Below are 72,089 nucleotides of genomic sequence, written 5' to 3' on the forward strand. Positions count from 1 at the left end.
AACAGAACAAAAAATAACAGAACAAAAAAATATAAAAAGAGATAATTAGGAAGAAATTTGATTTTTACAATAATTTTTTTCTTTTAAGAGATAATTATTGATAATTAATAATTAAATTTAAAGAATTTGACTTATTTTAATAAATTGGACCATTCCTACTATTGGCTCAAAAAATTGGAGTTATATCAAGTTTCCCCTTTATTTTAATTTATGTTGGTATTTAAAAGCATGATGTTTTGAACCCAAAAACTTAGGGGATGCAAATAGGCACTTAGCCACCACACCAAGATTTTTTTTTTCTTTTACACTATCTATTTATACATTATCATAAAATTTAAAATGTAAAAGAAAACATAGCAACTAAAATGTTAGACTTTCTAATGACTTTTATTCATTTTTGTTGGTATTTAAAAATAAGGAGTTCCAAACTTAAAAACATAGGGATGCAAATAGGTACCTAAGCACCGGTCCACCACACCTAAATTTGTTTTTATTTATCTCAGTTTATACATAATCATAACAATTAAAATGTAAAAGAAAGCATAGCAATGAAAATTCTATAAATTTTAAGGGCCTCCGTTAAAGTCCCCAAAATCTCAGGACAAGGATTTACAAGAAGATGTTTCAGTGGCTTAAGCCCCGGGATTTTTTGATCCTCAACGTCCTAATCATGTGTGTAAGTTACATAACACGTTATATGGCCTCAAACAGACTCCTAGTGCATAGTTTTAGCGCTTCAGCAACTTTATTCTTCGTCAAGGTTTTGTGCAGAGCATAGCCGACCCCTCTCACGTAGCCGGCTTTGGGAGAGTGCGACCGGTTCTATGGCACAGGGCCCCAAAAATATTTTTTATTGAATATAATAATATATATAAATACTAATCAAATCAAAATATATACATATAAAAATCCAATGGGCCAAGACTACTACCTAAAAGCCATGTCAGGCTACTACCTAAAGCTAAAAGCCATCACCCATCAGACTTAGACTACTACCTACGGCTACAACCTATACGAAAATATATAAAATAATAATTAATAAAAGGCAAACCGGCAAAGTTAATCAATTAAAGTGGAAAACCCACTGACCGAGGTAAAATTCAGATACACTCTCTCACACCAAAATCCCAACATTGCGTAACTGCGTTCCACTTTTCTTCTTTTCACACCAGAGTACCAGAGCACCAAAGTCAAAATCTCAGATGTTGTGCCTGCCAGTGTCCCAGACTCCCAGTGTAATTCCCTTCTCTCTTCGTTCCACTGTTATATTTCCCACAAATTATTAAACCCTAATTTATAAATTTATGAAATTAAAGAGAAACTTTCAAATTATTAGAGTGATGTGGACTTCGATCAAAGTAAGATATTTACTAATTTAAGTATATTGACTCGAAATTTGAAGATTTGGGTATTTCTCATCTATAATGATTTTTATTTTTATTTTTGTACTTTTCAGAACAAAATCAAAAGAAGAGCAATCACAAAAAATCATTAGACGCACACGTATTACGGATTATCAGGTTTCATTGTTCATACTTTTTATAATTTTTTTGTGATCTTGTTTGAGATATAAAAGATGGCACCTACTAGAAAATATCCATATGACTACTTGAAGCGTCAAATAAAAAGAAAAGTTGAACAATTGATTCAGTCTCAAAAAGGAGCTATTGATAGGTTCTTTTTTTAAGTTTTATTTATTTCCATATTGCTTTTTAGCATCAATACATTGTTCAATTTTTTTAAGATGTCTTATAAGGGGCCCCTTTTATGAATTTCGCATAGGGCCCCTGAAATATCAGAGACGGCCCTGCCCCTCTCTATTCACTTTTCATCACTATACGGTTCATCTCATCCCTTTACTTTATGTGGATGATAATGTATTGACTAGCAATGATTCTTGGAAATAAAAGATATTGGTTTTCTTTACTATTTTCTAGGTTTTAAGGTTCATCCCACTTCTGCTGGTATTCATATGTCTTAGACTAAATATGCTCTTGAATTACTTAAGCAGACCAATATGCTTGACTGCAAACCTTCCAATGCTTTTATTGCTTCACGTGCTTAATTGTCTAATCAGGATGGTATTCCACTTTCTGACTTGTTCGATTTTCGGTACTTATTAGGCTTCTTGCGGTATCTTACTTTGACTCTTCCGGACATTGCTTATGCGGTTAATCATATTTCTCAATTCATGTCTTGCCTAGCTGACCCCTCTCTATTCACTTTTCATCACTATTGTACGGTTCATCTCATCCTTTTACTTTATGTGGATGATAATGTATTGACTAGAAATGATTCTTGGAAATTAAAGATCTTGGTGTTCTTCACTATTTTCTAGGTTTTGAGATTCATCCCACTTCTGCTGGTATTCATATTTCTCAGACTAAACATGCTCTTAAATTACTTAAGCAGACCAATATGCTTGACTGCAAGCCTTCCAATGCTTTTATTGCTTCACATGCTTAATTGTCTAATCAGGATGGTACTCCGCTTTCTGACCCGTTCAATTTTCGACACTTATTAGGCTTCTTATAGTATCTTACTTTGACTCTTCCAGACATTGCTTTTGCGGTTAATCATATTTCTCAATTCATGTCTTGCCCTACTCACATGCATCTTATTGTCGCTAAACGTGTTTAAGTTATATTAAGGGCTCTCTTGAACATGGCATTTCATTCAGGCACTCTTCTATGCCTCCTTTGCTTCATAAGTATTCTCATGCTGATTAAGCTGGGTGCCTGGACACACTCGCCGCTCTACTTCGGGTTTCTTACTATTGCATAGCCAGATTTAATATCGTGGAGCTCCACCAAACATCCCATTGTTTTCAAGTCTAGTGCTCAATTGGAATATTGTGCCTTGGCTCATGCTTGCACCAAATCTATTTAGCTCACCTATGTGCTTTGTGAATTTCGGTTTCCGGTGCTTCACCCCACTCTATTGTTTTTGTGATAAGTTGAGCACAACATACATGGCTGCTAATCTGATATTTCATGCTCGGACAAGGAATATTGAGCTTAATTATCACTTTGTCCGTAAACAGGTCAAACTTGGAATCACAAGGTACAATTTATTCATTTTGTTGATCAACCTATGGATGTTCTCACCAAGGGCTCTCCAAGCGGCGTTACTTCTCCGTTCCAAACTTGTCTCTCCACAACCACCAAGTTTGGGAAGGGCGGTTTGTATAGGAGAATCCGGTTAGGATTCTATTGGGTTAGATCTTGTAAATTCATGTGAACTTAGAATTACTTGTACGACAAGTCATAGGCTAGTATATATTTGTACCTTGTGTTATAAACACATTTGACTCAATTATAATTCTACACATTGTTCAACAATGTATCCGTCGCAAATTTCTATTCAAATTCGATCTGTAAGCTATTTTTTGTTTAATTAAAATTCTTGTGTGGCTTTTGTTTTTTGTTTTTTTGTTTTTGAACAAACAATATTTCTTGTATGGTTTATTTGTTTCACATATTTTCTATTGCTCTAACTAGCACTACAAAAAAAATAGTCATTACCGACAAAGATTTTCCAAGGGCCCCAAAAAACCGTCGTAAAAAGCACATTTTGTGACCATAAAATATGGGTCGTCGGTAACATGGCATGAAACAAATTTTTATTACCAACACACATAATGTCCTTGGAAAAAGTCCCAAGTTTCGTCGGAAATGCACTTTTGTTTGGCGGGAAGAATTGGCTCCAATTGTATTAATGACGAGTAAAGTTTTTATCGGAAATAGAATGGTTATTTCCGAAGGTTTGCTCATGTTGACGAAATTGATTTAGTATTTTCGAGGGAAAAGAAGTCCTCTCGGTAATGTTTTTATATTTTTGAGGGAAAAAAAAGTCCTCTCAGTAATACTTTTATATTTTCGAGGGTGATTAGTTATTGTCAGAAGTATCATATTTTTTCTTTCCTTCAAATTTTTTTCTTTGTCAGAATAAATTTTTAAGGCATATGATTTTGTTGGAATCAATTATTTACCAATGGTCACATATGTCGTTGGAATATTCTTGAAATAAGTTTGATGCTTAATTTAAATTCTATAATAAATAGATCATATAACTTAGAATACATATGGAGAATATTGGACCATAAAATTAAAATAAAATCGTTGAGCAAAAAGGCATATAATTTAACATAATATTTATTATATGAGAAAGAAATAATTTGCATGTCTTTGCTAACTCATAACATGTATCCTGGACATTGAACAAAGTATAACCACATCACTTCCACAACTAAATTGTGAGTTTTTGTTTATAACCGTCAAAAGGTTTCGTCCCGTTACCTAATATAAGAATGTCTGTTTTTTGCGATTTTTATGTATGTGATCTTGGAGCATATACAAAATAGTTTGACGATTGGATCGTTGAAACTAGTTTTGTAGAATGTGTATTTCTTCAAAACGATAGATTCAACAAACACTTGGAGTTTATTTTATACTTCCATTAAGTAGAACATAATATTTTGTGGTACCCACTAGTGCAAATATTTTAAATTGAAGATCAAATTCTTTCATCGTACTCTTATAGGGTTGAGGAGTGTATTTGTAAAAAATCATCAAAATCAGAGTCAAAATAACCGTTAACTTGTGAGTTTTTGTTTATAACCGTCGAAAGGTTTCGTCTCGTTACCTAATATCTGAATGTTCGGTTTTTGTGATTTTTTGCGTATGTGATCTTCGAGAATAGACAAATAAGTTTGACGGTTGGATCATTGAAACCAGTTTTGTAGAATGTGTATTCCTTCAAAATGATAGATTCAACAAACACTCGGAGTTTATTTTATACTTCCATTAAGTAGAACATAATATTGTGTGGTATCCACTAGTGCAAAATTTTTAAATTGAAGATCGAATTTATTCATCGTACTCTTATAGGGTCGAGCTTGATATTACGAGAGATTATATATATATATATTTACATTTTTTGCACTTCTACAACAACAGTTAAATTTTATTCTATGGTTTATGAGATTATAGTGACAAATTTTGGAATTGACCTTTTCTCAAAAGTTGTCGAGCTTGATATTGCGAGTGTTTGTATATATTTTTGTACTTCTACATTAATTAAAAAACTATTAAAATCTTAACACTACTAGAAAATCTTATTTTGCTGACAAATTCTAAGTCGACAGAGTAAAATTTTATCGGCACAAGAGTCCTCTTCCGACTAAAATTTTAATTTGTCGGCTAAATATTCAAGCCAAAACCAATTTATAGCATTAATTTTAGCCGAGAAAATTCGAATGTTAATCGACCATCATTTTGTCGGCAGAAATGCAATGTCCCGATGAGTTTAATTTTGACGGGTAAACTATCCTTCCCTGCTATCTTAGAATACTAGACGACGATTTCGGGGCAACAAAAAATATTTCCTCGGTTGAGGGTAAAACTATTAAACAAATATGAGGCGCGGAGTTAGAAAAAAAGAAAGAAAAGAATTAAGCGCTTTAATCAAACACGAAGCTGTTGTCTCTCCGTCCCACTCCTTCTCCCTCTCCCTCTCCCTCGTCGCTGCAAATACACAGACCGACCGACTGCCTCCTTCCGCTGGAGATCGAAACCGGCGTCAAATTCAAAGCCTCAAAAAGGTTTTTTTTTTTTCTTTCCCTTCTAATTGTCATCTTCAATTCTAGTTCTGGTGCATAAACCCATCAGTTGTCTCTATAATTCTCTTAGGGTTTTCAATTTTCTTTTTTGATTTGTTTTGTCAAAATTGAAATGGAATTTGTGGGCTTGAATTTGTATTAGGTTGCGAGCCTATTGTGTGTTATGCTTATTAGGGTGGATAAAAAAAAAACCATCAAAGCTGCTAAGAACTCGAAGGTCAGTGATCTCTTTAAGTGATTATCTTCCTTCTCCTCTCTAATTCTATGTCTGCCAGTTCAATTTGTAGGATTTAATATAGGGTTTTAAGTTGGAAAATTTAATTTAACCTTTTAAGTTGCAGGGCTTGGTGTATACGACAATTTGGATTATTAATTTTGATTGCTGATCCACTTCCTAATCCCCACATGTTATTTGTGACTCGACCGAACACAGAGGGGCGAATGTTTTGTGGAAGGGATTGAGGAACAGGGCGAAGGTTTTGGAATCTGCACTAGATGATGCTCATAGTAAAGATTGGTGTAATGTCACATCTCAATTCTTTTGTTCCAAGTAATGTTGTAATATATAACTTTTTCAATTGTGGCTTCCTGTTATCTATGATTGGTTGTGATGTTAATGTTAAATTACATTCTTTTTGGTGTTCTAGCTATGTTGATCGTGGTTTCTGGTTTTGATTGTGACCAAAATTTTGTTGTGGTTGAGTCTTAGTTTACTATGTAACACGCAGGATCCGACATTGAAGAATCATGCAAGGAAAGTGATGTAGAGAAGACGAGAGCTGCAACTGCAGTTAATAACATCTTGTTCGGAGTTAATGGCCATATTAGTTTGTGGGAAGAGATCCAGCTTATCAGGGGTAGGCCTTCTCAGTTCAGCCTTAATTTTATCTCTTACAATCTTACTGATGATTGTACTTTTTGTTTGCTTTGATATGGTTGTGTTGCCTTGCAGAACTGATCTGCACTTACCAGACATGCCTTTAGTTTATGCAAGTGATGCCTTTTTCAAATTGACAGGTAACATGTACAATGTTAGCCATTTGCTAGGATCTCTCTAAACCATTCTAAACTCCATGTTGTTTGCAAATCTTTTGAATAATCCAACATATGTAGTTGTTACACAACTCATATGTAGATGTGGTAACATGTGCAAGTCTATATTAACTTAGTCTTCTCTTCATCGAAATAATAATAATAATACTATTAAATTAGTCTTGTTATTTTTATTCCAGGTGCGCGTGATTGAAGTTAATGTAGTTGCACTTGCTTATGAGGCTGGTGATGGTGAATTTTATCTCAAGTATATCGTATAAATTATCCATCTGTTATGTTTTCTCATGGGTTCCTAACTTGTGTTACTCTCCCATTCAGCTGATGACAAGAATATATTGTATATTTTGTCCCTCTATTGTGCACAACACACTGAGCAAGGAGCTTTGTACAGGTAAGTTTGATTGTGCTAGGAATATATTGTATGTTTTGCTTTCTCTGCCTTGTGTTTATTCCAAGTACATGGACGAATAGTTTGATTATGTCTATCCTAGACATGAGCAAGGAGCATTGTGTAAGCAATTTTGATTCCCCAATAAGTTACAATTGTCGTCATTAATACAATTTGATCAAGTTGTGAGAAATTTTTTTATGTTTGAGGATTTTCTTTGTATTCTTGAGGGCTACTAATTAATCCCAGAGTTGAATATCTTTTAATTATTATTGCGCAACTTATTGTACCTTCTTTCATTCATTTTGATTTGCATCTTATTAAGGGATTAAAGAGTACCTCTCAAATGGCAGGTGGTCTGAGATGTTGATTGCAAGGTTTGAAATATCTTTTACTATATGCTTGATTACATGAGTACATGCTTTATCATCCAAGATGCAAGTGAAATTCAAGTCTGACTATATGCTTGATTACGGGATTACATGCTTTCTTGTTGACAAATTGGTTAAGTTTTCATTGTTTAGTGTAACTATGGTGTTAATTGCAGCCCATCCCCATTTTCTAACAGATTGTTATGTTAAAGTATCTTCAATTGAATGTATCTTTTTCATGATGTGTGAATCAGTGCAGCTCCATAATGTTATTACTTATAGAAAGATTCCTAGCTACAATTTGATTGTTTCGGTTTTAAGGATGCTCTTTCTTATGTTGTCATACATAATAATTACCATTTTGTATTATTTTTGCAGGATATTATTGTGAAGCTACTGCTAAACCGATACTGAGGAATGGGAGTAGGATAGGATTATTGTATAATATAATACTTTGTATAACCATTGTACATATACATATTACTAATCAAAGCAGCATTATTAGAAATTATTTTGTGTGTTTTCAAGCATTTTTTTTTAATGAATTAAAATTCTTTCCCGACAAAGCTAATTTTGTCGGTAGAGTAAGGCAGTGCCGACAAAATATCTTTTCCGACGGACACATCTTGTTGGCAAAACATTGCATTTTGTAGGTTTAAATATCCTTTTCCGACAGAATTTTTTGTTGGGGTTTAAGAATGCTAGCAAAATATGTTTTGTCGGAAAAGAACCACTTTATAGCCGACGAAATGTTGAATTTTGTCGGCTAGAGTCTTGCACGACATGCTTTGCGTGACAAAATGGCCGACAAATTTTTTCATCGTGAAAGAGTCTTTACCGACAAATTTTGACTTTTGCCGACAAATTCATTTTATCGGTAAAGTCAAAATTTCTAGTAGTGTAACTACAATAATAACCATAAGATTTAATCTTACATATGTGAGATTAAATCCTTACCGTTGAATTTAATCTAGCAATTAAATCATAAAAGTGTTTTTGGCGGGCTGCCAAAATTTTGGCATGGCACCCAAAAACTAAACTATATTTCCAAAGAGAACGCCATTTAGTGCTCTCCTCATTTTCATTTCTCTCTTACGACTTCTCTGCCTTTCCTCTTTCAGAAACAAAACCCTAGCCTCCATCCTTCATTTCTCAAAGTCTCTCGCAGCTTCTCTCTCTCCATCGCTCGGTCGCAATCCATGCCCTCCTCTCCAAAATCTCACTCCCTGTACATTTTTCTTTGCCTTGTTTGCTTACACGATGTGAACCCTAATTTTTTCTATTTCTTTGGGAATCTCAGGTACTCCCAATACTGGATCTTTGTCTTCTTCTCCAACCATGAGATCTCACCAGCGTATGTCTCGGTGGATGAGATTTTAGAGGCGGTGGCGGCTTTGGCATAATCGCCATTGCCAGTCGAAATGGGAATCGATCTTCGAGATCGATTGAATTATAGGGGGTGAATGTCCACCAATGATGGCGAAAAGAGGATTCATCCAACCTAGCTTTTCTTGTTTGATATTTTCCTAATTATCGTATTGATTTATTCATAATGTTTCTGTTCTAGAAATTGGTCGGTGATTTTATACATTGGTTTAAAGAATAACATTTAGTTATGTATGATAATTAAAATTTTGGTTTTTTTTTCTGCAGGTTTAGTAGTAATTACTAGTTGTTTTGTTTGTTTTACAACCCTTTTTTACTGTTTCATTAGCTAGGAAGAATCAAATGGGTTCCAGTTAATTGACTAATCAATTTACTAAGAGTAATTTCAACTGGGATTTTAATCTAACTGTTAGTGGGTGGAAATCCATGCCAAATAGGGTATGTATGTCTGCATGATTGTTTTTTGCCAAGCTCAATGGTTTTGTGATGAGATGTTTCAATTCTCTACATTGTTTCAAGTACTAAATACCCATAGGAGATCTCTGGATTCAACGCTGGACATGTCCATTTTTCTTTCAGGAAACACCCTGAGATGAAATACTGATGTTTGAGAATTTTAATATAAATTTTGAGTGATGTTTCATTCTTAAGCTTTACAGTTTCCAGTTATATTTGCGCAAAGGACTTGCAGAAATGTAAACATTTGATATTAATTTTTGGGCTAATGATTGATTTGGTTTATCGCATTGGTTTGGTTAATTTATATTTGCAGAAATATATGTATTCAGTAGGTTCATAATCTAATCATGTGCTTATCTTTTTTTAAAGTGCTTTCCTTAATATAATTTGTCAAGAGTTCAATTGCAAAGGAATACATGCGTAGAAAGGTTTAGAGGCAGAAACTGTACATAAAACGCTAGTTTTAGAGGTAGTGTGGTTGATAAGAATATCTAGAAACTTGATTGTAAGTAAGTTCTTGGCTGCATTTACTCCATTCTCTGCATATGCAATGCTAATTTTGCATTACATGCTCTTGTTGGAGTTAATTTTGTATATCTGTGCAAGTCTTCACTGGTTAATTTTTGGCTTCATGTGTGGACTGTTGGAGACTATGCAGATGCTTATGTCTATGCAGATAGAGAGACAACAATTGCTGAGGCTCAAGCATTAGGTGCAGTATTTCACTCTCGAAGTCCTTTCTTTGGAGGTGTTCAACTATGCATATAGTTTAACGTTAGAATTGTTAAAATGTGCATATAGTTTTACTTTCCTTGTATTTTTAGATTCTTTGGATTTATAGCATCCTTTGATCGTAGGGTGGTACGAGAAAAATTGAAGAATGTATTGGAGGTGTGTTTAATTTTCACTTCAACTACTCACTTGCATTATTTATGGTATAGATTGGTGGTTGCTATGTTCACACCTTGAGCTAAAATTATGCAAGGCTCTTCATTAGAGCTTATGTTTATTTTCAGATTTTCATTGTTTGGGTTTCTTACCAATTGACAATTATATTGTGCTTGATATAATTTTTTTTTTCTTGCAGAATAAAGATAATAATTGTGGATCAATGTTCGTAGCACTACATTCGAACTCCTTGACAGTTGGTTAAAGTGGACATGAAAAACTAGTGATATAAGACATATCATAGGACTGTAACAAGTACATGTAAAACTTTTACATGTATTTTTTTGTATATGTAGTTGAATATATGATTATTAATATAAAACAATTCTTTCAATAAAAATTGGCATTGAAGATATTATTAAATTAAAAAAAAATTGTATTTGTATCCTTTTATTTTTGCCGACGAAGTAGGATCAACGGAAATGTATAATTCCAACAACTCCTGACCCTCACAAATATGTTTTTGTGTGTATTTTCAACAATTCTCAATTGTTGGTAATCATAATTCCAACTATTGTGCACTCTTGTAAAAAACATTTTACAACAACAACAACAACAACAACAAAGCCTTTTCCCACTAAGTGGGGTCGGCTATATGAATCCTAGAACGCCATTGCGCTCGGTTTTGTGTCATGTCCTCCGTTCGATCCAAGTACTCTAAGTCTTTTCTTAGAGTCTCTTCTAAAGTTTTCCTAGGTCTTCCTCTATCCCTTCGGCCCTGAACCTCTGTCCCGTAGTCACATCTTCGAACCGGAGCGTCAGTCGGCCTTCTTTGCCCATGTCCAAATCACCGGAACCGATTTTCTCTCATCTTTCCTTCAATTTCGGCTACTCCTACTTTACCTCGGATATCCTCATGCCCAATCTTATCCTTTCTCGTGTGCCCACACATCCCACGAAGCATCCTCATCTCCGCTACACCCATTTTGTGTACGTGTTGATGCTTCACCGTCCAACATTCTGTGCCATACAACATCGTTGGCCTTATTGTCGTCCTATAAAATTTTCCCTTGAGCTTCAGTGGCCTACGACGGTCACATAACACGCCGGATGCACTCTTACACTTCATCCGTCCAGGTCGTATTCTATGGTTGAAATCTCCATCTAATTCTCCGTTCTCTTGCAAGATAGATCCTAGGCAGCAAAAACGGTCGCTTTTTGTGATCTTCGCTAGATTGCTCCGGTCATTAGTGTGGATAAGTATATAAATGAATAGAGATAGGAAAGCAAACACAAGATGTACGTGGTTCACCCAGATTGGCTACGTCCACGGAATAGAAGAGTTCTCATTAATTGTGAAGGGTTTACACAAGTACATAGGTTCAAGCTCTCCTTTAGTGAGTACAAGTGAATGATTTAGTACAAATGACATTAGGAAATATTGTGAGAGAATGATCTCGTAATCACGAAACTTCTAAGTATCGGAGTGTGGTATCGTCTTGACTTGCCTTATCTGTCTCATAAGTAGATGTGGCATCTTCTCTGGAAGTACTCTTCCTCCATCCAGGGGTGGTATCTTTAACTGGTGGAGATGCACAAGGTAATGTATCAATTTCACTTGAAGCTTACTTGTAGTTTCAGGCTTGGTCAAGCGCGATACAAACCATGTAGTAGGAGTCTCCCAAGTCGCCGAGCTAGGGGATCTGCTGAAAGAGGTGACAGACAAGGTAAGCAATCAGAGCTCCGGCTGATTGTTCACCTTCTCCCCATCTTGCAGCAGCATGAAGGATAAAAAGAAGAAAGATGAGAAGAGATGATATGGGATACTTTTGCTTTTGAAGAAGTAACTTTCCACAGGCTTATTCTTGAACTGAGCTGGAGGGTTTTCTGGTTTCCTCCAGAGCCGACTGAAGAATTTGAGGGTCAAAACAAGTCCATCAAATCTAGAGTACGTTCGACCCTGCTGATATGGGATACTTTTGCTTTTGACAGAGTAATGGATGTATCGGCACGTGTGCTGTTACGCTTGTCTCCACATGCTTCCTTGTATCCTTCGCACTTGCCCTATCTGTTCCTCAAGCAGATGCGGTATCTTCCCTGGAAACATAAGATGTTGAAGATGAGTACTCGAGAGCAATGCCAGGTAAGTAATCAGGTAAGGGGTTCCAGGCAGTCAGTTCTTGGCTGGAAGCTTGATTCCAAGTGCTGACTGATTGCTCTCTTTCTCCTTGTCTTGCAGGTAACAACAAGGCCAAAGGAAAAGACAGGGAAAAAGCATGATATGGGATACTCTTGCTTTTAACCCTGATGATATGAGATATTCTTGCTCTAGTATAGCTTGTTTGCAAAGGTATTATCGGGGGGAAAGAAAGCTGAATATTTCGAAAGGCTTCGTTGGGAGTGCCCTCTCAAATATGAGGAAGGGTTGAACATTTTTGCAGGTTTGCCTGTCCGTTGGGGATGGAGGTCGACATATATAGGAGTCTCCCTAACAACAAGTAGTAATGCTATTCCTTTACCCTGCTTGGTCATAGCACGGTAGTGGGAGCTGCCAGCTTCACATGTTTTAACTCTGTCAGAGCACTTTGAAAAAGTGGTCTGTGCTCTCGAGAAGTCTTCGACAGAATGCCCATAATTTCCGCAAAGCTGAGTGTGCGTGTGACAGGTGCTGACAAGGCTAGAAAAGTAGGTGCCTCTTCGATTTCTGAGATCGGCCCTCGTGGTCTCTGAGCAGCCCAGCTTTTGAGAAAGCGAGCGTCTCTTCGATTGATTCGGAGAACGATGCATCTTCGATTTTTAAGAAAGCAATCATGATGGGGGTCTGGCTCTCGAGATTCGGGGAGCAGTGTCACTTCGATTTTTGAGAAAGTAATCATGTTGGGAGTCTGGCTCTCGAGATTCGGAGGGCGGTGCCTCTTCGATTTTGGAGCAAGCAATCTTGTTGGGAGTGTTCTCTCGAATGTGAGTAAAGGTTGGGCATGTTTGCTAGTCTACCTTGCCACGAAGCACAGAGGTTGACACACAGGGATTTTCCAATTATCCAGCAATGGTACTGTTCCTTTACCCTCTCTTCGATTTTTGAGAAAGTAGTCATGTTGGGAGTCTGGCTCTCGAGATTCGGAGGACGGTGCCTCTTCGATTTTGGAGCAAGCAATCTTATTGGTAGTGTTTTCTCGAGTGTGAGTAAAGGTTGGGCATGTTTACTAGTCTACCTTGCCACGAAGCACAGAGGTTGACACACAGGGACTTTCCAATTATCCAGCAGTGGTATTGTTCCTTTACCCTTGTGGGTAATAATATGGTAGCTAGACCTTCAAAATTTATGGGTCTAAACTTTGTTAGTGCTGTTTCTTTGCTATTCTTTTACCTTTCTTGGTCAGAGCGATGTAGTGGGAGCTGCAAGCTTTATGTGCTCAATTTTGGCAGAGAACTTTGGCAAAGTTATCTGTGGTACCCATGAGCTAGTGTTGCGTGTGGGAAGTGGGTGATTGAACAGTAAGATTCATGTGTTTTCTACTTCCTCAGAAGTCTTCGACAGAATGCCCATAATTTCCGCAAAGCTGAGTGTGCGTGTGACAGGTGCTGACAAGGCTGGAAAAGTAGGTGCCTCTTCGATTTCTGAGATCGGCCCTCGTGGTCTCTGAGGAGCCCAGCTTTTGAGAAAGCGAGCGCCTCTTCGATTTCTGAGATCGGCCTTCGTGGTCTTTGAGCAGCCTAACTTTTGAGAAAGCAAACGCATCTTCGATTTCTGAGATCAACCCTCGTGGTCTCTAAGCAGCCCAGCTTTTGAGAAAGCAAACGCCTCTTCGATTTCTGAGCAGGCGCCTCTTCGATTTCTGAAGATCCGTCGAGTGCAGATTTTTATAGGGGCTAGCATTAAGTTCCAAAGCACACTTGAATCTCCACCAGTAGAAGCTCCATTCTTGCACTTCTAAGATCTTGATTTGTCCAACCTCTTCTCTCTTCAACACCTTTGAAAATGTCTGGCCCCTCCGACCGTCGTTTTGACTTGAACCTTGTTGAAGAGGCAGCCCCGCCTTCTCCAGACAACATATGGCGCCCATCCTTCGTCTCCCCTACTGGTCCTCTTACCGTTGGGGATTCCGTGATGAAGAATGATATGACTGCTGCGGTGGTGGCCAGGAACCTTCTCACTCCCAAAGATAACAGACTACTTTCCAAACGGTCTGATGAGTTAGCTGTTAAGGATTCGCTGGCTCTCAGTGTTCAGTGTGCAGGTTCTGTGTCTAATATGGCCCAACGCCTATTTGCTCGAACCCGCCAAGTTGAATCATTGGCGGCTGAGGTGATGAGTCTCAAACAGGAGATTAGAGGGCTCAAGCATGAGAATAAACAGTTGCACCGGCTCGCACATGACTATGCTACAAACATGAAGAGGAAGCTTGACCAGATGAAGGAAACTGATGGTCAGGTTTTACTTGATCATCAGAGATTTGTGGGTTTGTTCCAAAGGCATTTATTGCCTTCGTCTTCTGGGGCTGTACCGCGTAATGAAGCTCCAAATAATCAACCTCTGATGCCTCCTCCTTCTAGGGTTCTGTCCAGTACTGAGGTTCCGAATGATCCCCCTCCGGTGCCTTCTCTTTCTGGGGCTCTACCGACTGCTGAGACTTCTCCTAAGCAACCCTTGTGAAGGCTCCCTCTTGTTTGTTTATTTTGACTCATGTATATGTACACATTTGTAGCTTATCGGGGATATCAATAAATAAGTTTTCCTTCATTTCAACATATTGTGTTAAATACACCAAAACCTTCTTCGCTAAGTTCTTTGAATTTTCTTTTGTTGAAGCTTGTATGTTGAAACTTTCTGAATGGAGCATGTAGGTTGGGGTAGTGTTCCCTTAATTTCCCGAGTGAGGAAAACTTCTCGATTGGAGACTTGGAAAATCCAAGTCACTGAGTGGGATCGGCTATATGAATCTTAGAACGCCATTGTGCTCGGTCCTGTGTCATGTCCTTCGTTAGATCCAAGTACTCTAAGTCTTTTCTTAGAGTCTCTTCCAAAGTTTTCCTAGGTCTTCCTCTACCCCTTCGGCCCTGAACCTCTGTCCCATAGTCGCATCTTCTAATCGGAGCGTCAGTAGGCCTTCGTTGCACATGTCCAAACCACCGTAACCGATTTTCTCTCATCTTGCCTTCAATTTCGGCTACTCCTACTTTACCCCGGATATCCTCATTCTTAATCTTATCCTTTCTCGTGTGCCCACACATCCAACGAAGCATCCTCATCTCCGCTACACCCATTTTGTGTATGTGTTGATGCTTCACCGCCCAACATTCTGTGCCATACAGCATCGCTGCCCTTATTGCCGTCCTATAAAATTTTCCCTTGAGCTTCAGTGGCATACGGCGGTCACACAACACGCCGGATGCACTCTTCCACTTCATCCATCCAGCTTGTATTCTATGGTTGAGATCTCCATCTAATTCTCCGTTCTTTTGCAAGATAGATCCTAGGTAACGAAAACGGTCGCTCTTTGGTATTTCTTGATCTCCGATCCTCACCCCTAACTCGTTTTGGCCTCCATTTGCACTGAACTTGCACTCCATATATTCTGTCTTTGATCGGCTTAGGCGAAGACCTTTAGATTCCAACACTTCTCTCCAAAGGTTAAGCTTTGCATTTACCCCTTCCTGAGTTTCATCTATCAACACTATATCGTCTGCGAAAAGCATACACCAAGGAATATCATCTTGAATATGTCCTGTTAACTCATCCATTACCAACGCAAAAAGGTAAGGACTTAAGGATGAGCCTTGATGTAATCCTACAGTTATGGGAAAGCTTTCGGTTTGTCCTTCATGAGTTCTTACGGCAGTCTTTGCTCCTTCATACATATCCTTTATAGCTTGGATATATGCTACTCGTACTCCTTTCTTCTCTAAAATCCTCCAAAGAATGTCTCTTGGGACCCTATCATACGCTTTTTCCAAATCTATAAAGACCATGTGTAAATCCTTTTTCCCATCTCTATATCTTTCCATCAATCTTCGTAAGAGATAGATTGCCTCCATGGTTGAGCGCCCTGGCATGAACCCGAATTGGTTGTCCGAAACCCGTGTCTCTTGCCTCAATCTATGCTCAATGACTCTCTCCCAGAGCTTCATTGTATGACTCATTAGCTTAATAATTTTGTCATAATGTATTTGCGACCACATAGACATGTCGAAATATAAAATAATTTTGTCATTTTGAAAAATCAATTCCGACTAAAAGATAACTAGTAACGACAAGCCACAAGCGTCGTAAATGAAGCATTTTGACGGTTGGTCGAAAAAAAAATATTTCCAACGGATCAATTTGCGACACCCAACGAGGGATTTTTCCCGTCGTCAATAAGTATTCGCGATGGCAAAATGCATTTTCAAACGACATTTGACCCTCGCAAATGACCATTTATTTTGTAGTGTAGTACTAGAGCGTTGTTGACGCGGAGGACTGGTCACTACATCACTTTGTAAAACAGGTTTTGTGAAAGTCTTTTGAACAGCAATAATTGCTTTATTTCGGAAAAGGAGCTGATTAAGCCTTGTCGGGGGCGTTAACGTAAATCGCTTTCTTGAGCTTGGATACCATAGGAGAAGAGAAGCCTGGAGTTGGAGGAGGCTGAATATAACTTTTTCTTCGAATACAGAGAGCAACAAGACGCTGTCAGTTGTGCATCTAATCTTCTGTAGGTCGGCATTATTCATGCTATCAAAAAGCTCCATAGTGATCTTCTAGCCATGGATTAGCAGTTTCACTTCACGCATCCGTCCAAGAAATTTGTTGTCAGATAATGCCTGCAACTTGAGCTTTTCCTTTAGTAAAGCTCATGGATGCATTGCAAGACTACCAAGAGAACACATAAAGTTTTATTACACCTCATGCGTTTAATAAATTATTTTAGCTTTCATTTGTTTGCAATGAAACTTTTACTATCGTTTTACACTCCTAGAGAATCTCACTATAGCCCTTTTATCTGATTCTGCAGTCAACAAAAAATCTTCATTGAATACATAATGTTTGATGGAGTGACTGATGAAGAGCAACATGCACACCTACTCGGGGCAAAAGTTGGAAAATTGCTAGAGACATTTCAAGTGGTTAGTTCTAATCTTTATGTACTTGCATAATAGGAGGAACTTCAATCCCTTTTGCGTGTTTCGTATAATATATATATACAAAATAACTTTTGCATTTGTTGTCTCCTTTCCTATAATTCATGAATTAATACCTTTTCATCCAATTGGTATTCTGAGTAAATTCACAACCAATAATGAAAGCAAAGTAATGAGCTTCTTTCTTTTCTTAACTATGTTTTTTTTTTCCAGATCATGGAATGTTTTCTTATGTTGAGATTGTAACCCAATCAATAAGCAAGTGAAACACACAAGTTCTTAATCGCATGTTAGTTTTGATCCATTTCTAAAAATCCTATGCGTGGTACAAGAAAAACATCTCTTTAGCAGCAAAGAAGAAAGAAGAGTAAAATACTGAACAACAATATGAAAAGTTGGGACATAGAAAACAAGATATTTTGTGTATTATAACTATATGGATGTAAATAAGACAATTTTTATGTATGATTTGGTCTCTATAGAACATAGGGATGTGAATAGATTTTGATATGGATGTGAATAAATTTTTACAAGTCCCACACATGTAACGAAGTTTTAAAACCCGTGCATTGCTCGAGCTCTTTTGCTCGTTTAAGCTAAAGCGAGGCCTTGTAATGGCAGAAATATATTTCTCAAGATTGAGCCAATATCCAACAGTATGGGGAAGAACACTCTCAATAGGGGTGATTTTATCCGAGTCTTACATGTTCTATCCTTTGTTATCCAATGTGTTAAAGAGGAATTCTCAATGTTGGTGGAACGATATTGAGGTAGACATGTTTCAGATCTAACTATGATACGGCCAAGCTTATAATATGTCAGCAATACTGGGATAAATGGACTACCCAAAGTAGGTAGTTATCGCCTGCGAGCTTAATGGGTAGGAGGGAGGCAACATTCCGAGGATCAACGTGTAATATTGTACGTTTGTGCACAAGAGGAAAAGGTATTGAGGCCAGTAAAAGAATAAGTCAAGCCATTAAGGAAGAGGGGAAGGAAGAAATTCTGGTGGATGAAGAGAGGAGAAGAGAGAATAGACAACAGATAACAGAGAAATTGGTTTCTTGCTTTCGCAGATGAGCTTAAGCTCTTACCTTTGCTTAGTTATCAAGGTAGTTTTAACATGTGAAATATAGCATTCATATTAATATTTTTGGTCGCATATAGATCCTTGAAAATTTGGAGGATTTATAAGATTTGGATTTTCGTATGAATTATATCTACTTGTATTAGAACAGCTTTTGACACCTTAGAAATTGTTATGTCATTAAACTCATCCATATGCTATATTAGAGAGCCTAACTTCCTATGGGACAAAAAGGACAGTCAAATTGGATTAGCCGCAAAAGTGCACAAGTGTCACCCTTTGATCCTTTGTGGCAAATATGAAATCATATTCTAATAAACCTATGCGTACTAGATTCCTAGACACACGGGCAATTTCAGTCAAATGGACCTTACAGTTGACGGATTACCTGCCACATATCGCAAAGAAATGTGGTCGTTCAAGCATTACTCATAACAGACTCGATCAACTTTGGTGCAACTAACTTCTCGTGAATGCCTGACCAAGCATAAAGAAAGAAATTCAACCGTAGATCATGCCATGGGGAAAGATCCTGACCGTGGTAGTGACTAAATCATCCACTTTCTACGTAGCTCACTCGCTGTTGCCACAAAGTTTTTCAGCATATAAACCCCACAAGCACACGTCTTATTTCAACAAGCTAGTCTCCTCTTCTAGAGTTTCCTTAGATCATCTAATACATAAAAAAAATTCCACATTCATCAAATTCGATACTGTGACATATAGTGCAGCAAAATAAGTTTGAGCACTTAATTAAGAGCGAGAAACCATGGCAGGCGGTGGGTTTGGGGCCGCATCGGGAGGCGGAGACTTTGAAGCAAAGATCACGCCTCTTGTGATCATTTCTTGCATAATGGCCGCTAGCGGAGGCCTCATGTTTGGTTATGATGTTGGTATCTCAGGTACATATACGTGACTCAAGAGCTTTCCGTCGCATCCACACATACAATTAACTATTAACGTACGTGTTTTGTAGAAAATTTATTAGATTTCACGTATAATTCTGTTTAATTTGATATATGGATATACAACGCAGGGGGTGTTACATCCATGCCCCATTTCCAGAAGAAATTCTTCCCGGTTGTGTATAAGATGACTCAAGAGCCTGGACTTGAGAGCAACTACTGCAAATATGATAATCAAGGCTTGCAGTTGTTCACATCTTCATTGTACCTGGCTGCTTTAATGTCAACCTTCGTTGCCTCGTACACAACCAGATCACTAGGCCGAAAGCTAACTATGTTTATTGCCGGGATATTTTTCATAATCGGAACAGTTTTTAATGCTGCAGCTATTAACCTTCTCATGCTTATCATAGGGAGGATCTTGCTTGGTTGTGGAGTTGGTTTTGCTAACCAGGTATATAGTATAAATTTGTAATAATCTTTTCTTTTTTTTTTTCAATAAACTGCCTGCTACTCAATTGCTAATGCCAGCTGGATTTTCCTGTTAAATGTTTTTGAACACAATACGTTTACTAAGAAATATACGTAACTACAGGCGGTACCGCTTTTCCTTTCGGAGATTGCACCCACAAGAATTCGAGGGGCACTTAACATCCTCTTCCAACTCAATATTACCATTGGCATTCTTTTTGCAAACCTTATCAATTACGGAACTAACAAGTAAGCCGGCCCAATCTTGCTAGCTAATTCAAAAGACAAGATCTGAAGTTCTGAGCCCACAAATTTTAGCGTAGTAATATGTTCCAATCACTTGAAAGAATATACAACTAAGTAATATTTTGTTTACCATACATGCGTAGAATTACGGGAGGATATGGATGGAGGGTATCGCTGGGTTTGGCTGGGATTCCAGCCGGTTTGCTAACCTTGGGGTCGCTCATTGTGGTAGACACTCCTAACAGTTTGATTGAACGAGGCAAGTTGGAGGAAGGAAAAGCAGTTCTTAAAAGGATTCGTGGTGTTGACAATGTGGATCCAGAATTCTTAGAGATTGTTGAGGCAAGTCGGGTGGCTAAAGAAGTGAAGAATCCCTTCCAAAATCTCCTTAAGCGTAGGAACAGGCCACAACTGGTCATTGCAGTTATGATGCAGGTGTTCCAGCAATTCACTGGCATCAACGCAGTCATGTTCTACGCTCCGGTTTTGTTTCAGACGTTGGGTTTTAAGAGCGATGCCTCCCTCTACTCAGCTGTTATAACAGGAGCTGTCAACGTGCTATCAACCGTTGTATCAATCTACTTTGTTGACAAAGCTGGTCGCCGCATGCTCTTATTAGAAGCCGGGGTCCAAATGTTCCTTTCTCAAATGGTGGTTGCAATAGTGATGGGACTCAAAGTCCAGGATAACTCTAACAACCTTACCCAAGGCATGGCTATTCTTGTTGTCATTATGGTTTGCAGTTTTGTTGCCTCCTTTGCATGGTCTTGGGGACCTCTCGGGTGGTTGATTCCTAGTGAGACTTTCCCTTTGGAAGCTCGCTCAGCTGGCCAGAGTGTGGCTGTGTGCATCAACATGCTCTTCACCTTTGTTATAGCACAAGCCTTCCTCTCAATGCTTTGCCATATGAAGTTTGGCATCTTCCTGTTCTTTAGTGCTTGGGTCCTTGTCATGACAATCTTTGCAATGTTCTTAATTCCCGAGACCAAGGGTGTCCCAATCGAAGAGATGACAGAAAGAGTCTGGAAGCAACATTGGTTCTGGAAGAGATTCATGGATGACTTTGAAGATGATCCCAAGGGCAAGGCCCATGTTTGAACTATCTCACCTGGCCACCGGTCTCTTCCTCACAGTTTATTACATTTCATGATTTCCTTGAGTTTGAATCTTAGGACCAACTAATAACTCTTCCTTTACTTCTAGCTAGTTGCCTCACAACGGGAGCTCTCTGAATGCCAAATGCTTTGTTTATGTTTTGAGATGCGCTATTTGCACTTCCGAATAAACTCCTCTTGTACTTCCCTTTTGCATTCTATTCTTTTGATCTCTTATCCGTTTATTAGTTGTGTTTTAACATGCTAGGTCTAATTTCTGATACAATATTCATCCGTTTATAAACATCACCATCTTCTATGGGATAAGTTAATTAATAAATGGTATGTCAAGGCAATAAAAAGGAACAAATTTAAAGCATTAATAAGATAATCTCTTGGAGGAAGTTGCTCTTTATCACGTCCTACAATGATATATTCTGCCACATAATCATTGCTAGAATCTTTAATTAGTAAAATCGCGTATACAATATATTTGCAGAAGTAAGTTTTCTTCTATTGATACGAAGACTGTATACAAAGAGGTTCACTTAACAAAGAAGTAATTTAGCCTACATTCTACATATACGAAAGGAATATATACTCCTTATACTAAACAACTACAAATTTTTTTTCCTATACTAAGCCAAAACTACCAAGGATACTATCGTTGACTTCTCATTCTTAACACTCTCCCTCAAGTTAGAGAGTGGATGTAGAGAACTCTCAACTTGTTTACAACAGTTGAGAAAGTTTTCTTTCCCAATGCTTTTGTGAATATCATCTGCGAGTTGGTGTGAAGAGGGAACATATTTGGTGACAACTAAATCATCTTGTATATCTTATCTTGAATAAAGTGGTAATATGTCACCATATGTCTAGTTCATTCATGAAAATTGGATTAGTAGCAATATGGAGACCCATGTTGTTGTCACAATGTAGTAAGGCTGGTTTTGGATGTAATAAACCCAAATCCCTTAGAAGATATCGAAGCCACGTCAGTTTCACAACAAGTTCTAGTCATGGTTCTATATTAGGCCTCAAAGCCGGCCCTGAGGGTGTGCAAGTGGTGCCACCCACTGGGCTCCCAAATTTTCGATTTTAGTTTACCTGTATATTGCATATATAAATTTAAACATGCAATGAAATAATAATTTGTTCTCTCAAAGCTAGTGTTTTGTGCGTATTATCCATGAACCATGAACTGGGTTCAAGTCCGCTCAGTGGCGTTTATTTGTGTGTTTTATTTTTAATTATTTTGGTATTTAAAAGCATGGTTTTGTGTTTTATTTTAATTTTTGTTGGTATTTAAAAGCATGATGTTTTGAACCCAAAAACTTAGGGGATGCAAATAGGCACCTAGCCACCACAGCAAGATTTTTTTTTTCTTTTACATTATCTGTTTATACATTATCATAAAATTTAAACGTAAAAGAAAACATAGAAACTAAAATGTTAGATTTTCTAAGGACTTTTATTCATTTTTATTGGTATTTAAAAATAAGGAGTTTCGAACTTAAAAACATAGGGATGCAAATAGGTACCTAAGCACCGGTCCACCACACCTAAATTTGTTTTTATTTATCTCAATTTATACATAATCATAACAATTAAAATGTAAAAGAAAGCATAGCAACGAAAATTCTATAAATTTTAAGGGCCTCCATTAAAGTCCCCAAAACCTCAGGACCAGGATTTACAAGAAGATGTTTCAATGGCTTAAGCCCTGGGATTTTTTGATCCTCAACGTCCTAATCATGTGTGTAAGTTACATAACATGTTATATGGCCTCAAACAAACTCCATGTGCATAGTTGTAGCGCTTTAGCAACTTTATTCTTTGTCAAGGTTTTGTGCAGAGCCTAGCTGACCCCTCTTTATTCACTTTTCATCACTATTGTACGGTTCATCTCATCCTTTTACTTTATGTGGATGATAATGTATTGACTAGAAATGATTCTTGGAAATTAAAGATCTCGGTGTTCTTCACTATTTTCTAGGTTTTGAGGTTCATCCCACTTCTGCTGGTATTCATGTCTTAGACTAAACATGCTCTTAAATTACTTAAGCAGACCAATATGCTTGACTGCAAGCCTTCCAATGCTTTTATTGCTTCACATGCTTAATTGTCTAATCAGGATGGTACTCTGTTTTCCGACCCATTCAATTTTCGGCACTTATTAGGCTTCTTGCAGTATCTTACTTTGACTCTTCTGGACATTGCTTATGCGGTTAATCATATTTCTCAATTCATGTCTTGCCCTACTCACATGCATCTTATTGTCGCTAAACGTGTTTAAGTTATATTAATGGCTCTCTTGAACATGGCATTTCATTCAGGCACTCTTCTATGCCTCCTTTGCTTCATGGGTATTCTTATGCTGATTAAGCTGGGTGCCTGGACACACTCGCCGCTATACTTCGGGTTTCTTACTATTTCATAGCCAGATTTAATATCGTGGAGCTCCACCAAGCATCCCATTGTTTTCCAGTCTAGTGCTCAATTGGAATTGTAAACACGAAATTTTCCTACGACAAACGAGACAAGAACACGTGTACAAAATAATATTTTGTATTTGATGATTTTAGGTTACAATCTCTCTCAAATTTGATCCTCTGATTCGATCTCTGTAAGGTGTGTATTTGTGGATGTGTGATTGATCCAGGGGCCGTCGAGGCTTGATCTTGGATGAACGGTTGAAAGTTTCTTCAAGGGCCGTTGAGGCTTGATCTTGAATGACGGTGATGAACGGATCTTCAAGGGCTTTTGGGCTTGATCTTGAAGGGTGATGAACGGATCTTCAAAGGCTTTTGGGCTTGATCTTGAAGAATGGTTGGATGAACGGATCTTCAAGGCTTTTGGGCTTGATCTTGAAGAACTGTTGATGAACGGATCTTCAAGAGCCTTTGGGGCTTGATCTTGATGAACAGTTGATGAATGGATCTTCAAGGGCTTTTGGGCTTTATCTTGAAGAACGGTTGGATGTGTGGATTTGTTGATGTTATTGATCCAAAGGGTCGTTGGGGCTTGATCTTAGGATGAACGAATGATGAACGATGAACGCTTTCTTCAAGGGCCGTCGGGGCTTGATCTTGAATTGGTGGAAGTTCCTTCAAAGGGCCGTTGGGGCTTGATCTTGAAGGTTGGGTTGACGAAGAACGAAGAGAGCTTTCTTGATCCTTCGGGATTTGCTTGGGAGCTTTGGAGTTTCAAAGCTTCAAGGTTTTGGTGTGAGGTGAATGGGTTATGAATTCGTTATCAATTCCCTCCAAATGAATGCATTGGCTTCCTATTTATAGAATTTTCCAAGGCCTAATTTTGAATATAATATGCAAATGAAATAAATCGTTTTCTACCAGGTGTTGACATGTGTCCTATTTGATGACTTTTTCCGATTTATTTTGATTTTTCATTTAGTCACATTCTATGTGTAAAATTTATGTGACACGTGAGTGTCGAAATTGTAACTATTGGTCAACATTTATTTCACCGAAATTTCGATGTCTACAGGAATATTGTGCCTTGGCTTATGCTTGCACCAAATCTATTTAGCTCACCCATGTGCTTTGTGAATTTCTGTTTCCAGTGCTTCACCCCACTCTATTGTTTTTGTGATAAGTTGAGCACAACATACATGGCTGCTAATCTGATATTTCATGCTCGGACAAGGAATATTGAGCTTAATTATCACTTTGTTCGTAAACAGGTCAAACTTGGAATCACAAGGTACAATTTATTCATTCCGTTGATCAACCTATGGATGTTCTCACCAAAGGCTCTCCAAGCCACGTTACTTCTCTGTTCCAAACTTGTCTCTCCACAACCACCAAGTTTGGGAAGGGTGGTTTGTATAGGAGAATCCGGTTAGGATTCTATTGGGTTAGATCTTGTAAATTCATGTGAACTTAGAATTACTTGTATGACAAGTCATAGGCTAGTATATATTTGTACCTTGTGTTATAAATACATTTGACTCAATTATAATTCTACACATTGTTCAACAATGTATCCGTCGCAAATTTCTATTTAAATTCGATATGTAAGCTATTTTTTGTTTAATTAAAATTCTTGTGTGGTTTTTTTTTTTTTTTTTTGAACAAACAATATTTCTTGTGTGGTTTATTTTGTTTCACATATTTGCTATTGCTCTAACTAGTACTAGAGCGTTGTTGACGCGGAGAAGGACTTGTCGCTACATCACTTTGTAAAACAGGTTTTGTGAAAGTCTTTTGAACAGCAATAATTGCTTTATTTCGGAAAAAGGAGCTGATTAAGCCTTGTCGGGGGCGTTAACGTAAATCGCTTTCTTGAGCTTGCATACCATAGGAGAAGAGAAGCCTGGAGTTGGAGGAGGCTGAATATAACTTTTTCTTCGAATACAGAGAGCAACAAGACGCTAGATTTTCTTGAATTTTTTAAACAACCATAGTGGAGAGGGAAAATTCGAAGTGTGAACGGCTTTTACAGTGTTTTTTTCGTTGTTTAGATGTTGTAAAATACACTTTAGCGAGCGCAAATCAAATCTCAATTGAGCGATTTCGTTTAAAAATGCATAGTGTTATTGTCCTACTACATTTGTCCATATGCTTCAAGGTGGTAAGGGAGGTGGATAATGAATCAGAATTAATTAGGATAGGTTCAGGTTTAATTCCTCCAAAAACCTATCTCAGAAAGCTAACACACTTTCATGTGGGACTCTGCCTTTTAAATTCTAAAACGACTTATCCTTATGGATTATGATCCTGATGCTTGTGCATGGAGGCTAATACATTAAGCAATGCCAATCAAATAATACAAGACAATACACCTGCATTCCATACATTATATTAAACAAAACGAACCATTAACTAAGTTCGTTATAGTTTTACAAACTTCAACATAATGATGCATGAGAGGGATTTAACACAGTTATTTTGATGACATTTTCTCTTGGAACCCTCCAATATAACCATAAAAATAAAATTATTTTACTCGACCACCTTCGTAGTCGCCTTCATATCTCTTCCAAAACCAATGTTGCTTCCACACTCTCTCTGTCATCTCCTCAATAGGGACATTTTTGGTCTCGGGAACCAAAAATAGCACAAAGAGTGACATGACCAAGACCCAAGCAGAGAAAAACAAGAAGACGCCATACTTCATACTGCAAAGCATTAAGAGGAAGACTTGTCCTATAAGAAAACAGCAAAGCATGTTCATGCAAACCGTCACACTTTGCCCCGCTGACCGAGTCTCCAACGGAAATGTCTCACTAGGAATTAACCACCCGAGGGGTCCCCAAGACCAGGCAAAGGCGGAGACGAAAGCGCACACCATGACCACCACCACAATCGCCAAACCATAAGATAAGTTATTAGAGTGATCCTTAACCTTGAAGGCTAGCACTATTCCGATAACCAATTGAGAAAGCAACATTTGGATCCCAGCTTCTAATAACAGCATTCGACGCCCAACTTTGTCAACCAAGAAAATAGATACAATCGTCGCGAGGACATTGACAGCTCCTAGTATAACTGCGGCATAAAGGGAGGCATTGTTGCCAAAGCCCATGGTCGCAAATAAAATGGGAGCATAGAAAAGAATTGCATTCATGCCTGTGAACTGCTGGAAGATCTGTACAGCAAACATCATTAATATTAACATTACACTACTACTTTTTAATTGTAGTAACCAATGTATGTGTATATATACTGACCTGCATTGCTATTGCAATCACCAGTGGGGGGCGATTCTTCCGTTTAAGGAGATTTTTAAAGGGGTGCTTTATTTCTTTGGCTGCACGACTTGCCTCCAGTATCTCCGAGAACTCTGCTTCAACATTTTCAGTGCCTCTGATCCTTTTAAGTACTGCTCTTCCTTCATCCAACTTACCACGTTGTATCAAACTGTTAGGAGTGTCTACCACAATGAGTGACCCCAAGGTTAGCAAGAGTGCCGGAACGCCAGCCAAACCCAGCGATACCCGCCAACCCCATCCCCCTTTAATCCTGTATTTGGCAGAACACATAATTACATATCAATTATAGTGGATGGTGGTAAAGCACAAGAAGTAAGAAAAAATTAATTCATGCCCATTAATGTTGTATCTCGATAATCATTATAGACATTTCTCTTCATGTGTCTAGTAGAATAAGAACCTAATTTCATTTGTTGATATTCTTCATATATAGGAGTACTCTTTCAAACCAAGGAGAAGGGGACGTACTTAGCAGCACCATAATTGACAAGGGTAGCAAAAAGAATTCCAACGGTTACATTTAGCTGGAAAAGTATGTTGAGTCCTCCACGAATTCTTGTGGGTGCAATCTCCGAAAGGAATAGTGGCACAGCCTGCAAAACATCAAAACATCGAAACCATTACTCGATGACCAAATTAGGGGAAAAACATATATGGCTTAAAAGCAAGAAAATGAAAGCTGAAGCTCCTCTTCATATGGGGCATACGATACAGATCAATATTCTTTTTAGACTTGCATTTGAATTTTAAACTCTAAATCGTAAACTTCAAATGCAAAACATAAAATGCCCCTCTATTCAAATTTTTTTTTAAATTTTTATGAAAAACTTAACTAACCTAACAGTTTTCATTGTATTCAAAGCTTTTGCCCTGTTCCCATTGCTCGATACCCCATTGATAACAACTTTATCCCTCGAGTGCTATATATGCTTGCTGCAATATTACTCAAGGGATGTCACAGATGGACCTTTCTCGAGGGGTCCTCGAGCAAACTCGAATTAGGCAAACAAACTGTATAAAAAGGTCGTACCCAGTGCACAAGGCTCCCGCTTTACGCAAGGTCTGGGAGAGGTGAATGTCGGCTAGTCTTACCCCCATTTTATGGAGAGGCTGCTCCCAAGTCTCGAATCCGAGACCTACCGCTCATGGGCGAAGGCACTTGCCATCGCACCAAGTGCGACCTCTAGGCAAACAAACTGTATGAATCCAATTAATTAAAAGTACAGGGTCAATAAAGTCTTTTCAATGTAAAAATGACCAAAAAACAATTGAACAAATGGTATTATATATAAGCACCAAAAATTATATGCAGATCATCTTGTTTCATCTGATGCAGTGGTAATGAGTAACTTGGCAGTGGTTGTCGCTCTTTTTTCCTCCTTAACATCACCCTATACTTTAAGATTTGAATGTGACACTATTACCCGAAATTATGATTAAAGTTGCCCTGACTACCTCTTTTAGGAAATATATTGCTAGAAATTGATAAAGGGTTAGAACATTGCTGTTAAGAGTCTCAAAATGTGGAGGAATAACAAAATTATAAACAATACAAAGTTAAAAACCTGATTGGCGAAACCAACTCCGCAGCCAAGAAAGATCCTGCCAATGATAACCATGGAAAGTTCTTGAAATGAAGCATTAATAACTGTACCAACAATGAAGAAAATCCCAGCAATTAACATGGTCAGCCTTCGCCCTAGCCTTTTGGTAGTGTACGATGCAAAGAAGGTCGATACCAAAGCAGCAAGGTACAACAAAGAGGTGAACAATTGCAGGCCTTGATTGTTAAATCTGCAATAATTGCTATTGGTCTTCAGTTTCTGAGTGCTAGCGTACACGTCTGGGTAGAACTTTTTCAAGAAACCTGGCATAGCTGTCACACCGCCTGCATCAAGTACAACCAATGGCTAAAATGTGTACTCCCTATACGAGTTTAGTCAAGTTGCTTAATACATTATACTCCCTCTCTATACATAAGTTCGAATCTCTTCCCAAATGAATTTAGTACGGAATTTGTCAAAAAAAAACCCCGAAAATTAATATAAACAACAGTATTAATTAGACAAACAAATTAAAAAATAAAAAATTGTGGGTGTTTGTGGTTACCGACCAGAAATGCCGACCTCATAACCAAACATGAGGCCTCCACTTGAAGCGAGTATACATGAAATGATGACAATTGGTGTGATCTTTGCTTCAGAAATATCAGCTGCGGTGCTTGCTGAGGCCATGGAGCTGCCCTGCTTAGCCATAATTACTCTATAAGTATATGATCTCAACTCTCAAACATTCAAAACAAAGCCTCTTAATTGCTACAACTTCCTTGCAGCTCCTTATACAGCTTTGTATATTCCAAGTAACTGAGTGAAAGAAAGAGACTTTCTGCAAAAACCAGCAGATGGGTGGTTTCTTTTAAGATAGCTAGCATGTGAGAGAGGGGCACTGCATGGGAACCAGGTGTCCAAATTCTGAGGTTTAGCGTAACAATTGTCAGCTGCTTCATTCTCTGCTTCCTTATCACCAAACTATAGTTTAATATATTTTAATACGTTTTCTTCCTCCATTCCTTCATTGTTTGAGTTACAACTTTACTTATTGATCAAGTGACTCAATGATATGATTTTATACTTGTGGAGATTAATTTGCTGCCAATGAATGGCAATATAGCATATCACTAGAGGTTATCTTAAAATTCATTTAAATGGAAAATGGTAAATTTGGTTCACTTGAGATGCTAACCTTTCAACATGCGATATTAATAAAAGTTGCATATTAGGATGAAATGCATTAACGCTTACACTTAATAAAAAAAAAACTAACAAAATTCTAATTTGTTTTTCTACTCAATGTTCCAAGAAATTGCCTAAATAGCAAAAGAACAATTGCACATGGAGCCAACCTTCTGAGTAGGGATGGGCAAATACCCATCGGTTATGGGTAACCGTGGTTACCGGCCCATTTAAATTTTACAGTTATTATGGGTAACCATTTAAATAAATAAACGGTTATGGGTATAACCGTTTACCCGTAAAATTTAAATAAGCGGTTATGGATATTAACTGCGGTTATAAACGGGTAACCGTTTACCCATTTATTTTATATACGTTAAAATTAATACAAACCATGTTCCCTATCAAACAAAACTTAGATCAATGTTATTGACTATATTGCATGATTTTTGTAGCTAATATAATATAGTTTTCCTTAACCACTTTAATTTCATGGTTCATTATATATATTTTATGTTAATACCTTACATTCCCAGTTAAATAACCCAATAATACTATCTTTTTCGTAACCCAAGAATACTTAGCAAATTCTATATTACCTTCATTGTTAACAGTTAAAAATATCGTCAGTAAACTATTATTTCAATTATTGGAATGGTATAAGGACTTAAAAATTTAAAATGCGGAAATGTATGATAAATGTACCTATAACGGTGTTTAATTGTTAGAAGAAAAAAAATTATGACAAATTTTCCTTTTTTAATTTTCAAGTTGTTAAAAAAACATGTAGACGGGTGATAAAGGAGTAAATGGTAAAAAAGAAAAAATAAACGGGTTAAAAAATGATAAATGGGTAAATGGGTACTAAACGGTTACGATTAAATGGGTACATGGTTATAGGTATGGTTAACCATTTATAAACGGTTATGGGTATGAGTATAACCGTTTAGGCAATTATCCAACGGGTAAATGGTTATGCGGGTATGAGAATAAACGGTTATGGATAAATAACCGCGGTTACCCGCCCGCTATAACCATTGCCCATCCCTACTTCTTGGTAGCACTTGAAAGCTCTCTTTGAACTCTCTTGTGCTCATATGAGAGGGAATTTTGTCATCACTCAATTTCAAGTCTAGCCTCTCTTTCCCTAATGAGAGATTCCATTGCAGCCTGATAGACATATTCGAACATTTAATATCAAACCCATCTACTTACCATCTTATATATCCAAGTCTTATTTCGTAAATTTCTCTTGTAAAGAAGCATAGTTTTTCCTGAGCCCCGCAATAATCTAATTCAATTCTTCTTCCTTGCTTTTCAATAAGATCCCTATTATCAAACAAACATAATTACTATAGTAAACAACTTCATTCAGGATTCAAACACACAAAAGATGTTATTCATAACCATTTCATTGCATTGCCGCTCTGACCATGAAAAATTAAAATTAATAATAATCGCTCAAATCAATTACAGTATATCACAAACTATGCCATCTAATAATCAATAAATTTAAGAAAATTTAAAATGAAATCAAAATCTTTAAATGTCCTAATTTTCTCTCTCGGAAGCCAAACAATAAAGAAAGAAGAAAAGGAGATGAATAAGAAATGAAGGCTGAGTAACTAACTTGTCAGGATTTGGATAAGAGGCAGGAAGAGAAGGCCATCATCGGAACTCAGTCTTACTCTTCTTCTTGTAATTTCTGTTTCTCCTTTCAGATTTCAAATACAAAACCACCCATACTTAAATCAACTTAATTCCTGTAAAAAGTTTGCTATAAAACTTTCATGACACTTCTATAAAAATCCAGCTTGCATGGTTCTTTTACAATCAACACATAACTTCATTTTAAACTTGTAAAGACACAAACTTAATCAATTGACTTATATTTAAATAGAAAGAAAGTAGTGGTCAGTTTTACCTATATTTTGTTTGGTGTCACTCCATTTCTATTTTTAATTAAAAGCTTGTAACTTTTACGCATTTCCCTATAATTTTTACTTCCCTTCCCTTCCCTTCCCCTGCTGCATAAACAGTAGAGTAGCTCTCGCCTACAACAAATTGAAAACCATTTGGAGAAAATAACTAAGCATTTGGTTATTAGATTCTTAGTAGGCAAAGCAAGAAAATTACACATAGCGAAACTATTGAAACTTTAAAACCCACTTCCCAAATTAGGTTCTCTGACTGACTAATGAGCATATGGATTTTAAACTATCATCCCAAGCCTGCAATGCCTGAGGTTTTTTTTTTTTTTTTTGTGACAGTCTAATTAATCATTTTTAATAGAAGAATACAATTCATATAACAATAATTAGTAGAGAAAACGAATGCAGTAATGTAAAAATCATGGTGCTACTTGAATTTTGAGGGCTGAGGACGATCGCTTAATGCCACCAAGTTCCATTTCTATTCAGAGTTCGAAACTGAATTTGAGACTCTTCTAGGTTCTTGTTAACAAACATAACATGGTGGACCAAATTAAAAACATATTTAAACCAAAAATTATAATTTGAGTTTTTCTAATTTTTTTTCTATAAGAAATCTCATAACTCTAAACAAAAAGAAAACTTACCGCAAGCTTGGAGCTAACTGGGGTCAATTCTCCTTGCTCTGCAATCACACAAAACAAAATTCAAAGTTCAAAACTTAATATAACCTCATCTGCCAATTCAAAGTCCAAACAATTAACTAAAAAAATCCCGAATGAATAAAGTTTAAACCATAGTTATTGAGGTTAGATAGCAGGACAACCGACCTCTACTTGTTTTCTGGTAAATTTGGGGTCCTTTAATTTCTAGACTTTGAGTAGAAACTGATTATACCATGGGCTAATCTTCAAGTACCACAAAATATAATTTTATCGTAGTAAGCTTTTCGATTCACTCCAAATGAAGGTATTATATGTTCACATATATATATATATATATATATATATTCACAACCTTAAGAAAGAAGAAAACAACTCTTGGTACAGAGCAAAAATGAAGCACTAACGGATTCCCACACACCAAACTCTGAGAACAAACAAAAACAGATAGCAGCATGCAAGTCACGAAGGAACAAAGAAAAAAGAATACTCATTTGCAAATCCAAAATTAGAAAAAATCGCATAGACAAAATTGGGAAACTCACCACAAAACGCTGGTCATTGGAGCTTTTTAATTTTATTTTTTTTTATTTTTTATTTTTTTTGCAACTAAATTGGAAAATCTGAAGAAAAAAAAAACCTCAACCGCAATTTTTCAGCAACAAACCTTCAGCGTCAACATTTTATAACAGAGACACACAAAAGTTAGACACGAAGAGAAAACGAAGCATTGAAAATTCTGGAAAAAAAAAAGGACTTATAGTGACAGAACGGCGGAGGACAGAGGTGCTATCACGGCTCAGATAAAACCCTAGCTTTATCCACGCCGCGAGGCAAAGTTTTGGACAGTGTAGGAATCAAAGGAAAACCCAAATCCAAGGAAAAACAAATGGCTTTTCGAATTCGATTTTTTATTATTTTTTTTATTTTTGGAGTTTGGCCTCTGTGATTTGTAGTTTTTGAGAGAGAGAACTGGAGAAATTACTACTGGGTTGGTCTTTTTCAGCAGGAAAGTGAGAGAGAGCAGTCGAGATCGGAGAGCGAGGGAAGGCAAGCTTTAGCAACATAAGGATTTGTGGGAGAGATCGAAATGGATGGAAGGCTTCTTTAGTAGAGAAGGAAAGCATGAGAAAGAGTGAGAGATGAGACAAGACCGCAAAGTGAAGGAGAGTCAGAGGAAAAGTCGAGAAGGAGTCAAAGTACAGCCCTTCGACAATGATCGACGCATGGACTGAAGCAAAAGGACAACGGAAGGCAAAAATGAAATTATACAAATCAAGCAGGGGCAAATCTGCCATTTTACTGTTCACGAACAGTGAAAAACCAGTCTTACGGAAAACCCATTTTTAGTATACGTATAATTTATAATAGGGAGAAATTCTCTCTCTTCTTCTTTCCTTCTTACATTTTGCTCCTTGTCTTTTTGTCTTTTAAAAAAAAATTAATATAAAAAATTAATATAATGTAATCGTAATCATTTAAATAAGAGAAGAAAAAAAAAAGAGAAAGATTAAGGGTAGAAAGAATAATAGTTGGACATACTTTGTGATCTGATGAAAACTTGTGAAGCATAAGTATCACCTGACCAAATCTCCCATAGATTATCTTAGAAGGAAAGAAATTCTCTTCGGATCTTTTTCATCAAAGTCACCTGATCAAGTGATTTGGACCTTTGAAATTTTATCAAACGGCAAAAAATTATTATAATTTTTAAGAGATCAAAACAAGTAGGCCGTTGAATGAAATTTAAAACCCGAATCACTTGATCCGATGACCTTGTTGAAAGAATCTCCCCTCATCTTGGAAAAGAAGAACTCAAACAGATTATGTACTTATAGGGCGCCACACTCAAGGCCGGTCCTGAGTTTTTGGATGCCCGGTGCGAAAACTCAAAATGTGCCCTTTTTTAATACTGAAATATATGTTTAAAAAAAAAATTTAACAAGGGCTGGAACCCAGTCGAAGCTGGGGGGCTAGGCCCTCACGCCCAAATTATATTACTTGAGAAAATATACAACGGGGGGGACATAGTACCTAAACCCCGACAATAAAAAATACAATCATATACAACTATTCCTAGGAAAGCTCCTTGAAATTTCAACCTTTAAGAAATTGTCTTCTAGCATTTTTTGAAGCAAAATCATCAATTATATCATCATACTCCAAGTCTTCAATCTCATCATTTTCAATGCATAAGATTGCTAATCCATTTAGCCTATCTTGAGTCATAGTGGTCTGCAAGTAAGATTTTAATAATTTCAATTTTGAAAAACTTCTTTCTGCAGATGCCACAGTTACAGGTACAGTCAACAGTACACGATAAGCAATCAAGACATTAGGACACATGTCAGTTTCTTTTACAAAGTTTGCTATTTCCATGGATGTCCAAGGGTTATTAGAGAGAAATGCTTCTTCAGGTAACATCATTTGCAACACCTGTAATTCAGAACACAAGTCAGCTCCATCTACATCCATGGTATTTCCATGTTTCAAATGTGCTTCAAGATTCATACAATTTTCTTTTAGTTGTTGATCATCCAATGAAATTAACTTCGGTGCATCAAACAAGAAGCCAAAAATAGATTCAAAAGTCTTTAACTGTTCAAACCTGTTTTTCAGTTGAGAAAGAGCAATATCCACTATAACAAGAAAATAATCTGTTCTAAATGATTCTTCAGCAGACTGTTGTTCCCTCTCATTACCATTAACTTCATCATGATGTCTTTTTCTAGGTCTATGACGTTTAGTTTGAAAAATAGGGTCAATTTCCGAATCAAGTGCAATTTCTTTAGCATCACGCATAGCAGAAGCAAAACCAGTTTCTCTGTAGTTTTCAAAAAATGTAACAAGTGCTTCCAATGCCTTTACAACAACATCAAGACGCATGTCTTCAGATTGTAATTTTGTGCTCACCATGTTAATCTTCAACAAAATGTCATACCAAATAACCAAACTTAATACAAAATCAAAATTGGAAAGTTCTCCTGATGCTAAACATCCTACATCCCTACTCAATTGGGGATTCTCAGTAATTTCCTCCAACGTAAACAAAGCATTTCTAACTTGGGCTACTTGGGATTTAATTGCTTTAACACTTTCAATGTGAATTTCCCATCGAGTAGTTGACAATGATTTCAAAGTTAAACCATCAATATGTTCAAGCAAAATATTCCAACGCTTTGTAGAGTTGGAAAACACCGTATATATGCATTGACATGCTCCAAAAAAAGATTTTGCTTTAAGACATGAACTTGCCATATCACAAACTATTAAATTAAGACAATGAGAACCACATGACATGTAAAAGGCTCTAGGATTTATGTCTAGCAATCTTTTCTGGACACCTTGGTGTTTCCCTTTCATGTTAGATCCATTATCATAACCTTGTCCCCTCACATTATCAATATCAATACCAAAAGACTTTAGGACATCTTGCAACTCATTAAAAAGTCCTTGTCCTGATGTATCTTCCACACTTAAAAACTCCATGAAATATTCCCTTATATATATTGACCTCCTTGACAAGTCAACACATCTCAAAATTAAAGTCATTTGTTCCACATGACTTGCATCAGGAGTACAATCAAGAATGACAGAAAAAAATTTGGCTTCTTTTACTTTTTTAATGATTGCAGTTTTGACTTTTGAAGCTAAAGTAGCTATCAACTCATTTTGGATTTTATGGCTCAAATAGTGGTGATGAATCTCTTTATTCTCAATAAGTCGAAAATGCTTTTGCATTATTGGATCAAACTCTGCAATCATTTCAAGGAAACCTAAGAAATTGCCATTAGAGTCTTCATAAGGTCTTTCATTTGTTCCACGAAATGCTAAATTATGTATGGCAAGACATTTCACAACAGCAATAATTCTAAGCATCACTTGTTTCCAATGATTTGTCTCTTTCTTGATTCGCAATTGAAATTCTTTATCAATTGTCTGATTTTTTGTCAATCTACTTTTCAACTCAACCCAAGTTCTCGAATTAATGAGATGCTCTTTTGACTTTTCATGTTGATCAAGCTTCACACCAAGATGTCTCCAATCACTAATTCCATATTTTGCTAACTCACTTTTTGAGGCAATTGTTTTAAACAATTTACAACAAAAACAAAAGACTTTATCCAACTCTTTTGAGTACACAAGCCATTTCCTATCATAAATTTCACCCGTTGGTAATTTTCGATCATAGTAGTGTGAGGAAAATTTTCTACAGAGTTTGTCCTTAGGATAAATGATATTAGTTTCTCGAATTGGTCCCTTTTCTACAAGTAAGTCTCTCATTTCTACATTAAGACCATCCCAAACTCTTGGATCATAAATGTTTAAATGGAAAATAGGTGCAGGAGATTCAATATTTTCCTCTACACCAATATGATCACCATCAACATTTAAATTCACATCACCACCACCACCATTTTCATGGTCTTGAGACTCATCACCAACATTTTCTTCTAAATCACTATTATTTTCATGATCATGAGACTCCCCAACAACATTTTGTGACTCTTCACCAACATTATTTTCTCTCAAATTTTCAACTGACTCATTTTTTGTAGAGAAAAATTTATGAAGAGATCCTCTTAAACTTTCGGCAATTTCGTTATCCTTTGCCTTTTTTTTCCTTTTCATATTACCAGAGAGTTGTTTCCTAAAAGACATGGCTTCGATAATTTGTTTGCAAAAATTACCTACACATGATATAACAAAAATTTCCTATCAAAATTATCATTCTAACACATATTATATATTATAAAAATACAAACATATAGTCTAATATATTATAAAAATTAAACCTAAAAATTGGGTTTGAAATGAAATCAAATAATTCAATTCATCAACAACAACAATTCTATACATCAATTATCATATAATTCTATATCATTTGCAAAATTTTATATTAAATTATGAATTGATAAGTCAAATTTTAAAAATTAATTTACCTCAAAACTCAAAATGGTTGGTGGTGAGTGAATGCTTTTGGCACTTGCACTTGCAGGAGCAACTGAGGAGGAGGGACAGGTTCTGGACTAGACTGTCGACTGTGAAGGGGAGCAGAAGGTCAGACGGCAGCAGGGAGGGAAATATTAGGAAAGGGGGAGTGGGGATATGGGAATAGGTATAGGGTTTTTGGGGACCGAGTGGTCCTTTAATGTTGTTTTGTATTACTTTTTTTTTTTTTTTTAATATTTGTGAAGCCCTGGACGTGGTCCTTTTTAAACCTACCTTGGGCTCTTGCCCTCCAGCCGGCAGCTCTGGGCTTTGGACCTTTTTTTTTTTAAATACTTAGTAATTTGGGTTATTTTTGTTGGTGCCCCCTTTAGTTTTGGGCCCTGGACAGTTGTCCTTGTGGCACTGGGCCTGGGCCGGGCCTGGCCACACTGTTCAATTGAACAGTTCCATTTTCAGTGGCACACAATTCAACCAACTAATATTCTTTTTGGTGCATTATTTAGTTTAGAGAAATATTAAGTAGATTTTTAAAAGTAAGATTTTTTATAAATTTTCTGTTATCTTTTATTTTAGATATAATGTTTTGTTATCACGAAAGTTGATATTAACTTGTGAAGTAGAAGAGAGTTTATGAAAGTCCATTTAAGAGAGTTTTCTTAACATTGGTGATTCAATTTAATTTGAATGAAAATTATAAAAACTAATATTTTTAGTGCATGTTATGTTCAAGGTTATGTTTTCATTTTTTGAATCACGGCGTGTTTTACGCGACTTTCAAGTTTTAAATATATTTATATCCGTAAATTGACAAAAGAAAAATCAAATATTTGAAGTAAATGAATAATCTTAAATCATACTAGAAGAAATGCCTCATAAACCAATTAAAGTAGCTGAATCCATATAATAAAATCGGTCTCTGTAAAATTTACATTTAGAATAGAGAAAGTAATATTTAATAAACAACTGATGAATCACATTATTACTAGCTCATTGTGAGGCTAAACCCACCATTTTCCCCTTAGTATAGATAATATCATTTGTTTAAAAAAAAAATCATTTGACAACTAATTTAATCACATTATTATCCGCATGCGAAAGACAGTTTTTATAATTAGCATTACACGCCTCTTGAGATATTTTGAACGTGTATAAAAATAGGGAAAATTGACACATCCCGACTTGAAATGTCCACTTAAACTCCAAATCGAGTTGTGCTGGCCGACACCTGAATGGTGACGTAGCCATAAAGTGTAGTGATGTGGAAGGTATGGGTAAATTTAAACCTAAAGTGCCTAATCAAGAGAGTGTGCAAGTGAGCGGGTTTGAATCATATTCACACGTGATGTCAGAGCAGAAGACAATATAGTAAATAGGTTGAGGGTTACACCACTGAAGGTAACCATCTCCTAAGATTTGCCAGAATCCTCGTATACGCGTAAACACCGCTACTAAACCTGGAGGGGCGAAAAACAATTTGAGTGGGTCAGTAAAACAATACTTATACGAAAACCTTTATTTTTGAATATACCAACCCCTCACTGTAAAACAAGTATAATTTCCTCAAAACATACTACGTAAGTATGTAATCAAATATAACCGCAATATAACCAGAAATATGCCAAGTCATGATATATCAAATGCCAATGTAATATAATTATGTAATAATCAATTATAAGCAGGTTGCTCATCATCTAAGCTACATACACAAGTTCGAACAGATGGTTTCTGACACGAACAGGACTGGGTGTGATCAATATACTCTAGTACTACGATCACGTGAAGACTGGTGCAAAAGCACATCACATACAAGTCGGATCGCCTAATGCAATCTACCCGACAAGACTGGCACCTAAACTTGGATCCAAGGTGAGCGAACAGTGCGAATGTGAACATACACGTGAAGGACTGGCCCTGGCCCTGGGGTGAGTACTAACACCAGGTGTAGCAAGATGAGCATGTACACAAGTATGAATGTCATGACAATAATATCTCAACCATATAGCAGCATTTATCACATTTCATATCACAATATCGAATACTTGGCAATATAAGCGTAAAAGTGAAGTAAATACGCATTCATGGAAACTAAAATATGTATAGGTATAAAAACAAATTGCCCACTCACATATACTTCACTGCTGACGAGCCATGCAACCTAGCGAAGATGGAAACGCCACTAATAATTGCTCCTAAGCACATAAAGGTACAATTAATAAAACTATACTATAACAATTGAATTTGGAAAAACGGACGTCAAAAACGGATTCAGAACGTCGAATTACCCTAAAAAGGGTCCTGCTTAAATTTTCGAAAAGTCAACAAAAGTCAACAGGATGAATATTCCTTGAAAGACGAAATATTCTCTGACGGATGGAAAATTCCCTAACGGAATATTTCATTTGAGTTAAGGGTTATTAGGTTGGGTTAGATTAATAGGTTGGACTTAAGGATTTTAGGCCTAAAGGCCTAAACTAAAAGGTTTAAGATTTAAAATGCATGAGCTTAAAGCACAAAAGGAAATGGCCAAAGACCTTTAATTAACCAAATAATAATAAAAATAATAATAAAGGGTTAGGTTGGGCTACCCAGGTTTTGGGCTTGGCAGGAGCGGCCCGAAGGGCCTGGGTTTGGGTTCCAGCTCGCCGGAGTTAAACGGAAAGGAATGCCGGATTCGGCCAGAAAACTGAACAACCTTTAAATGTTAATAACTTCCTCGTTACGCAACGAAATCGAGTGAAACAAAAACTAAAGTTGTAGTTCTCGAAGAGAAGAAGAGAATGGTACCTCGCACGATGTCTAACTCTCCGTGTTTTGGCCGGAAAACACCTCGAAAGCCGTCGGACTCGCTGGAAACTGGGTAAGATTCAAATGAGTATAACTTCTTTAATACTCAACGAAATTGGGTGAAACAAAAAGGAAAGCTATAGTATGCAGTGAGACGAAGAGATTGATACCTTGTATGCCTGCCAACTCGCTGTGGTTTGGCCGGAAATTGTCTCGAAAGGCACGGATCAGACTTGAACTTCTCAAAACCGAGTTGTTTCACGTCAAAGCTTCCTCAAACCTTGACTAGAGACCCTAGGCTAGGGAGTTGTGTAGAGGCTTGACCGAGTCCTAAAACATCGTGACTCGGTTGAAAACACGTCGAACTCAACTCGTCCGAGTTTGGACCTTCCGAGTTGGCGAGTCAAAACTCGTCCACTCTTGGTTTGGTTGGTATGGTTGTGTTTGTGAGGATGAGAGGAGTAAAATGGGGTTGGTTTCAAGCTCGATCTATGAGCTTTGATGTTCGTTCATGGCGTTGCAGAGGAAGAGAGAATACGGGAGAGAAAGAGAGAGAAGAGAGAGAGAACCTTTTCTGATAGAGGGGGACAGAAAATAAAGAAGAGATGGGATATGTGAGAGTGAAATAATGAAGATAGGTGCACAGGATGGGATAAAAAGGAATCCAATGGATAGGTTTTAGATTTCCAATAGTAAAAGGAAATCGAAATCTATTCGAATTAGATATTTTTACATTTTAAAATCTACGTCTACTCGTACTAGCGTGTACAATTTAAATGCGATAGCGAGAAATAAAAAGGAAAGCGATAAGAATAAGTCCATGTCTCTTGCCAATAAGGGTATAATCGTCAATACACATACTCGGAGAGAAATTACATAAGAAAATTAGGGACGGGTCATCACAAAAATAATATTAAATGAACAGCTGATTGAATCACATTATTGTTCGCTTATGGTAAGGTACTAATTAAAAAAAGTACAAAAAAAAATTAATTATTAAAAAAACATTGTTAAAATGACAAAAATACTTGTGCCACATTTGATGCATTATTTTAGGTTGCCTTTGAATGTTTTTTTTGTTCGAGGGGTAGTTTTGTCCAATTATTTTTGTTAAAGCTTGTGACACCAAAAAGTACACTTTTATTGTTGGCTTTATATATAGAAGAAGATAAATACTATAAAAACTATAAACACTAATAATTATATTCTCTCACTAACCGACTAATATTTTTAGGCATGTTATGTTCAAGTTTCTGTTTCCATATTTGATATTGATAAATACTATAAAAACTATTAAAACTAATAATTATACTCTCATTAACCGATTAATATTTTTAAGGAAAATTAATGAAAAAGACTTGAAAAGTTTTAATTTTAATATAAAAAAATCATGTTATAAGTTTTGTTTAATGATTAGTACAAGGCCCATATTAAAGTAGTCCAACTAAAAATGACCTAACTATAAAAAATTATGATTTGTCGATTTTACCCCTAACTTTTTTAGGTTGAGTTCTAGATTTTCGTCGTTAATGGAGTTCATCGTTGTTTTGCAGACCTTCTTCTTTTTCTTTAAAACAAAAATATAGATCTTCATGCTATTTAATTTATATTTTGTATTATTTCGTTGAAACGTGATCGTCGTTATTCATAAAGTATTCGAGGTACTGTTTTTCAAATTTTCTTCGTTAGTGGAGTTCATCGTTTGTTTCTCCATAAAATAAATTTGAGATCTGCATGTTATTCAATAATAACAACGGGTCACTGTTACTAGGCTGTAAAAATAAATTGTTTCTGGATTTTAAGTAACACTATTTCTGGAATCTAAGTTACTGTTTCTAAAATCTAAGTCACTATTTCTGGATCCAAATAAAATAGACACACTGTTTTTTAAATGTAAGCTAGAAAATAAATAGTGAAATTCATTGTATTTGGATTCAAAGCAAAATAAGCATCTTGTTTCTTAAATATAATCAATTGATGCATGAAAGAAAAGAAACAATCAAATGTTAAACATAGACTGTTTCTGGAATCTAAGTCAGTGTTTTTGTAATCTAAGTCACTGTTTCCGGAATTTAAGTCACTGTTTCTGGATTTTTGTTTTTTTCTTTCCAGATACAATGTTTGTTTGTGCATAGAAAAAACAAACATTGTATCTGATTTTTTTTTCCAGAAATAGTGTTATGTTTTGGGTTCTACAAAAACAGTTTTTTGTTTTTTGTTTTTTTTTTTCCTATGTACTTCACTATTAATGCAGTATTTTATATCTATACAAGTTTCATTAAAAATAAACAAGTCAATAAATAGTTTTTGTAATCATGACAAAAAGGAATAAAAAGTGTATAAACAAGTACGCTAATTTTGTGCATACAAATAAAGTTTCACCAAAAATAACCAAGTCAAAAAAATAATTTATGTAATGAATGAGGATATTTTTTGGATTCTCTTTGCAAGCTTCACCAAAAATAATTTTTGTGCATACAAATAAAGTTTCACCAAAAATAACCAAGTTAAATAAAGTTTCATTTATCGTAAATCATGTGGTCAGTTTTCGTTATATACTATTTGTGTTTAATTTTAAATAAAAAATTTAAAATAATTTCTGACTGCATGATGTATAATAAATAGATACAATTAAAGAATTTTCAGGATCCTCACAAAGAGAATCCGAAGAATATCCTCATTCTTTTGTAATCATGACATAAAGGAATAAAAAGTGTATTAACTAGTACGCTAATTTTGTGCATTACAAATAAAATTATCTTGCTGAATATGTTTGAGAATACCGAAGAAAAGTGAGTGAAGTTTTAATAATTCATCACAAAAGGGCTCGGCCCAGATGTTACAAAATTACTGCTGTTTATATAGCCCAAAGATGAACTGCATCGTAGCCCACTTTTACATATCCAGTCTACTTGCGACTTGGACAGCAGCCCAATAATCATGTCAACCTTCTTAATTTCATGTGCTTATATATAAAATACAGAGAAAATTTTATAACTAGTATTGATATTTATTGAAGACAACAAAAATTTCTAGGGTGGTTCGGTATTGGATCCCAAACTGAAAATAAGATTATGAATTTCAAATCAAAAAATTTTGGGACGAGAATTTGAAGACCAATTTTGAACCGAAATTTTGGTATTCTTAAATTTCGAGATTCCCGTAATGTTTTCGGTATTTCGGGATGGATCGGGATTGCGTTTTGAGTTTTGGGCTTTTTGGCATAGATTTGAGAGAATTTCAATATTATCGGTTTGAGAACTTTTCGGTATGAGATCGGAATTTTTTTGCTTTGGTTTAGAATTTTCGGGAAATATTTCTAACCCTAAAAATTTCTATTGTCTTAGATTAGAAAATAAAGCATGCATTAACCAAAATATAAAATAATTTATCGATTTAAATTTTGTAATAAATCGTACACTCAATAAAAACAACTAAAGTATTTAATCATGGGTCAGTAAATAAAATTTATATTTAATCGACGGCTCTTACAAGAACGATAGCATGTTCTCTCTATAAAATTACATTACCCTTTTGTCCACAATACATAATCTTTGGGATCTTGAGGTTTGTGGACAATATAATTATTATTTTTTTTCTCTCAATTTCTAGTAATATAGCACGAACGAACTTGTCGTGTGACACTACTACACCTAAACGAATAATCTAGTGAATAAAATAATTTAATCATTGCTTAGGTTAGGTCAAAACAATCCCAATTCCAATAGAATATGTTTGAAAAGGAGAGGGAGAAGCAAAACTTTGGATTAGATTATTAAATAAAAAACAAAAAACAAAAGTTTAATTTAAATAAACAAAGTCGTGAAAAGTCACGGTATGATGCTACACGCCTTGTCCCACTTTGTGGACCTTTCTCATGCATTTTTTTTCCTTTAAAACACTGCACCGTCGAAAAAATTAAAGCCAAATAAATTTACCTCTAAGTTTGGTCGTCTCAAAATTGATTTTTATTTTCAGATTTAGGGTATGTGGTCCTATATGACTCGTTGACGAAAGTTATTTTTAACAATTAACACATCGTCTTTCTACTTAATATTACAGTTTAATGATATTTTTCTTCACTTATAAGTGAGAGATCTTAAATTTGACTCTCGTCAAATGTGAATTTGAATCATATTATTGTTAGCTCATTGTGAGCATAACTCACCTCCTCCCTCTTAGTGTAAATAATATCGTTTATCAAAAAAAGAAAAAACACTATCTTAAAAATTTTAAATTCTAATATATTTCTGTGAAGTGTTTTAAAAAGTGAGTTATCCGTCCTGACACACCCCGACCCGAATATCCACCAGGACTCCGAATCGAGCTGCGCTGGCCGACACCTGGAAGGTGATGTGGAAAAATGTAGATAAATTTAAACTTAAGAGTGCCTAAATACCAGAGTGCACTAGTGAGTGGGTATGAACTCACTTCACACGTAACGTTAGAGCATAAGCAAATATAAAAGGGCGAATTAAGAATCGTACCCTCGAAATAATCTCCAATACTAAGAATCGCCACGAATTTTCGACGATAAGAAAGCTCAGCTAATAAAACTTGGAGGGTGAAGACAAGTCAAGGGTGAGTGTCCCTGTAATAAAATTTTAATAGAAACCATATAAAACATCATAACCCCTCGTCACGACACATGTATAATTTCTAGAAAAATCATAAATATACCACAACACAGCATTTCATCAGCAATATCGAATAATTATGTGATTAATAATTTATACTAGCACGCAAGTCGGAATCACCTATAGTGACATGTACGACTAACCCATATCTCATCACATATACTAGCCGATCACATATTCATCGCATATGCTAGCCGATCATATATTCATCACGTATGCTAGCTCATTACATATTCATCACGTATGCTAGCTCATCACATATTCATCACATATGTTAGCTGATTACATATTCCTCACATATGCTAGCTCATAAGTCGGAGTCACATCTAGTGACCTATATGACCATAATCATATCCCATCAATCAATGCTAGCTCATATACGACCATAATCATATCGCATCAATCAATGCTAACTCATAAGTCGAAGTCACCTCTAGTGACCTATACGACCATAATCATATCTCATCAATCAATGCTAGTTCATAAGTCGGAGTCACCTCTAGTGACATGAACGACCATAATCATATCTCATCAATCAATGCTAGCTCATATGTCAGAGTCACCTCTAGTGACCTATACAACTATAATCATATCTCATCATATATCTCACCACATACCAACATTATATACTCACCTGAACTTACCTTAGCCTTCGCATTGGTGTGCAACACTGTATAAGGTTGTACTAAATCACATACTAAAATGTAAACTAATTATGGCATGGCATTTATAAGACATAAAACCACAATTTCTCATTTCCTCGCACGTTGATTTATAATCAACATTTATTCACCCAAAACATAGGGTTAAATCTCATGTTTTTCATCAGATTCCTTCACATTGCTCATTTTCTCAAACAAAGCTTTTGTCTCGATTATTTAATCTCACTTATTGCATGGTTACATTTAACATCTCGTTAGACTGCCTACGTACCCTAAACATGAAAAAGACCCACTCACCTGAGGTCCATGCTATGACTCCCTAGCATGCATATCGAGACATCACGAACCATCGTCGCATGTGACCAATTATCGAATCACATCTCAGAGTTCTGAACGATAAAACACATCTGTACGCAATTCAATTTGGAAGATCTGCATAACGGATTTCCGATCTGTTGCTTCCAAAGATCCACATTATACTTCTAGAATAACATCCTAAGGTTTCATTATGATCCAACGGTTGGATCTTCGCCAATTGCCAAAATCAAGTGCCAGCCAACATTTTAGTTTATGAACTTGCAAATCCAAATTCGGGAAGATCAGTACGTCGGATTCCTGATCCGTAAGTTCCTATGGTTCTCAGAAATTATGTACTATAACATACTAAAATTTGGTGACGATACAACGGTCGGATCGTCTATTCATATAATGACCTATTAACGTAACGTAGAGAGTTTAGATTCCAACAATCAACCTACGTCATACAACTACCAAAACTGAACTCAAGGCATCTAATTAGCCTAAAAATAACATCGATGGCCCCCTGGCCACGCGCCGCTGCACCAGCCACCGCGAATGGCGGTCGGCCGCCCCGACTCGCCGAAAAACTCAACTATTTCTAAAAATTACCAAAAATTACAAAAATGAAGATCTCAATGAGTAGAGTAACTTTTATACCTGTGACCGAGGCCAATTTGGTCTGGAAATGCTCCAATTTGCCTCGAATCCGCCGGGAACCCTAGAAATTGGTGTTCTTGATTCGTCCCCAATTCGACTCCAACGTTCCAACCAATGATTGGGCATTGTTCTAGGCCTCAAGGGAAGTCTATTGGTGGTGGCAATTGGAAGAAATTGCTTCAGAATTGAGAGAATTGACACAAAACTCGTCGGTGTCACCATCGCCAAATGTCACGGATTTGACCCAATTTCCATCGAATCTTGATAGAAGAATGAAGGGGAAAAGGTATGGTGATGATTGCATGTGGAAATGGGGTGAAATTTTCTTGAAAAAAGGCTCCGAAACGTTGGAATTTCACCGGTTTCGAAACCGGGTTGGGTGCAGGTTCAAGGGATCCGGTCGATCCTCTCCCTTTGTCCTCTCTCCTTTTCCATCATTTCCTCTCTTCTCATTGGGCAGACTTTCCTCCCTCCCCTTCCAATTCGTTCCTCCTGTCCCTCTCTTTTTGATTTGGCATCCTTGCCCGATCCCCTTTTTTTTTCCTCCCTTTTCCTTCCTCCCCATTTCCTTCTTCTTTTCTTCCTTTCTTTTTCCTCTTTTCCATTAACTAACTATGAAAAATATAATACTTAAACAAAAAATACCCCTCGAATATTTCAGGAAAACGCTAAAGGATTAATTCATACACCTCACTATATGCTGATCCATGAAAATCAATACCCTCACCTCTAAGGATATTTTCGAAATTTCACATTTTAAAATTTATAAAATAATAAAATTTGGGACGGGTTGTCACATGTCCAATAAACGCTTATCATGTAAATAATGAGCTTTGTAGAACAATTTTTCAAATATGTATTGAGTAATACTTAAGGTTGTTTATATGAGCACCATTCTAAGTTTGCTATGTTTGCTTTTACTTATTATAATTATTTTCATTCCTACTTGAAATTTTTAATACGTATTTTATAGAAAAAAAATAAACAAAGTGCTATATAATATCACTTCTTAGCTGTTAGCAAATATTCATAAACAAATACCTCTCACTAATTTAATTACTAGGTAACTTTTATTTTATTTTATGAAATACTAATTGACTAATGTGCCGAGTTCAACAAGAAGGAACTAGAAAATATATAAATAAGATTGTAAAATGGCAAAAAGATTCATAAAAATTGGACACGATTATAGTAGACTTATGCGTACCTACTTATTACCACTTCAAAAACAAGGTAAATGTAATTAAATTTAGAAAGTTATAATGAAACAGTATTTTCACTATTCAATCTTAATCATAATGACATTTTTTGTATGAAAAGTCTATAATGAGTTAAGTTCTTTTCTTTATTTACTCTTATATCATTATTTCATTATTGTAGCGGGGTCCACAATGATGATAACATTTTTGTCTGGTTAAAATACATTATTTTGGATGATGTTATTCAACTTATGCTACTTTCCATCTTTTGCTAATCTGCTGCTAGCTCTTCAGCTCTTCATGCTTCCATTATGTTGTCAATAGTGTGCAGCTCTTATTCTTTCACCTTTTAATACATATTTTCTGTCTTTCCTTTGAAATTTTGAGGCTTCCAGTATGGCTGATAAAGGGCTTTTAACTTACTGTAAATATACATTTCTTCTTCTTCTGCTACTAATATCATATCATACCTAAAATCTTCAAACTCATCTAAGGCTAACATTTGGATCCCTTGACATCGCAGAATATTTTTGTATGAAGGAGTCCATCTATGTGGGGAGATAGAAGATAATCTAGATGACTCTTCATCAATCATGGCTATATGTCTGGCTTTATCCTTATGCATATGTACATACCAATTTGGAGGACTACTAATAAAACTTATGCAAATTTCTTTCAACTGTTCTAGATAATCTTCTACTATTTTTATAAGCTTTTCAGGATATGATTCTAGTTGGGAAATATGGTTAGTGAATATTTTATCAAGATAGCTAAACTCTAATAGTAAGGCTGTGGTAACTTCTACTGCATTATGCTTCTTCTGATGCTCATAACTAAAATACCATGGCCTAAAATCTCTCATGTTAATCTTGGCCACAGTTACGCTAACATCTGGTTTACAAATACAACTTTCTTTACTATCACAAAGACATGATGGATACATCTTTGTAATAATATCCATCATTGGTTTAGAATCAAAGATGGACTGATACAAAGCACATTGTAATTGTAACTCTTTCATGGACTATGATACTCTGCTCAGGATCTCATTTTGCATGTCTGGTGACATTATTCTTAATTTTGCTTTTGAAATTTCTTCTAATAAGATATCATCTATTATTAAGTCTAAAGATATATTTCTAAGAAATCTTTCATATCTTTCTTGTTTTTTTTTTGTCATTCAAATGCTGATGATGCTCATTATTTTGATGCTGCTTCATTTCAATATCTTCTTCTAAGTATCAATGTTAATCTCTCTCTTCTATGGGCTCATTAGCCTCTTGTTCTATGGGTTCAATAACCTCATTTTCTTTATTCTTATGTTGATAAGATTCTAAGCCTATTTTCAATTTTCTTTTCAGGGTGTCATTTGCCTTCTGCTGCATTCGAAGAAATTTGAGTTCTTGGTTCATTTTGGTGAACTTGTTAAGTAATGACTCATGGTCTCTAGAAATGGCTTGAAGGTTGCGTTCAAGAGAATGAATATAATGTTGGCTTTGATGGAAATTAAAATTAAAACTATCAAACTATTGTTCTAAGGCTCTAATTAATTTTTCATGGCCTAACCTTATACTTGGCTGTTTGATATGAACATTCCAAAAATTATCTAAGAGAACCTGTTGCCTATCAGTGAGTCCTGGTACCCTTGACCTATTAGTTGGATTTCTGATTCCTTCAACTATGGTGCTATTAAAGTTAAAAGTGTGTATTTGTGGAGATGTTGGCCTGCTTATGTTATTTTGAAATCCACTGAATGGTGGAGGTCCATGGTGCATCATTATGCTATTGAAATGCGTTATTCTGCCTTGTGATCTTGTGCTATTTGAGGTTGATGGTCCACAGTATTTCATTCATGTTCAATAAATAATTGATAAGATATCAACTAATGTATTATCACTACCTTTAATATGTTCAAAAATTGGTTTAAAACCATTTCCTTTAATTGAATCAACAAAATTAACCCATCTTCGAGCTGTCTGTTTATTAGTATGTATTTTATTGTAATGATAAACTATATTTTGACAATTTGTTCGTATTGTAAATACTTCATTATGTAAAAATAAAGAAAATGCCTCAAGTGAGTCAATTATTTCTAAAATTTCTAAATATGTTGATGGTATATCTTGACTGTACATTACTAAATTTTTTTTATGAATATCTACAAACTTGTTCATTAGACTTTGGTGATTCCTTATGTTTTTTCTGGTATAGTATGCATGCCCATCCTAATGATGAAGCATCTGTTTCAACTATTTTGTAACTATCATCTAATGATAATGTTAATGGTTTGAGCTTTGTAATTTCTTCCTTTATATTTTGAACCAATTTAATATCTTCACTATTAAAATACTTTTGTCCTGTTTTGCTAGTTTTACTATATAATACTGCTATTTTTCTTCATAAATTAGGGATAAAATTTCAAGCATAATTTAACAATCCTAAAAATGCTTATAATTGTTTTGCTAGTTTTACTATGAAGACTTTCTTACCTATATGATTTTGTAATTGTATTGTACCTGGCTTAATATACATTCCTAAAAATTATATATCTTGTTTTTATAATGCTATTTTATTTTTGCTAATCACAATTCCATTATTAATAAATTCTTGTAAAACTATCTCTAAATGCTTCATACGTTCATTTCTATTTTTATTATGTACTAAAATATTGTCTATATAAACACTATAAAAATTATCATATTTCTTGAAAATTTGATCCATCTTCCTTTGAAAAATCGATGGAGCATTTTTAAGTCTAAACGGCATAACAAGTCACTCAAAATGTCTTTCTGGACAAGTAAAAGTTGTCCACTCAATTGATTCTTCTGCTAATTGTATTTGCCAAAAACTTGATTTACAATCAAATTCACTAAAATATTTACTCTCTTGAATTTTATTTATAAGTTCATCTTTATTTGGTAATTTATAACTATCTTCATATGTATTATCATTTAATCTCTTGTAATTATAAACTATTGTAGCCTTACCTCTCTTTAGCTCTGAATGTTTTCTCATAATAAATGATGTGACAACCCGTCCCTAGTTCTAGAATTTTATAAATTTTAAAGGTGTGAATTTACGAAAATGCCCTGAGAGGCGAGGGTATTGCCTTACGTGACCAATGTATAGTGAGACGTATGACTTCTTCTTTTAGCATATCCTTGTAGTACTCATTGGTACGAATGCATAGGCGAAAGCCATTTGCGAGTCCGAATTATAACGGTATAGTTACGGACGTTTGATTTTGGGTTATTCAAAGATTAGATATAAATTATTTGAATTCCCATCTTGTGGGATGAGGACCAATTAAATGAAGGTACAAGGGACCAATCAAATAAAATGGAACTAAGGACCAAGCAACCAATGAGAAAAAGAGATTATGGAGGGAAATGAGGGAACCAATCTGCCCTCTTTTTTTTTAACCAATGTACCCATATCACCCAACCCATTCGACCGGGGTTATTCCAGCCAATTTCCACCCATTTTTCCGGTGATTCATGTCAAATTAACAGTTAGTAAACACTCCATGACCTTTCCTCTACTAATTACAACCCAAAATTTATGGAGTTTGGCTTTGATTTGATGAAAACCGTACCCATGGGCGTGATGAATCCATGTCTTCGATCCTCCAAATATGAAATGATTTCATCCAATTACTACCACCATTAGACTATCCTTGAGGTCTATAACAAAGCCTAAACATTGATTGAAGCATTGGAGTTGCTTTGGAGTCGAATCAAGAACACCCAAATTTAAGGGTTTCCGACGGGTTTTGAAAAAATTGAGGCTTTTCTCGGCCCAATTGGTTTTAGTCACAGGTATGAAAGTTGTTCCACTCATTGAGATCTTCATTCATGTAAATTTTGGTAATTTTTTGAAATAGTTGAATTTTCCGACGAGTCGGGGCAACGCATGGCCAGGGGACCATCAAAGTTATTCTTAGGCTAAATTAGATGTCTTGAGTTCATTTTTGGTGATTGAATATCGTAGGTTGATAATTTGGACCTAAATTCATTAAGATACGTTACTTGGTAAAGATGTGAATTGACGGCCCGACCATTGGATCGTCACTAAACTTTAATACATTATAGTACATAATATTTAAGGACCATAGAAACTTACAGATCGCGAATCCGACGCACAGATCTTCCTGAATTGGATTTGTAGGTTCATAAAATAAAATGTTGACTGCCACTTGGTTTTTGGCAATTGACGAAGATCCGACCATTGGATCGTAATGAAATTTTAGGATGTTGTTCTAGAAGCATAATGTGTATCTTTAGAAGTAACGGATCGGAAAACCATGATGCGGATCTTCCGGATCAAATCTTAGGGGTGTGTTTTATCTAAATTATGTATTTTTATCGGTCAAAACTCTGAGATGTGATTTGATAATTGGTCATAGGCGATGATGGTTCGTGATGTCTCGATTTGCGTGCTAGGGAGTCGTAGCGCGGACCTTATGTAAGTGGGTATTTTCCTTTCTATCGTATATTATATATATATATATATATATATATATGATTGATAATTCCCTAAACGTTTATAAATTGATTATTGCTTACGATTACTGGTAATGGTTTGAAGTAATTAGTGTGAACTACGAATGGCTTGATCCCTATTTAGGGTACGTAGGCAGTCTAACGAGACGTTAGATGTAGCCATACAATAAATGAGACTAAATAATTGAGACAATAGCCTTGTTTAGGGAATTGAGTAATGTGAGGGACATTGGTGGAAAATGTGAGATTTAACCTTATGAATTAATGGTTAAATGTTAGTCATAAATCAATGTGTGAAGAATCAAGAATTTGAAGTAAGGAAAAGTCATTAATAATAGTTAATTAAACTAGTGTCTAGTTACGCTTATCACCGATGATTATTCCTGAAAATAAATAGCTCGAGAGTAAGGGTGTTACAGCTTATGCATTTTTATGCCATATTATATATATATATATATATATATATATATATATATAATTGAAAATGTTATAACATGGTTGAGTATTAGATTGCATCATGGTTTATTTATATGTATTGTTTATACCATACTTAGGGCCTCCGTATTTAGATCTCGTATAAATACTTGGGGGACTTAAATGTAATTATGTAACAAAGGAAGGGGCAAATATGTAATAAGTGAGGAGCTCTTATTCTATAAAATGACCCCTCACTCTCCTCATTAGGATAGGCTAATTCTTAGGCCTGACTCTCACCCTCTCAAAGCCTCACTCTCATCCTCAATCCTCTCAGAGAAATACAATATCAGTGTGGATGTAGCCCAAACATTGGGGTGAACCACGATACATCTTCTGTTATTTACTTTCATGCATATTCACGGTCAGATTTACGTTGTTCCAAGACCTCCGGTTTTATGCATCAACATTTGGCGCCGTCTGTGGGAAACGACATGAAAAGCTATTTCTCTCTCAATTTTTCACCTCTGTCGTGAATCTACAGAAACCCAGAATCACCCCCTAGGGCTTTTCCAGAAAGAAAAAAAAATCTTCGCAAATCTCTCTCTCATCAGCCACTCTCCCTCTCTAGAAAATCTGAAACTGAGCACCGATAAAGCAGACAAAATCGAATGATAATGAGGTACCAGAGAGTGAGCCCAGGCACATACGTTCAATTTTTCAGTTGAACTTGCTCAGCATAAGCACAAGCCCACCCACGCTTACATCCAGAAATCCATACTGACAGATTACAGTTCTTGTTCGATTTTAAGTATGTGGTCTCCTTGGATGGAGCAAAGTAATCTTAGTCAAATTCTACAGCAAGCCTAGGTTCAGCTCTCACCATATGCCATAGGCTAGCCCAGTGCTATAGTTATCCTAGCTCGCTTGACGCAGCCGGATCCACTAGCCCAAATCCAAGCCCAACTCTCAAAGTTTCTGCCTAAACCCAACTTCTCCATCTCCATTCTTAAGCTTTGAAAAAAATATGAATGCTGCTCTTTCTCCACCTCCTTCTTCCTTGCACCGTGAAGCTCTAATGGTCCACCTTTATCAGACGCATCCGTTTCTACGATGCTGACCTATCATCAAGGCCTTCATCTCTCATCCCAACGCGGCAAAGCAGTGGGTGAACTCCATCGCCCAAGCTCCTCCCCGCATGCGAAACACCCAACCTGTCTCTTCCACCGTCAACTTCACCTTCTCCCAATACGTCTCCGTCCACAACCCTGATTGCGCCGCTTTCAGCCACTACGACAGCACTCTCCAGCTTATCTACTCCGGCAGCTAAGTCGGGTTCGTGTTCATACGCTCCGGCAAGATCGAAGTGGGTCAGACCCAGTTCATGGCCGCCACCTTCACCGCCCAGTCGTTCACGGTCTTCGATCCCAATTAAGCTTCAGGGATGGTCCAGAACCCACCGGGCCCCACATTCGGAGATAGGTTGAGCGGGTTAAGCAGCATCGGCGTCGAACCCATCAATTTCACAATGCAGATTGGGTCACGGTTAGAGATGGGGAGTCGGATTTGGGTCATGCACTTTCTTACCCACCATGTGGAGGTAAAATCTAGGTGTGAAGTGTACACTACTGTAAGTGATGGATCTATGTTGATTTTTCATTGTTAGCTGTTGTTTTCCTTTTATTTACTTGGTGATTGTAAATTCATAAAGTTGAGGCCTTTAGTTAGAAGTCTGGTTGGTAGTGAGCCTTGAAAAAAGGGAAAGTCCTACCGATAGAAAAATCAGAGAATGAGCGAGAAGAGCACATGGGTCATGCACTTTCTTACCCACCATGTGGAGTGAGCCTTGAAAAGAGGGAAAGTCCTACTGACAGAAAAATCAGAGAATGAGCGAGGAGAGCACATGGGTCATGCACTTTCTTACCCACCATGTGGAGGCAAAATCTAGTCTGGTTGGTAGTTAGCCTTGAAAAGAGGGAAAGTCTTGCTGATAGAAAAATCAGAGAATGAGCGAGGGGAGCACATGGGAAACAAAAACAAAAGCAACAAAGGTGAAGAGGAAAGGCAAAAGCAATCAAGTGAGTTGCGGGAAACAAAAGCAAAAGCAAGGAATAAACACCCACACTGCAAAAGTAAGGAATAAACACCCCACCAGAATGATGAGATTTACTTTTCTTGTTTTTGAATAATGTGATTTATTTTTCTTATCTTTCGAAGACATCTGTATAAACCCTATCAGAGGGTAATCAATAATAAAAAATAAAAAAACGGCAAGCCTAAAATAATGAGTTGCAATTTCATGTGAAGGGCGAAGACCTGTATGCCTAAAAGAGTCAAACCCTCTATTATCACAAACCAGGTGATCCAAAGTACGTCCAGTATTACAAAAAATTATTCGGCAGCCTACCGCTATTACCACCAACCAGGTGATCAAAAGTACGCCCAGTACTCCAAATTATTCGGCAGCCTGCCGCTATTATCACCTACTAGGTGATCAAAAGTACGTCCAGTACTCCAAAATTATACATGAGCATCACTCATGACAATCATACATAAACATTCATGAGCACCATTCATGTCAATCATACATAAACATTCATGACCATCATTCATTTCAACATTCATGAGCATCACTCATGTCAACATTCATAAGCATCACTCATGTCAATCAGCTTCAAAAGCTTCATTTACAAAGCCCTAGCTTCAAAAGCTTCATTTACAGAGCTTTAGCTTCAAAAGCTTCATCAAAGCTCCAGCTTCAAAAGTTTCATTTACAGAGCTCTATCTTCAAAAGCTTCATTTACAAAGCTCCAACTTTAAAAGCTTCACTTGCAAAGCTTCACCCACAAAGCTTCAGTGCAGGGTATACAAATACCACCTCCGAACAACCGCCATTTCGGCCCATACATGGATTCAAGTTGAAGTCTCTAGCCAATAGACTTTATTGACCAAAAACTTGGAGGACTACACTATGTACCATATATTGGGCCTCATAAAAAATACTTAGGGGACTTAGCCCATTATTTATGTATTGAGGAGCGAGCCCTTATTCTATAAAAGTGACTCCCTTACTTTCATTAGAGAGCATCCATTATTCATGTACTGAGGAGCGAGCCCTTATTTTATAAAAGGGACTCCCTCACCATCATTATAGAGTATCACCTTCTGCTAAGCAACCGCCTCGCTGTGAGCATCACTTCTAACCCATTATTCATGTACTGAGGAGCGAGCCATTATTCTATAAAAGGGACTCCCTTACCATCATTAGAGAGCATTGCTGCCTGCTAAGCAACAGCCTCGCCGCGAGCATCAACTCTAGCCCATCATTTATGTATTGAGGAGCGAACCCTTATTCTATAAAAGGGACTTCCTCACGTGCAGCGCCACAAGCCGAGCAAACCAATGCAACATAAGCCACAAGCAGAGCAGCCTCGCAACATGTGCTACTTCTAGTTGAGCATCATTTCGGATTGGGCACCGTCTCATATCGAGTATCAATTCTAGACGACATCTAGTTACTTCGGCCCATTCATGGACTGAATTTCAAGTCTCCAGCCAAAAGACTCTCTTGACTGAAGACTTGGGGGACTACTGTTTATACCATACTTATGGCCTCTGTATTTAGATCTCGTGTAAATACTCGGGGGACTCTCTCCTCATTAGGAGAGGACAATTCTTAAGCTTGACTCTCACCCTCTCAAAGCCTCACTCTCATCCTCAATCCTCTAAGAGAAATACAATATCAGTGTGGACGTAGCCCAAACATTGGGGTGAACCACGATACATCTTATGTTATTTACTTTCATGCAGATTCACGGTCGGATTTACGTTGTTCCAAGACCTCCGGTTTTATGCATCAACATGTATATTACTTGTGCATAATTATTATGAACGCTTGAAGTGCAAAGGTGAACACAGGACAACCAGGTAAGTTCAGGTGAGTTTATGGTATTAGTTGAAATGATGGAGTTATGGTATGACTATGTTATGTTTTAAGCAACCTCGACACTGTCGTACGGGTTGCCCATGAATCGTACATGTTATGTTGAGATGCATTGAGAGCTCATAAACCTGCACCCCGGTGTTAGTACTCCTGCTCGTGGTCAGGGCACAGTTTTTCACGTGATGTTCACCTATCGCACCTCACCTTACGCTCACCTTGGATCCAAGGTAGGTGCACAGTCCTGTCGTACAGACCACTATAGGTGGTTCCGACTCGTAGGTGATCCGCGATTATTCGCACAGTCTTCACGTGATCATAACACTTGAGCGTATCTATTTACACCCAGTCCTGTCATACAAACCACTTTAGGTGGTTCCGACTTGTGTGCAGGTATACTTATTGAGTTATGGATAAGTCGTACAGGTCACTAAAGGTGACTCCGACTTATGAGCTAGCATATGTGATGAAATATGTGATGAGCTAGCATATGTGATAAAAGATGTGATGAGCTAGCATATATGATGAAATACATGATGAGCTAGCATATGTGATGAAATACATGATGAGCTAGCATATGTGATGAAAGATGTGATGAGCTAGCATATGTGATGAAATATGTAATGAGCTAGCATATGTGATGAAAGATGTGATGAGCTGCATATGTGATGAGCTAGCACATGTGATGAAATATGTGATGAGCTAGCATATGTGATGAAATATGTGATGAGCTAGCATATGTGATGAAATGTGTGATGAGCTAGCATATGTTATGAAATATGTGATGAGCTAGCAAATGTGATGAAATATGTGATAAGCTAGCATATGTAATGAGACATGGGTAGGTCGTACAGGTCACCATAGGTGACTCTGACTTGCGTGCTAGTATGAGTTATTAATCACATGATTATTGATATTGCTGATGAGATGCTGTGTTGTGGCATATTTATGATTTTCTAGAAACTATACAGGTGTTGTAGTGAAGGGTTATAATATTTTATATGGCTTCTATTAAAATTTTATTTCCAGGGCCACTCACCCTTATTTTGTTTTCACCCTCCAGGTTTTATTAACTGAGCTTTCTTATCGTCAAAGATTCGTGGCGATTCTTAGTATTGGAGATTATTTCGAGGGTACGATCGATTCTGAATTCACTCTACTGTACTTGGTTATGCTCTAACGTCATGTGTGAAGTGGGTTCATTCCCGCTCACCAGCACATTCTGGTATTTAAGCACTCTTAGGTTTGAATGTATTCACATTTTTTTCTCCACATCATCATACTTTATGGCTTCGTCAAATGATGCTGATCTATGTCTAGACTTAGAGTCTAATTACTTTTAAACTTAACAAACTACAAGGCATATCAATTGTCTTAATTGTTAAATCTGGGTTAATTATATCTAATTTTGCTAATATTTTATTTTTACTCCAATGTAAATGTGGGTCTTTTCCTATGATTTCAGTTTGTTCTGTTAATTGTAACAATTCTTCTAAACTCTTTGGTCTATCTAATTGTAATATTTCTATATGATTTCCTTCTTCTAAGACTGGATAATCATGTTCAAATATTTCTTCATCAAATTCTTCTATATTATTATACTCATCATTTTCTTTTGAATTTTCTAAATAATAATTATCTTGACTACTAGATTCTTTCATACTTATGTTTTTGTATGTGATAGGAGCATATTTATGCGACTTAGTTGGCTTGTTCTTGTGCATTTATGTCGTGTTTCCTTAGTTATTTTAATATTTAAAGTCATTTTCGTGTGTTTTCAGATTTTATGGACAAAGTAGGCAAGAAGATGCATTTTGGAGCAAAATGGAGCTTGGAATGCATGTCACATATTTGGGCCAAAGTGGATGGACGAATTTGAGAACTAAAGAGGCCAAGAATGTGAAGAATTATGGTCCAAAAGATGAAGAACTCAGGCCAAAAATTTGTCACCCCAACTTGCCTTCATTGCCATGCAAAACAACATAGAATTCCCTTTGGATTCCCATGCCATGCTTGATCACTCTTGTCCCCTACATAATTTCTGATTTCATGCTTCAATTCATTTAATTATTACACTTAATTGCTTGATACCTCTTGTTCCCTTCACCCACAAAATTTTATACAACTTTCACAACCATAACATGCACCAATTGATGCTCCATCATTCACATTTGGAATCTCATGCCTTGTGTACCACATGTTGCTGCACCTTTGACCCATTTATTGACACATTTTCACCTACCTTTCCATCTCTATGCAATGTACACAATCATTCATGCCCCCTAGCTACAAGACCACTCCATTTTACCCTTCACACTTTGCATCATCACTTCATTTTCACCCTTGGACCATTGCACACCACATACACTATTTGCCATGCATTCTCCCTAGCCTAACCTGATTTTCTAAGGTTTTTGGGGCCTATATATACATGTTTACACCCCTTGGCAAAGGGTTCACACTCTCATATTCATCATTCATCACAAAAAATTCGTCCATACAACCTCTAGGTAGCAAAACACCCCAAAAACACCATTCTAGTGCCTAGAAAACATAACAGCCACTCCACCTTCTTCCACCCTCTTTGCCTAGTTCTCCACCACCCTCCAACCCTCAAACACTCCTCCACACTTACCCTAAACCTTTCCATACCATTCCCCATCCATTCTACATCATAAAACTACCCAAAAATCCGTCCACAAAGCAATCTGCCGCAAGCAAGCAAAGGAGAATTCTTGGATGCACTTGCTACCCAAGTTGGAGCATTTTAGGTGTTTTCTTTCCTTTGATTTTAATGTCTAATTTTATGTATCTTTGCTTTGCGAGTATGAGGAACTAAACCCCTCTTAGTTAGGGGGTGATTCGAAACCATGTTCATACTTGCAATATGATTTGATTACATCCAGTTGTGATTCATAAGTTGTGAATTCAATTTACTTATCCGATCGTATAAAAAATGATTTGTGTATGTTGGTTGAGAGTGCACGCTTAATTTTCATGCATGAATTTAACGCTAGAATATAAGGGAGTTTCACCTAATCGTTATGAACTTATATTCACAAGTAGTGAAGGTTGCTAGTCACAATCACGTTAAGTAAATTCTTGGCATAAGTTTCATGCAAATCATAGTAACGAGTGCCTCGTCAATGCTTATGTTTTTCATAGAACTTAATGATTCTTGCTTGTATCTCTATTATGCAATTCATGTAGGGAACTTGTAGGGAATGTTTTGGGTTGTCGTATGCAATCATCCAATCCAATAACTTGTGGAAAAACTGAGGGTTAATTAGTGCAATTCACGGTTAATTTGGGGCGTTGAGTATTCATAGCTTATCGAAAAGCAACTGGAAATCGTTTTGTATGCAAGTGTGACATGTGTGGAGAAGAACCTCCTAGCTAGCCTTCCATCCATAAGTTTCATTCAAATTCATTTTACAATCTGTTTTGATTCACTTAAATTTGTCTAAGAATTTGTTTACTTTGTTCTTGTCTTAATTTAATTATTTTCGTCCAAAATCAACCACATCTTATTTCTTTGAGTCATATTAATTAGAACTTGTCTTAGATTATGTTTTTAAGTGTTTTAGTTCATTAGAAAACCAAAATTCGTCCAAGTTTGTGTTAGAGTCCCAAAACTGCCCAGATTGTGTGTTTAAGGTAGTTTTGAGTGTTTAGGGGTTGTTTTGAGTCTTTTGGTTTGTTTTAGTGTTTTAAAGTATAGTTTTGCATTTTTTTTTAGTCTAGTTAGTGTTTTAAACTTTGTTTTTACGTTTTCAAGTCAGTTTCCAAGTGATTTAGCAATCTCTTCTAATCCCCGGCCTAGAACGATCCCTACTTACATACTTTACTACAATTGATAAAAAGAGGGTTTAATTTGTGTGCTTATATATTTCGCATCAGTATGCTTCTACAATATTATTATGATCTATTATTGTTATTCCTCTCTTGAAAAATGTTATGTTATGATTCATGAATAAAAAATTATTGTAAACTTTAAAAAAAAAATTAAACCTAAAATAAATGGATATGATCCTACTGGTGAAACAAATGTTAATAGTAAATTAAATTGTTGTTTTTCTACTTTAATTGACTCATTATTAATGCAATATGTTAAATAAATTGGTCTCTCATCAAACTGCATTATTCTCACTGGTTTTGCTAATTTTTATCTACATTTTTCTGGTACTAACTCTTCTCTTATTACACTCTTTGTGCTTCTTGTATCTATCATAGCTGTTGTTTGTATTTTGCATTTGTCACATCCCGGCCCGGGGTCTACCACATCACTGGCCCGCTCCACCACCGTAGCACGATATTGTCCGTTTTGGGCTCCGACAATGCCCTCGCAGTTTTGTTTCTGGAAACTCACACAAAAGGCAGTGAGCTTCCAAAAGGTATCATACTAGGTAGAGATAGGAATATACATATAAGGCTTACAGGATCCACTCCCTTAGGTGATGTGGGATGTTACAATCCACCCCCCTTAGAGGGCCTGACGTCCTCGTTCGCACACATTCGACCAAGGATTGGCTCTGATACCAAATTGTCACATCCTAGCCCAGGCCCCCACCACATCCCAGGCTCGATTCCGCTGTAGCACGATATTGTCCCCTTTGGGCCCCGACTACGCCCTCACGGTTTTGTTTATGGGAACTCGCACGAGAACTTCCCAGTGGGTCACCCATTAAGGAATTGCTCTAGTGCGCTACTCGCTTAACTTCAGAGTTCTGATGGAACCCGAAGCCAATGAGTTCCTAAAATGCCTCATGCTAGGTAGAGATAGGAGTATAAATATAAGGCTTACATGATCCACTCTCTTGGGCGATGTGAGATGTTACAGCAATTTTTTGCTATTTCTATTTCACAATTTATGATAATTAAAGAACTATTTTTTGGCTTCTCTATACTATGAACAATATTTTCTAATATTTCAATACTCTCATCTTATTCAGCTGAATTAACTTCTAATAACCAATAACTATAACATCTTTCACACAATATTGAATATGTATTATAATATTTATTTGCAACTAACTTACTACACTTATGACATTTTTCTAGCCAATCTAAATTAATGTATTTATACTCTTCTTCGTGTTGTTCTTCCATGAATGCACACATATGCTCTTTTAAATCACTATATGAACTACTTGAATCTTCTAAGTCTGAATCTATCATATTTATACTTTATATACTATAAATACTCTCATTATCACTTAAATCATTTAAACTATATATTGACTGTATATCCTCATAGTCTTCTAACTTAAACAACTCCATTAACTATACTTTATCTCTCAGGTTTTTACCTAATTTTGGACTAATATGCTCTCCACATAAATAACATTTACAACTACTCTTATCTTTTGGTGTTTTATTTTTTCTAATCCAAGGTCTACCACTTCTTTTCCTAAATTGTTTTAGAATATATTTTCTTTTCCTATATGTTCTTGAATGTCTTAGGCTATTTGTATGGCTTGTATGACTTATGTTTCTTTTTGTATATTTTCTTATGCTTATTTTTCTTATGACAACCATACTGTTGTGATCAAGGTTTAAAATATCGATGATATCGGAAATATCTGTAGTCCAAAAACACAGAAATTTCGATGGAAATATCGGGATATTATCGATATCGATAAAAATTGAATAAAAACCACAGAAATTGTAAGAAAAACTTGGAAATTTTTATTGAAATTTTGCAGGATGTTTATTTAGTCAATTATCTATTAGTTTATTACAAAAAATTGGAAGGAAATGCATTGCATGATAGATTTAACTTATTTAAGTTGATTATATAGCGAGCTGGCAAACATTGTGAGTGTAGAAAATATGAAGTAATTAATGAAAGAAGTTTAAACACACCATAATCATTTATATATAATGAATTAGTACAATATTTTGAACCTCATAGGAACTCTGTACATTGCATGTATAATGAATTGTACTAATTCATTATATATTTTACACTTTATACAATGCATGGTAGATTGTTACACCCACCCCCAATTTAAATTGTATTTTCATTAAGTTTGAGTTTATTTTACTTTTAAAATTGTTTTTGAGTCTTAATAGGTGTGCCACGGGGCCCACCTTTGTTTGTTGTTCCCCGGGTCCAAGCCTATCTCTTTCTCTCTCTTCTCTTTCCCTCCCTCACACTTTCTTCCTTTTCCTCTTCTTCCCCGAGTCTCTCTGTGTTCTCTCATCTTCCAATCGAACACACACCCAGTCACCGCACACCCTTCGTAATACTCCGTCAACGGCATCATTATCACCATCTAAACCTCGTATTTCTCTCCCTTGCTCTCGGTGCAGCTAGGACAGTGGAACCCAGGAACTCTCTGGCGAGTTCTCTTGATCCTTCTCCGGTTAGGTAAGCCCTGAGTTACATCAATTCATCTTGGATGTTATGTGGTTGAGATATACTAAGTTTTATCTTGTTTTTTTAACAAGGTTTTAGAACGAGATCGACCCGGGGAAGGCACACCCAGCTCCGGCGAGGCCGTGAGTGTCGAGGAACTTTTCGAACACCTCCGACCGTTTCACGGCAAACGGAAGGAATAAAAACATTCCTCTCGTCTTGTGTTTCATTTTGATACCTAGATCGGAGTCTAAGGTGCTCTTTTACAATCAGCCGGAGCTGTAGAAGCTCTGGTGTTCTTCTCCGATTCGCACCAGTCCTAAAATAACCCGATATTATCGATAATAATCACGATATATTAACAATAATTAAGTGGATAAGTGTAAAAATATCGTCCTCTCACAAAAACGATATTATCGGTGAAATATCGCCGATAATATCGATATTTTAGACCATGGTTGTGATAAATCTATATTTTTACAACTCATATAAAATTGTTTCCTAATTTGTCTCTTAGCTTTTATTTGGCTACACTATTGTCTAAGTATATCATATACATGTTGAATTCTAGGTCTTATTACCATATCATTTTTCTTTGGATGCTTTTGCCATTCATTCCAAATCCTTATACCAATTGGTCCTTTTATGTTTGTTATATAAGTATTTAATAAATTAATATCACTAATTCTACATGTTCTTCCTAAATATTTAAAGAAATCTGAAGTATACTCAGTTATGTACTGTAAATCACAAATTTGTAATTTTTCTAAATTTCTAATAGCTTTTACTTGTTCTTGTTCGCTTCTGCCATCTAACCCATTATGATATAAAAATTCTTATTTAATTAAATTAACAAATCCATCAATATTAAAATGTGTTTTAGCTACCTAATGCTATTCTGAATTTTGAACTTTCCATGACTAAAAATAATAAAAAACTAAATCATCTAAATTTGCTCAAATTAATCCAACATATTTTGTGAATTACTAAAATCTAACATTAAATTAATGTATTTACTTATTATAGCTATATATTTGTATTTTTGACGTTACAAATGTTTGGGCGAGTCTTTCCCACTTTCAATTTTAAATTCAGTACAAGTTTTTGCCCTCTATGTTAATACATATCTATTTTGATGTTATCTGGGTGTGCATATGTATTCTTGACCTTACGTTATTATATATTTTCGACTCTATATTTTTATAGTATGTTTCTACTTTTATACTGATGGGGGAAGAAAGTATGAGCTTGGAGGCATGAAAGATGAAACTTTGCAACCCGATCGCAACAGTGTGACATATTCTCTTTAATGCAACTGCGCTGACTTGATTTTTTCTTTACATATATTTTTCTTCCTATCTTCGAGTATTTTTGTATAGTAAGTTATTTCAAATTTTGGGGACGAAATTTTATTAAAGTGGGTAGATTGTAACGACTCATCCCGAACTTTACGAAACGGGAGGGTAACTTGGTTATTTCACTGTGGTGGAAAGATATTTTGAAATGTTGCTTTTGGTCTTAATTGGTGTGCCTAAAGGGGCCCACCCCTTTTGGTTTTGTCCCTAGCCCAATCCCTCTCCTTCTCTCCCTTTCCCCATGGACTCACCCTCAAAACTCTTTCACAGCTATATCTCTCGCTCCCTCTCGTCTCGACTCTTTATGCTCTTTCATCTTCGGCGACCAACTCCCACACACACTCATACACACCTACATGATAACAACGACACACCCTCATCATCACCTTTTCACTACGATGACCACCTACCTTCGGCGTCAAGGCACTCTCGCATCAGTATCTTCGAGTCCTCTCGGTGTAGGACCCTTTCCTTTGTTCGTACATTTGTGTAATACTCCTTCTTAAATGTTCTGGATTAGTTGTATGCTCTGAACACATTCCACAATTGCATATTCACTATAATTAAATTTACAAGTTTTTATTTATGTTCATTCTTTCTTCATTGTTCTCATGCATGTTAGTATGGCTTCGTCACCTTCGGGTAGTGGCGGATCCAATAATCTTACCCCAAGGGGTCGCAGTGTAAAAGTTCAAATAAAAATTTAGGATGGAAAAACATATTGAAAATGAAATCATAGTACTTTCATTCATAATTCATAATGGAAACAATATTACAAACTATAATTGTCCACGACGAGGTTTCATATTTTGAAAACGAAGCATTATAGCTTCATTTTCAATACAAGCAAAAATATCTCTCTCAATATAAACAAGCAAGCTATCACTCAACCATTGATCTCCCATTTTGTTCCTAAGTGGACCCTTAACAATATTCATGACAGAAAATGTTCTCTCCACTGAAGCAGTTGCAACTGGTAAAACTAAAGACAATGTAATGAGCAAATATACATAATTGAATACTTGATGCATCCTTGTCTCCACCATTTTTTTTGCAAGATCACCAATCCCTTCCAATTGAGAGAAATCACTACTGGAACACACATAATGAATATAAATCTCAAGTTGATCTTCAAGTGCCAAACGATCTTCATCCGAAAAGTCTTGAGGATAAAATTGAGCAAGACGAAGTAACTTTGGTTTATCAAAAGCTACAAATGAATCTTTCGGACTCAAACATGCCATACAAATAAGCAACTCGGTATTTACCTCATTAAAGCGATCCTCTAACTCCGTAATTTGCTCATCAATGACATAAATAAATAGCTCCACACGATAATGATGACGATTTGTCTTTATTGGAGCATAACGCCTTGACCTCCCTGGAAGTATAAATGCCTCTTCCATGTTAGGAACATCAATATGATGTTTTTCACAAAAAGAAGATACTTCATCAACCAATGCATCGAACCCATTATTCCTCATCCAATATAGCTTTTCCTTGCATGATTTCACTAAAGCCATTGCATTCACAATTTCTTGATCTTTCCTTTGCAATGCTTGTGACAAATCATTTGTGAGTCCCAATATGACTATCATCAAGAAAAGGTGAAACACAAACTCAAAAGTAAGTATCACTCTCATTAACGTATTTGCTTCACCCGCACTTTCATTGGGATTATCATCAATAACCATTTGAAGCACATGAACCACGGATGAAAACATAGAAATGATGCTAATCAAGGTACCATAGTGTGAGTTCCATCGTGTGTCACCGGCACGTTTGAGACTTGTTTCTTGATTTAAGCCTCGCCCCGTTATAAGACAATCATTTTCAAAAACTATCACAAGCTCTTCTTGAAGTTGCCCTCTAAGTGAATCACGCCGCTTACAAGATGCTCCAACATGATTAACCACATTATTAGTCGTTGCAAAAAAAGAGGCAATGTCTATATTATTCTTTGCTACGACAGCAAGAGCTAGTTGAAGTTGATGAGCAAAGCAATGAACATAATATGCACAAGGTTGTTCTCTCAATATCTTTGTTTTAAGGCCATTCAACTCACCTCTCATATTGCTAGCACCATCATAACCTTGTCCTCGTAGCTTGGAAATGCTCAAACCGTAGCGAGAAAACAATGTGTCAATAACATCCTTTAGTGAACTTGAAGTAGTGTCGGTAACATGTTGGATACCCACAAATCTTTCAATTACATGCCCGTTGTCATCCACATAACGCAACACCATAGCCATTTGCTCTTTCACAGACACATCACGTGCTTCATCCACCAATATTGAAAAGAATCTATCTTTTAGACCATCCATGATAGCATCAAGTGTTTCAAGGACACATGAATTCACAATTTCTTTTTTAATGGAAGGAGCTAGTAATTTGAGATTCCCCGGAGCATTTTCCATCACAACTTCTCTAACTTTATCATTATTATCTGCAAGGAATTGCAATAACTCCAAGTAATTTCCCCTATTGCTTGAAGTGGCACTTTCATCATGGCCACGAAAAGGAAGACCTTGTCGCAATAAAAACTTAGTGCACTTGATTAAAGCAATCAAGCATGTGCGATAAGCCTTACGAGCTTGGTCAGAGTGTTTGCTCACTGCCGTTTCAATATGTGTAGCTTGATTCATCAAATTTGTAGCAGCTTCTCTAGCCTTATTATGAACACTCCCAACCGGTCAAACATGCATCTTAAATCTTTCTCTCCCTTTCTTCCAATTCTTAAATCTATCTCCAGTGAAAGCTTCACTACCCACTTGTTCAAAATTGGTTTTAAAGAGATAGCAATAGAGACAAAATGCCGCATCTTTAGATACACTATACTTCAACCAATCAAACTCATCAAACCATTGGGGAATGAAGCGTCGATTAATTCCTGACATATTAGTTATTGGGAAATTATGACCTCTAGGTTGACAAGGTCCTTTTTGTAGATATAATCTTCGGACCTCATCTCTCATATTAGCATCATAATCTATTATTCGAGTTCTTAATCCAGGATCCGCTTGAAGATTACCCAAAACATCATCTAACTGACTTTGTCTTGAACTTGGAGTTCTTGAACTACCAACAGTATTTGAACTATCAACATTATTCGAACTACCCGAACCCGATGATGACTTTCTCTTAAAAAACCGTTCCATAATAATGCTTGCTACATATACAAAATATTCAAAATAAATACTCACAATATAAACAAACCATAAACATAATCAAAATAAATATGAATTGGATTTCAATTAAATTAAATATCTCATCTTGCATTCTACATATACAAAATAATGAAAATAAAAACTCACAATATAAAGAAACCATCAATATAATCAAAATAAATATGAATTGAATTTCAATTAAATTAAATATATTCTACATATACAAAATATTCAAAATAAATACTCACAATATAAACAAACCATAAACATAATCAAAATAAATATGAATTGGATTTCAATTAAATTAAATATCTCATCTTGCATTCTACATATACAAAATAATGAAAATAAAAAATCACAATATAAACAAACTATCAATATAAACAAACCATCAATAAAAACAAACCAATAAAAACTCACAATATCAACAAATCATCAATATAAACAAACCATCAATAAAAACTAACAATAAAAACTCACAAAATAAATATGAATTGAATTTCAATTAATTTAATATATTCTACATATACAAAATATTCAAAATAAATACTCACAATATAAACAAAGGGAGGAGATGGAGTTGGAGTCGCTAGCAGAGGAGCAGCAAGGGAGGAGATGAAGTTGACGTTGAGGGTTTGGGGGCAGCAGCAGCAAGGGAGGAGAGGAGTTTAGGGTTTGGGGGAATTGAGTTAGGGTTGGAGGATGAAAAATTGGGGCTTTTGATTGTATAGGAGTCGGGTAGGAATATGAAGGCTGGGACTGGGGGGGGACACGGTGGGAATTATTATTATTATTTTTTTTTTGTTCGGCCTGGCCCAAAACGACGCCGTTTTGGCCAGGTCATTTAAAAAAAAATTCCTGGGCCAAAACGACGCCGTTTTGCCCGTCTGTTTTGAAAAAAAAGAAGCAGCGCGCGCTGCTTCTTCTTCCTCTTCCTGCCGAGCTTCGTTTAGGATTTATGTCGAACACTTGGCGTGCGAGTCCGACCCCGACGACCCCAGCTCCAAGAGGTCGCATATGGGAGCTTCAAGGTTGCTTTCATGGTTTCCAAGGGGTCGTGCGACCCCGACGACCCCACTGTGGATCCGCCCTTGTACGACACATGTGCGCATCCTAAGCTTCTGGGCTTACCGAGGACATTGTGGACATTCGCGGAAGGAGAGAGTCATGTAGGCTCTGGGCTTAAGGTCATCAAAAGCTGAAATGAGAATGGGTGTAGCTGCTAGGGTTTTGCCATAAAATAGTAAAATAATCAATTTTTGTAGGTTATAACCGTCATAAACTAAAATAATAAAATAGTCAATTTCTGTCGGTTATAACCGCCACCATTAACTTAAAAACCGCCGAAATATGTTAAAAATATTAAAAAAAAAAGAATTCAAAAATATTGGCGGTTGCATCCGACACTAAATATCTGCCAGGAATTTATGTCGGATATAACCGACATAATTTCTTTGTTATCCGACACTAATTGAATGATGTGTCAGATATCTTTTATCCGACATAATGACTTATCACACCACCACCATCATCCGACATCTAAAGCTAATATTGTAGTAGTGAGATTTATCTTAGGTCTTCTAATATGATTATTTGTACTCAAAATTTAACTTTTCTAATTTTTCTAACAAAGATGGTGGAAGTGATGAAGATGTGTTATGTAAAACTTGATTTATTTTTGCTATTTGTTATTCAACTTGGTCTAATTTTTTGACTAAACTAAAAACTAATTGAATAATTAAATTATTTTGTCTAATAGGGATATTACTACTAGCTACTGGTGTTGAAAAATCTGTTAAACTTACTGGTTCTTTATCTAACTTACTAATTTCTTTCAAAGCTTGAATATATTTTCTATTAGTTTTAGAATCGATCATTATACTAATAATCTATCTATTTTATAATGTAACTTATTTACTTATTCACTCAACTCTTTTTGCACTAATTGAATTTTTTGAACTTCTAATTAATTGTTCAACTATTTCTAGTGATCTAATTTCTACTTGCTTAGGTTTACTACCTATAAGGTCAATAAACTCTTTTATCTCTCTTTTGCTCGAAAACATTTGAATATTTTTATTATTATATTCTAACTAAAATGTAATATGCTCTAAATTTTGTTTAATTGTTTTTATGGAATTTTTTTGAAAATGCTCTAACAAATGGTTTAACAAATAATTATGCTTATTATTTTCTAATTTTATATTTTCTGCTTGACTAATAATAAGATCTACAATATTATTGGCTTGTGAATTTTCTTCACTATGCAAAATATGATTATGCTTTTTTAATGGAAAATAATAGACTAAACTATTTTGATCTAGAGTGATTTTTCTTTTTTTGAGGTTCACTAATTTCTAAATTAAGATAATCTATCATAAATTACAGTTTACATTTATCTAAAGTTATGGCTAATTGGTTTTTTAGAGACTCTCTTTCTTCAGGGTCTCTAAAGTTTGATTTATTGCTCTTTTTGCTTCTAAAACTCTATGCTGCACTTCTGTGTTATTATATTTATTAATAAATGAAGAATGTTTAATATAATCAAGATAAAACTTCTGTTTCTTCAATTTTTTTCCACCCCCCTTTACCCACCCCCGTTCATCGAACCTAGGACCTATACTACCCCACCCTTTTCCCACACCCTCGCCACTAGGCTAGCCCTAGTGGCTTCTGGTTCTTCAAAGTTTTGCTAATTCTTTTTTAAATATATGCTAATCTTCTCTTTATACTTGTTATAGTTGGGTGTCTAGAATAATAATTACTTGGTGGTTGTGGTTGACAGGGTCTACAAGGACAATAATATTTAGTGTTCATACAAAATAAAACAAGTGGATGATATCAGTTGTGTTAATGACTTCCGTCTTTAAGGTACTTTATTATTATAATTATACCATTAAAATGCTAAACTTGACTCTGATACTAAATTCGTAAAACAAAAGGCTAGGTTAAGTAGTCAGATGACCATTATAACAACTACACATAAAACCTTGCACATGGAATTTGACATGTTTCAGTACGACGACCGCTCACAATACAGGTATAATGCCTTAAAGGCTGAACTTAGAGGTATCCTTGTTAATGTCCAATTATTTGTATGGAAAACATTCAATTATAAGAAAATGGTCGAACAAAGTATAATCATAAATTTAATAGGTTAATAATATAACTACAATAATATTTCCATGTTGTGACGCAACATATGTTTGTGCGATTTATGTGTGCTTTGTTTTGGTTGACGGCTAGGGTTTTACAAAAATGGCCATATACAATGCCACGTAGGAAAATGACGTAGCACGTTTCCCGGACTCGTGGCACACCTTCTGGACCTCACGATAGCAAGGGAACGAAAAGCTATAGCCCCCGCAAAGCGACAAAAGCTGGAGAAAGGGATCCATTGTGGTGGGTCAACCATTTCCGGCGGGGCCAAGTCTGACGTGGCCACACTTTGTCCCTCAAATTCTAATTATTTTGATTTTTGTGGAGCATTAATTAAGCCACCGAGCTGTGTCCTACGACTTTAAACGGCCACTTGAAACGAATGTGACAGGCAGGTGAGAATATCGGAAGGCCTCCGAGCAAAAAGATATTTACTATCTTGCGAGCGTAGAAAAGTAGCCAAAGCGAGATCCGAGGCGACAAATCAGCAGAATAAAGGTAACGTGTCAAAATAGTACGGGGACACGTAGAGCAAACGACTCTGCCACGAGTGAAAAGCTGTATCTGGGTAGTTGAATGTGAACTCCGCCATAGGCGCGTGGAGTCAGAGCCGGAAAAGAGCAGTTTTTATCGACCTTTTATTTATATATTTATATATTTTTTAACCGCTCTGGAAAATTTGACGGAGCGAAAAATAGGGAAAAAATATTGTAATATTATTCTACTTTTTAATGGTGGACCCAGTACACGTCACACTAGGCTGCCATATCCCATGAACGTGACAATAGGCCAACGCGAGGAAATAATTTCTAGATCGGCAGCTAACGTGGGACCCACACTTCTCGGAAGTTCCGTGACCGTGAGTCGAGTTTCCTTCCCTCGCTCCTGCTCCTGTATCCACCGTCGGATGGCTGGATCGTACGGTCCGAATCAGGCGCAGTGATCGACACGCACGAGCTCTTTTAGTTTAGTGCCAGCTAGGACGAATCTGGGTTTTGAGTTTCTTTATTAATTAACATATCGCCACGTATGAAAGCGATCCGACGGCGAGGAGACTTTGCGTTACTGGTAACGGCGAGATCTGGACCGTGGAATGCCCATCCGGCTCCATTCAGGTGGGGCGACTGTTGTCAATTTGCGGAAATTGTTTTAGATTTTTGCCATCATTCGGTATTAATTAAACAAAAATATATAGAAAGGGAGAAAAAATGGAAAAACAAAAAACGTGGGAGCGGAAATGATGAATTTGACCGGTGGGAACGATATTATCCGCGGTCATGCAGATTCCCTTTGATTGTCACGTTGCTTTTACCGAGGTCTCTGTGACCGGGAATAACCGGTTAACGACGTCGCTTAGGATAATTTCTTGGTTTTATTTTTTATTTTTTTAATATTTATCCTGATTGTGGATTCGTGGGCAACAGTGCTCTTTGTTTTTATGGGGGAATAAAATAATTAAAAAGCATTATCTTATCGATATTCATTAATTATCGGTATTTATTGATTTGTTTAATGATTTTTATATTATAAAAGTACGTGGTGAGTAAACATGGAAGCTTGGGTAGGAAGAAAAATAAAAATGCTGACACGTGGCGGTACAGACTGAAAAAGTGGGGGCAGGGTATGGACGGCGAAGATTTTGCCATGTTGGTGAGGCTGAAATGAACCGCAGGATGTGTCTCGGAATGTAGGGCTGAGATAGGAGGATGCGATGCAGCAGGTGAATCGTGGCCGTCGACGAGGCTTTGGAGTGGTTTCGCTTGGAGTGAAATAGCTAAAAAGAGGATGAGATAGACTGATAGAGAGCATAAAAAGAAGAGAGAGAGAGAGAGAGAGAGAGTTGGAAATAG

At 36.3% G+C, this 72,089-nt stretch overlaps 5 protein-coding genes and 2 long non-coding RNA genes across 15 annotated transcripts in view; 3 read left to right on the plus strand and 4 right to left on the minus strand.

Moving 5' to 3' along the window:
* The first annotated feature begins 19,011 nt into the window (after window positions 1–19,011).
* On the plus strand, window positions 19,012–21,297 carry LOC114820725 (sugar transport protein 13-like). The gene is made up of 4 exons (XM_070811053.1): window positions 19,012–19,276; window positions 19,411–19,733; window positions 19,875–19,999; window positions 20,140–21,297. Exons 1-4 carry the CDS (start codon window positions 19,144–19,146, stop codon window positions 21,092–21,094), a joined length of 1,536 nt encoding a protein of 511 aa, XP_070667154.1. The 5' UTR covers window positions 19,012–19,143; the 3' UTR covers window positions 21,095–21,297.
* A 4,579-nt stretch (window positions 21,298–25,876) lies between these two features.
* On the minus strand, window positions 25,877–32,477 carry LOC103410366 (sugar transport protein 13-like). 6 transcript variants are annotated; one of them, XM_070811157.1, is made up of 8 exons: window positions 32,135–32,477; window positions 31,187–31,270; window positions 30,772–30,885; window positions 28,938–29,067; window positions 28,390–28,712; window positions 27,293–27,417; window positions 26,783–27,074; window positions 25,877–26,700 (listed from the first exon to the last, which is right to left on the minus strand). In XM_070811157.1, the coding sequence occupies exons 3-8, from the start codon at window positions 30,820–30,822 to the stop codon at window positions 26,050–26,052; spliced, it is 1,572 nt and encodes a 523-aa protein (XP_070667258.1). In that variant the 5' UTR covers window positions 30,823–30,885; window positions 31,187–31,270; window positions 32,135–32,477; the 3' UTR covers window positions 25,877–26,049. The 6 variants fall into 6 exon arrangements, with proteins under 6 accessions (XP_070667258.1, XP_070667256.1, XP_070667257.1 ...); XM_070811155.1 differs by lacking the exon at window positions 32,135–32,477 and adding an exon at window positions 31,481–32,086 and having other exon boundaries at window positions 31,187–31,319; XM_070811156.1 differs by lacking the exon at window positions 32,135–32,477 and adding an exon at window positions 31,481–31,583.
* LOC139190712 (uncharacterized) lies at window positions 27,002–28,021 on the plus strand. The gene is made up of 2 exons (XR_011575065.1): window positions 27,002–27,136; window positions 27,258–28,021. It is a non-coding gene; the product is annotated as an uncharacterized lncRNA (long non-coding RNA).
* Window positions 32,478–34,246: 1,769 nt separating the features above from the next.
* Window positions 34,247–35,638, minus strand: LOC139190815 (uncharacterized). Its single transcript, XM_070811302.1, has one exon. The coding sequence runs from the start codon at window positions 35,636–35,638 to the stop codon at window positions 34,247–34,249; it is 1,392 nt and encodes a 463-aa protein (XP_070667403.1).
* A 300-nt stretch (window positions 35,639–35,938) lies between these two features.
* Window positions 35,939–40,506, minus strand: LOC139190713 (uncharacterized). Its single transcript, XR_011575066.1, has 5 exons — window positions 40,057–40,506; window positions 39,887–39,955; window positions 39,228–39,291; window positions 37,093–38,556; window positions 35,939–36,840 (listed from the first exon to the last, which is right to left on the minus strand). It is a non-coding gene; the product is annotated as an uncharacterized lncRNA (long non-coding RNA).
* Window positions 40,507–53,365: 12,859 nt separating this feature from the next.
* On the minus strand, window positions 53,366–67,071 carry LOC139190816 (uncharacterized). The gene is made up of 3 exons (XM_070811303.1): window positions 66,945–67,071; window positions 65,108–66,359; window positions 53,366–53,693 (listed from the first exon to the last, which is right to left on the minus strand). The coding sequence occupies exons 1-3, from the start codon at window positions 67,069–67,071 to the stop codon at window positions 53,366–53,368; spliced, it is 1,707 nt and encodes a 568-aa protein (XP_070667404.1).
* Window positions 67,072–72,035: 4,964 nt separating this feature from the next.
* LOC103430818 (protein TIME FOR COFFEE-like) overlaps window positions 72,036–72,089 on the plus strand; it is a 7,048-nt gene continuing 6,994 nt past the window's right edge. For all 4 annotated transcript variants that reach the window (XR_011575061.1, XR_011575062.1, XM_070811148.1 and 1 more), the window contains exon 1: window positions 72,036–72,089. This exon is cut by the window's right edge and continues 340 nt beyond it. The gene's annotated coding sequence lies outside the window, so the exon portion shown is untranslated.

Source organism: Malus domestica, chromosome 13 (assembly GCF_042453785.1).
Source record: "Malus domestica chromosome 13, GDT2T_hap1".
NCBI lineage: Eukaryota > Viridiplantae > Streptophyta > Magnoliopsida > Rosales > Rosaceae > Malus > Malus domestica.

Bases quoted from the DNA above. Each gene is read 5' to 3' on its own strand.
- LOC139190815 (XM_070811302.1), bottom strand. From the start codon at position 35,638: ATGGAGTTTTTAAGTGTGGAAGATACATCAGGACAAGGACTTTTTAAT.
- LOC103410366 (XM_070811157.1), bottom strand. From the start codon at position 30,822: ATGCTTCTTTACAAGAGAAATTTACGAAATAAGACTTGGATATATAAG. The intron at 29,068-30,771 runs GTAAGTAGATGG...ATGGCTAAGCAG, and splicing joins AGACTTGGATATATAAGATG to GGCAGCTCCATGGCCTCAGC. The intron at 27,075-27,292 runs GTACGTCCCCTT...TGCCAAATACAG, and splicing joins GTCAATTATGGTGCTGCTAA to GATTAAAGGGGGATGGGGTT.
- LOC114820725 (XM_070811053.1), top strand. From the start codon at position 19,144: ATGGCAGGCGGTGGGTTTGGGGCCGCATCGGGAGGCGGAGACTTTGAA. The intron at 19,734-19,874 runs GTATATAGTATA...ACGTAACTACAG, and splicing joins GAGTTGGTTTTGCTAACCAG to GCGGTACCGCTTTTCCTTTC. The intron at 20,000-20,139 runs GTAAGCCGGCCC...ATACATGCGTAG, and splicing joins ATCAATTACGGAACTAACAA to AATTACGGGAGGATATGGAT.
- LOC139190816 (XM_070811303.1), bottom strand. From the start codon at position 67,071: ATGGAACGGTTTTTTAAGAGAAAGTCATCATCGGGTTCGGGTAGTTCG. The intron at 66,360-66,944 runs GTAATCTTCAAG...AATTCCTTGCAG, and splicing joins TCAGTTAGATGATGTTTTGG to ATAATAATGATAAAGTTAGA. The intron at 53,694-65,107 runs GTTACTTCGTCT...CCATCCCTGAAG, and splicing joins GTAGCTTTTGATAAACCAAA to CTTAATTGGGATCGAAGACC.